This window comes from Triticum aestivum, chromosome 6D (genome assembly GCF_018294505.1).
Source record: "Triticum aestivum cultivar Chinese Spring chromosome 6D, IWGSC CS RefSeq v2.1, whole genome shotgun sequence".
NCBI lineage: Eukaryota > Viridiplantae > Streptophyta > Magnoliopsida > Poales > Poaceae > Triticum > Triticum aestivum.
This window is the reverse complement of record NC_057811.1, coordinates 493948683-494000535: the sequence shown is the minus strand read 5'-3', so window position 1 is coordinate 494000535 and position 51853 is coordinate 493948683. Positions and strand designations below refer to the sequence as shown.

The 51853-nt window shown below is 46.2% G+C and overlaps 1 pseudogene; it reads left to right on the top strand.

Annotated features, from left to right (window-relative positions):
* The first annotated feature begins 4152 nt into the window (after positions 1 to 4152).
* Positions 4153 to 43606, top strand: LOC123142826 (disease resistance protein Pik-2-like; annotated as a pseudogene).
* The last annotated feature ends 8247 nt before the right edge of the window (positions 43607 to 51853 follow it).

The following is a 51853-nucleotide window of genomic DNA, read 5'->3' as shown; positions in this document are numbered from 1 at the left end:
GTCTTCACACGGTGATGCGGCAGGGTTGGCGGCTCCTCCTTCACGCGCGCGGTGATGGCAGCGACGACTCCATGTAACGGAGCAACCACTCCGTCATTTTCTCGATATCTTCGTCCATCGAAGCGGCCTCCTTGAGGAGTTGCGACGGCTGCTGCGGTGGCTCGGACGGCTGTTGCGACAGTGCCTGGTCGTCAACATCACCGGAGGAGCCATCCGCCGTGGACAATGACGGGCCCAGAGAGCGCTGGCGGCGACACCATGAACCGCCGAAGTAGGAGCTTCCGCCTTCTCCACCTCCCGGCGCGGAGCACCACGACTTCAGCATCGCCTAAGCTTGGGTCAAAGAGTGGGAGGGAGGGGCTCGGGCACGGAGACAGGGGAAGGGAGGGGGCCGGTTCTCGGGGAGGGTTAGTGCGGCTCTGTATGTCGCCTGCGCATGGTTTAAATTGCCGCGGCGGGGCCCAGGCGAAGGGGTGGTCTGCTTCAATGCGGCACAATGGCCGGTGTTGGTTCCTCAGGAACCTGCGGTTGCCGAGATGTCGCATTGGTCAACGCCGCCCTCCCTCCCTTCGGTCACACCGCGGCATCAATGCCGGCCACCGCATGCTCTGGGTCGGCATGAATGCGGCGTGGTAAACAACGCGCGTATCAGAAGGAAAGTGCGGGACGAGCGGTGGGGGGGGGGGGGGGGGGGGGGGGGGGGGTTGGGTGGGCCAGGGCGGCCAGAAACGGGCTTGGCGAACTGATACAGGACTGCGCTGGATGGATTCCGCGGTCGAGACGGTTGCAAGAGGTTTGCGGATCCACCTTTAAGTTGCCCTAGTTCGAGAATTGCCCACATTCGGTTAACGTGAAGAGGCTCCATCAATCGGCCAATCAAATAATTTTCTCGACTATAACTTCAGTCGATGTGAAAACTCAGTTGTTATAGCTGGAGACTGCATAGAAGTACGCACACAAAACAAAGTCTACTTTTGGTGATGCATCGTAGCTTAATTTTAGCTACCTCTATCCAGGTTTAGAAGTCAGGTATACCTATTTTTAGATCTTCAACTTAACTAGCTAAACCTATGTTATATATCACAAAACAAATATGTTTACATTCGTGATAGAGCGAAGTTCTAAATTCATTTTTTGTGTGTAGCATATTAAATACTCCCTCCATTTTTATATACAAGACCACTATGGAAATAACAATTTACAGATATACAGGGCCACTAACACTAATCGATGCAATATTAATGGTGTATACATCGTAATACTAGCAAAGGAGGACATTAACTATTCTTTGCATGCATGCGGGAGTAGGAGCATTGGCTTGATGTGCATGAAAGAGAAGAATACACATTAATTTACACGGCAAACAAGGAGACAAGCTGGTTTGTAACATTGACTTAGAAGACATTAACTTTTACCATGATACTTGTAATATGAGTTTGTGGCCTTGTATACAAAAATGGAGGGAGTATATATTGTTAGTCAAATCGAAAACCTAAAATCCATTACCAGTTTACAAACCCGGGTGGAAGGGGAACTCAAATCAAGCTGGATAAAAGACACCTCAAATGCATGGTATCTTAAACCATATTATATGCATGAAATATATATTTAAATACAACTCTGCTAATGGCTTGTATCGAGCGGCGAGCGCCTCGTTCTTATTCACCTAATCACATGCACCCCGGTCTCTGCCGGTGCAGATTCAATGAACTGGCAAAAGCAACTCTTGTTATAATATATAAAAGATTTGGTAAGACAGTAGCTAGTGCCGAATGCACTGGTCTTTGCTTCAGATCTGGCAACTAGGTCCAGTTTATTGCCTTGGGCATGCAGGCAGGAATTAAGATTTATTTATGCAAAACCGCACATATGTGACTTTGTGAGCATCCAGCTAGTCAAAAAATGGTAAAGCTACTGTGCAGGCAGCGTCTTCAACATTCCATAACTTTACCATAGTATGATTTTATAATAAGTTTTGTGTGACAAAGTTCCATAAAATGCGAGCATCTGCTCCAGCGTGACAAAGTTCCATATTTTTAGGGCTTCAATTTAAGTAGTAAATATATGTTATATATCACAAAAAAATATCTTTACATTCGTGATTGAACAAAGTTCTAACCTCACTGATGTGTGACACATTAAATATGCTTTGTTAGTAAAATAAAAAACTTCTTGTCTTGCATCTTCATGAAGATGACAAAGCTCTTCACCTTCTTTCCCTCCTTCACCTCATTGAGTGTGAAATTTGCCTCCTCCTTCTCTATCATCTTGGTCACCGTCCCTTCTCGCTTCTCCTTCCCCTCCTCTCACTTCCTCCCCTAGTTCCTAATAACCTTCTTGGCCGGAGCAATCCTTTCCTGTGTTGGAATGGTTGTATCTTCATTGACCATGACCGTCTTGACCGAATTAGCAATCAAGGAGGTCCACTTGTTTTTAACATTCAATCTCATCTAATAATGCATATAGATGAAGTGTTTCTTCTCTATCTAGTGATAGAACGTGCATGCATGTACCGGCTAGGAAAGAAAGACAATTAATGGTAAACAAGTTGTAACATTGATAAAATCAATGAAATTACAAACACACAGAGCAACAATCAGCAAAACATACGAGTTGCCATGCCATTTGTTGGCCACCGGTTCTGCATTTGTTTGCAAAAGCCGAAAAAAAATTGACACCCTTTGAGTGTGTCCCATCAAGGGCTAAGGGACTTTGGATTGTGATCGTAGGCCACTTCCGTGTGGTAAAGACCGTGGCATTTTTGCTCACTAAATCAATCATGCACAGCTTGCCAAAACACCCCGCCACGTTGCTCTGTGCCTTGACACGCATCAATACTAGTGGCCAACCATCCCCCACACGATATTTGTCCTCCTTTGTGGAAAAATTTAGTCCCATCTTCTTCTTTTGGTCGCCACCCGGTGACCAGTGCTCGTCTGGATCCAGGTCCAATTGCAACTGTTCCTTTGGTTGGGAGTCCTTCACTTTTCTGTCTTCATAGCGGCCTCTGTCGTGGATAATATTCATAATCGCATCATCCACTACCGTTGTCCTGCTTGGATAAGGCATTTCGACAAATAATGACCGGCCACCACGACCGGAGAAGCCCCGGCGGTTGTGACTGTCAAGACGTAGTCAGTTTGGTTGATGGTGAACGTGAATCGGTGACCGGAGGTGAACGAGGAAGCGGGCTGCTGCGGCGATTGTTGCATGGCGGCCGGACCGGTCTGCTGGGAGGCGTAGTAGCAGGGTAGCTTTAGCTGGCATGGCGAGGGAGCTGGTTGCCCGGGCACACCAGCCTGGCGGCACGCTTTTCCAGACAAGGTTCGTCCTATTCGGCCGGCTACACATCGCCCGCCTTCTTCTTCATCTGGTGGCAGCTTCATGGCGGTGACAGACGACCGAACGGTTGGGGGGGGGGGGGGGGGGCAGTGAACAAGGGAAGGCAGCCGAATCCATGAGCCGGCAAGAGACAACCTGGCGAACTGAAACATCTTAGTAGCCAGAGGAAAAGAAAGCAAAAGCGATTCCCGTAGTAGCGGCGAGCGAAAGGTGGGGGGGTGGGGGCAGTGATCAAGGGAAGGCAACAGGAAAGGACGGGCTTTTGCGTGCAAACATTGGTGGGAATGTCCAAATGCGTGGGCTCCACCTTTGTTTTGGGTGAGCCCGTCGTGTCAAAGTCCAACGTGGCGGAGGTCCAGATGTCCGCAGACCTTCGCTATGCTTGGTGCCAGTTTACGGGATTTCGGACATCCGGATCAGTTTAGACAATTTTGATGACCATCGTTAGATGATAGATAGCAAAAAATGTCTAAACTGTCCCTTCTAATGGGTGGGTCCCGCACGGTTGAGAAAACTTACTCAATAAAACATGTACATATTCATAGAAATAAATCGTTCAAACATAGTGAATTTTTACAATTTAGGCAGTGATAGACCCATTTATTGTACCTACTATCCGGCAACGTAGACTTTCGTATTTGACTATTAGTACGAGTATTTTTTACCTACTATACATGTTGGCACTGCGCTTCCCAGATTATAAATGGAGGTCCAGCCCGGCCGGGTGAGAGGAGCATAGCCATCTGCGCTCTTCCTCCTCAAACAACCAACCAACCAACCAACCATAGTTCTCTTGAATCTGGGTCGAGGATGGAGAGCGTGGCGCAGTCCATCGTGAGTAAGGTCGGGCAAGTGCTAGCAGAGGAGTTCAAGGAGATCCGCGGCGTCGGCGACAAGGTCAGGCACCTACGGGACGAGCTGGCGACCATGAACGCCGTCCTCCGCGTCATCTCCGAGGCGGAGCAGGACTCGGTCGACCACGTCGTCCGGGAGTGGGAGAAGCAGGTGCACGACCTCATCTACGACGCTGAGAACTGCACCGACACTTACTCGCTCCGCATCGTCCGCCCCATCCCGCCCTTCACACGGGATGACGTCCGCGGCAGACGGGTCACCTTTTGGGCCAGAAACATGTTTGCCCGCGCCAAGCACATTGTCAGATATAGGTATGAGAAGGTTGTGCTGCAGCGTACCCTCGCTGCTGATATTAATGCCCTCCTGGCTCGCGCCACCATCGTCAGCGAACGCCGTGCTCGCTACGGCATCAACCGGGTGGCGCTACCAAGATCTGCATGCTTAGGCCCTGTCTCGGTGGCATCGTTCTCCATGAGTGCCCTCCGTCGTGCCCATGACACTTATCAGTTTGTCGGAGAACAGGCCAACAACCTCGCCAAGAAGATCAGGGCGTCGCTCCATGATGAGGATCACAAGAGACTCAAGGTGTTCTCCATTGTGGGGTTCGGCGGGCTGGGGAAGACAACCCTGGCAACGGAATTGTGTCGGAAGCTCGACGTGGACTTCCCCTACCAGGCGCGGGTGTCTGTGTCACAAGTGTTCGATGTTGAGAAGGACATGAAGGGACTCCTAGTAAGAGTGCACCAGCAGATTCTCAACGAGAAAGTAGATGCTAAGGCTAAGCGAACTACCAAGGGAGAGGGGGCCGTGGGTCAAATCGACAAGTTGAACGTGGAAGAGCTGTCGAGCAAGATCAAGGATCTTCTGCATCACAAGAGGTATAGACTACCACTCGCAAATAAAATTTTAAACTCTGTTCCGCATCATCTTTTTTTATACACATAAACAAGGGTGCGATCACATTTACTCTGGTATCAACATCGAATTTGTAAAGATTAGTGCATTTTTCGCCTCTCAACTTATCTTTTTTTGAAAAAGAATGGATTTTATTGACTCAAATTGAGGCACCAAGAGGATACATACCGAATGAGAACACACCCGACCACTGTATAGCTAAGATGCACACAATCAACACCCATGCACACACACAAAAACTCGTCTCGGAACTTTTTTTTGTACAACCTCCATCCATCAACTCTTACTACCAGGTAGATTTAGTACCTATGGTGGTATTCCTCAATCAAACCTGGCATTATGGACATACACACACTGTCGAGCATTGCTGAGTCAACGTTCTCTTACCTGCATGGTCCCCTCGATGTCGCCGAAGTTTTATGAAGGCACGCATCGGTGTTGCCAGCACCGGGCATGCGTAGACGAGGGACTTGCACGAGCCGTACGCCATGTCGGAGAAGTCGGGAGGGGCCAGCAGAGAAGAACTTGATGACGATTGCGGCGTCCATCTGTGTGGGGCCGATGTCACCAATGGTCGTCGGAGTAGACGAAGTGGTCGGGGTAGATGACGGCGACGCTGGTGACAGGCTGGTGCTAGGACGAAGACGAAAGGGGTGGATGGGCAGCGGCGGCGGCTACGAAGGTAGCGGCGGCGGCGGCTAGGTTAGGAGTGCGGCGGCGGTGCTCGAAGTAGGCGAAGGACCCTGACAGCGTGACGAAAACCGGCGCGGACGGTGGCGTTCCCGCGCCAAAGGAGACGGCGCGGCGCATACCACGGAAGGTCGACGCGCGGTGACGGCGGAGTGGACCGCGGGCCGCGGCGCTACGGCCCGAAGGGGCGACGCAGCGGAGGCAGGCAGGTCGGGGCGACGGCAGGAAGACCTCGGGGCGGCGCGGCAGAGGAGCGCGAGTCGGTGCAACCGCGGGGACTGCCTAGGGACGGCGGCATGGACCGCGTGCACTAGTAGAAAAGAGGGCTTTGGTTCAGGCCGGGTCAGCCCATTAGTCCCGGTTCAGTCCATAACCTGGACCCATGGGGGCACTGGTCCCGGTTCGTGAGGCCAGGGGCCTGCCGGGCCTCGTGGGGGCATTGGTCCCGGTTCGTCTGGCCACTTTGGTCCCGGTTGGTGGGACGAACCGGGACCAATGGGCCTCGCTCCTGGCCCACCACCATTGGTCCCAGTTGGTGGCTTGAACCGGGACCACAGGCTGCCCTTTAGTCCCGGTTCATACCACGAACCGGGACCAATGAGGTGCCTATATATACTCCTCGCCCGCGAGCAGAGCACTCCAGTGCTCTGTTTTTCTCTGGCCGGCGAGGGGAGGGCTTTGTGGTGCTCTACCTCACCTCCTATGCACAAGAGGTGTTCGATGAAATGCCCGAGCCACACTAGTTAAGCTTTCTCGTCTCGAAGCTCGACCTCAAAGCTCCATTTTCCTCGAGATTTGTCTAGGTTTAGCGGCCCGTCACGTCCCATTCCCATCTTCACCGCCGTCGATCGCCCGCGCCGATCTCGTCGCCGGCACCACCGTGGTGAGCCTCTTGTTCTTATCTTCTTTCTGAAAGAAAAAAAATTCTTACTTTAGATAGATACTTGTCTAATTTTCTTACTATTTTATTGCTTGTTATTATATAGTGCGATGATTTTGGTATCCGCCCCCGTCAGCCCTCGTCCTGTCTATGATTCGGATGTGGTATATATTATCTTTATAACTATTGGTTCATTTATTGTTTATGAAAACTATGCCGACCAACGTGACATAGATTTTATTTATCTAGGAGGTATGTGAACCGGAAATTCCAACCGACCCTATTGTCGAGAGGTTAAATTTAGGTTAAGAAGAAAACAATTTCTTGAAGGAAAAAATAAAAAAAATTGAGGAGGAGAAGATGATATTGGAGTTGCATGTTGCGGATGTCGTCGATGATCACAAGATCAAGATGGATGCAATGCGCTTGAAAATTAGAAATATTAGAAAATATGCCATTCATACTAAGGCTTGGTATCATTATGCTGTTGGATCAATTGTTACCTTGGTTGCGATTATGATCGCATTTGTTTTCGCATTGAAATATTTTACATAGTTTCAATGTATGGTTTAATTAATTAGATGCTTTGGAGAGCTATATGTTGTTAGATGAGAACTGTGTATGTACTTTGGTTTTAATGTGATGATGAATTTCTTTTAATTTGGTCACTTAGTTATCTATTCATGATGTTCTGTAATGGTTTTTGACAGACTTAATTATATATAATGCACGCAGATGAACCGGCAATGGATGTACGGTGACAGACACACCTCCGAGTACATTAAGGGCGTGCATGATTTTCTCGAAGTGGCTGAGGCAAACAAGCAGAATGGTTTTATGTGTTGTCCATGCCCTAAATGTGGGAATACGAAGTCTTACACTGACCGGAAAATCCTTCACACCCACCTGCTTTACAAGGGTTTCATGCCACACTATAATGTTTGGACGAGGCACGGAGAAATAGGGGTTATGATGGAAGACGGCAAAGAAGAAGAGGACGATGACAACTATGTGCCCCCTGAATACGGTGATGCTGCAACGGGGGAAGCTGCTGAAGATCAAGAGGAACCAGACGATGTGCCCAACTATGCTGCAACGGGGGAAGCTGCTGAAGATCAAGAGGAACCAGTGCCCGATGATGATGATCTCCGCCGGGTCATTGTCGATGCAAGGACGCAATGCGAAAGTCAAAAGGAGAAGCTGAAGTTCGATCGCATGTTAGAGGATCACAAAAAAGGGTTGTACCCCAATTGCGAAGATGGCAACACAAAGCTCAGTACCGTACTGAAATTGCTACAGTGGAAGGCAGAGAATGCTGTGCCTGACAAAGGATTTGAGAAGCTATTGAAAATATTAAAGAAGAAGCTTAAAAAGGATAACGAATTGCCCGACAGTACATACGCAGCAAAGAAGGTCGTATGCCCTGTAGGATTGGAGGTGCAGAAGATACATGCATGCCCTAATGACTGCATCCTCTACCGCGGTGCGTACAAGGATCTGAACGCATGCCCGGTATGCGGTGCATTGCGGTATAAGATCAGACGAGATGACCCTGGTGATGTTGACGGCGAGCCCCCTAGGAAGAGGGTTCCTGCGAAGGTGATGTGGTATGCTCCTATAATACCACGGTTGAAACGTCTGTTCAGAAACGAAGAGCATGCCAAGTTGATGCGATGGCACAGTGAGGACCATAAGAAAGACGGGAAGTTGAGAGCACCCACTGACGGGTCGCAGTGGAGAAAAATCGAGAGAAAGTACTCGGCTGAGTTTGCCGGTGACCAAAGAAACATATGGTTTGGTTTAAGCGTGGATGGCATTAATCCTTTTGGGGAGCAGAGCAGCAATCACAGCACCTGGCCCGTGACTCTATGTATGTATAACCTTCCTCCTTGGATGTGCATGAAGCGAAAGTTCATTATGATGCCAGTTCTCATCCAAGGCCCTAAGCAACCCGGCAACAACATTGATGTGTACCTAAGGCCATTAGTTGAAAAACTTTTACAGCTGTGGAATGGAAACGGTGTACGTACGTGGGATGAGCACAAACAGGAGGAATTTAACCTGCACGCGTTGCTGTTTGTAACCATCAACGATTGGCCGCTCTCAGTAACCTTTCAGGACAGACAAACAAGGGATACCACGCATGCACGCACTGTTTAGATAACACTGAAAGTATATACCTGGACAAATGCAGGAAGAATGTGTACCTGGGCCATCCTCAATTTCTTCCGACCAACCATCAATGTCGAAAGAAAGGGAAGCATTTCAAAGGCGAGGCAGATCATCGGAAGAAGCCCGCCATGCGTACCGGTGATCACGTATTTGCTATGGTCAATGATTTACACGTAATCTTTGGAAAGGGTCCTGGCGGACTAGCTGTTCCGAATGACACTGAGGGACATGCACCCATGTGGAAGAATAAATCTATATTTTGGGACCTACCCTACTGGAAAGACCTAGAGGTCCGCTCTTCAATCGACGTGATGCACGTGACGAAGAACCTTTGCGTGAACCTGCTAGGCTTCTTGGGCGTGTATGGGAAGACAAAAGATACACCTGAGGCACGGGAGGACCTGCAACGTTTGTACGAAAAAGACGGCATGCCTCCGAAGCAGTATGAAGGTCCTGCCAGCTACGCTCTTACGAAAGAAGAGAAAGAAATCTTCTTTGAATGCCTGCTCAGTATGAAGGTCCCGACTGGCACTACTACAAAAACAGCTATATCCAATATGGACACTAATGGCGCACTGTGCATGTGGTGCGCCATTACTAAATAGTAATGGCGCACCATGTGTTGGTGCGCCATTAGTGTGCAAATACTAATGGCGCACTACATCCATGGTGCGCCATTAGTAAAGAAAATTATTTTTTATTTTTTCGAAACTAGTAATGGCGCACCACTCCCACGGTGCGCCATTAGTAATTATGTTTCAAAAAAAATTTCAATTTTTTTATTTTATTTTTTAAACTACTAATGGCGCACCGTGGGAGTGGTGCGCCATCCCATGGTGCGCCATTAGTAATTTGGCCCAAACATTCCCCCAAATGCACCCCCCTGACCGCCTTTTCAGTTTCAAAAAAATAAAAGAAAATGATAGAAATGTCAAAAAAATAAAAGAAAATAAGATTCCCATGTGATATGTGGTCTAGTTGTTAGCAAAATTTACAAACATGAATTTTTGACTTTTTTGCAAAATCTCTCGAGAATTTGTAAAAATGGGCATAACTTTTGCATACGAACTCTGATGAAAACGTTTTTTATATGAAAAATCATCTACTCGAAAAGTTACATCCGAATTTAACGGGGAACCCCGTTAAACATTTTTAAAATCTTCAAAAACCTAACAGAAAAAAAAGATACGAGGCTTTTAAGATCTGGAGAGGCAAAAAAATTCAAAAAAAATTCAAACTTACTAATGGCGCACCTGCCCATGGTGCGCCATTACTATCTTCCCGCCTTCAAAATTCAAAATAAATCAAAAAAATAAAAATAAAGTTTGTAATGGCGCACCTGCCCACGGTGCGCCATTAGTATGCCGTATATATGGCTGGGCGTGGTCCTCTCCTCCTTACCTCTTCATTCTTCTCCTCCACTCCACCTCTCCTCCACTCCATCTCCTCCTCTCCTCCACTCCATCTCCCCTTCTCTCCTCCACCATACTACCCTCCTCCTCTCCGGCGACCTCCTCCTCCTCCTCTCCGGCAACCTCCTGCTCCTCCTCTCTGGCGACCTCCTCCTCCCCTCCCCTCACGGTTTCTCCTCCCTCCTCTCCGGTGATCTCCTCCTCCCTCCTCTCCGGTGATCTCCTCCTCGCTCCTCTCTGTGAGCTCCTCCTCCCTCCTCTCCTCCCCTCCCCTCACGGTTCCTCCTTCCTCCTCTCCGGTGCTCCGGTGAACTCCTCTCCGGCGACCTCCTCCTCCTCTCCGGCGATGTAGGCGAGCGCCTCTCCGGTGACCTCCTCCTCCTCCTCCTCTCCGGTGACCTCGGCCCTCCTCTCCGGCGAACTCCTCTCCGGCAAAAGAACACGGCAACAAAACGTACAAGATACAAAAACGAGAACAAAATTTGAAAAAATATCGTGCAAAAAAACGAGCAAAAAAACGAGGAAAAAATGGGCAAAAAATCGTGATCCAGATCCAAATTCAAAATTCAAAAATAGCAATGGCGCACGGTGGGGGTTAGACGGTGCGCCACTACTATTTTCCCGCCTTCTAAATTCAAATATACTAATGGCGCACTGTGGCCTGTACTAATGGCGCACTGCCTGGTGCGCCATTAGTATACCAGATACTAATGGCGCACCAGTGGTGCGCCATTAGTAAAAAATACTAGTGGCGTGGTACTAGTGGCGCACCGGTAGTGCGCCATTAGTAGGCAAAACTGGTGCGCCACTAGTAGGCCTTTTCCTTGTAGTGTGGCTTCTCGTCGAATATAAAGGGAATAATAAATATGGCAGAGAAAAAGTTCCAGAACCTAAAGTCTCATGACTGCCACGTGATTATGACGCAACTGCTTCCGGTTGCATTGAGGGGGCTTCTACCGGAAAACGTCCGATTAGCCATTGTGAAGCTATGTGCATTCCTCAATGCAATCTCTCAGAAGGTGATCGATCCAGAAATCATACCAAGGCTAAGGAGTGATGTGGCGCAATGCCTTGTCAGTTTCGAGCTGGTGTTCCCCTTTGAGAGGTTCATGGGAGACCTAAAGAAATATGTCCGTAACCGCGCTAGGCCAGAAGGAAGCATCTCCATGGGCCATCAAACAGAGGATGTCATTGGGTTTTCTGTTGACTTCATTCCTGGCCTTAAGAAGATAGGTCTCCCTAAATCACGGTATGAGGGAGACTGACTGGAAAAGGCACGCTAGAAGCGGACTCAATAATATGCAGGGACGGGCATTCTTGGTCTCAAGCACACTACACAGTTCTACAGAACTCTACCTTGGTGACCCCGTATGTCGATGAACACAAGAACAGTCTGCGCTCCAAACACCCGGAGAAGTGTGACGACTGGATTACATGTGAACACATCAGGACTTTCAGCAGTTGGTTGGAAACACGTCTTAGGGGTGACACCACTGTTTGTGATGAGTTGTACTCTTTGTCCAGGGGACCATCTTTGACTGTATTGACTTACAAAGGATACGAGATAAATGGGAATACATTTTACACGATCACCCAAGATCAAAAAAGCACCAACCAAAACAGCGGTGTCCGCTTTGATGCGGCAACCGAGAGGGGAAAGGACACATATTATGGTTACATAGTGGACATATGGGAACTTGACTACGGACATGATTTCAAGGTCCCTTTGTTTAAGTGCAAATGGGTCAGTCTGTCAGGAGGCGGGGTACAGGTAGACCCACAGTATGGAATGACAACAGTGGATCTGAAAAATCTTGGGTACACTGACGAACCGTTCGTCCTAGCCAATGATGTGGCACAGGTTATCTATGTTAAGGACATGTCTACCAAACCGAGAAAAAGAAAAGATAAGGAAGCGAATACATCATACGATGAGCCAAAAGCACCACATAATTCTTTCAGGAAAAAGGGACATCGTGGGAGTGGAGGGCAAGACAGACATGTCTGAAGATTATTAAAATTTTCATGAAATTCCTCCCTTCAAAGTCAAGGCTGACCCAAGCATCCTGATAAACGATGAAGATTATCCATGGTTACGGCGCAATAAGCAAATGACACAAGTGAAGAAAAAGTGAAGACTTTCTCCCGCAACTATTATGATGATACCATGCCAACTTTGTAACACACGAGTATGATACCATTGTCCGTTTTGTACACGAAGTGCATCCAGTTTTTGCCGTAACTCTCTCAACTTTCTTGCACATGCTATGTGGATGAAATGATGATACCATGCCAACTTTCAACCTTTTCAGAGTTCATTTGAAATGCTTTTCAATTTCAGGGTCTTTTAGCTCAAATTAATCAATAAATGCATGAAAAATAACAAATTAAGTCAGAAAGGGTTGAAAATTGATGATGTGGCTTTGAATGGTGCATTTTGAACACACAAAATGTCAGGAATTCAAATAAGTTTTAAAAAATAAAATCTATTTGTAACAGACGAGTTTTCGTATGAAATCCTGATACTTCGAAAGAGATTGTCTGTTTTGAACACGAAGTGCATCTAGTTTTTGCCATAACCCTCTCAACTTTCTTGCACATGCTATGTGGATGAAATGATGATACCATGCCAACTTTCAACCTTTTCAGAGTTCATTTGAAATGCTTTTCAATTTCAGGGTCTTTTAGCTCAAAATAATCAATAAATGCATGAAAAATAACAAATGAAGTCAGAAAGGGTTGAAAATTGATGATGTGGCTTTGAATGGTGCATTTTGAACACACAAAAAGTCAGGAATTCAAATAAGTTTTAAAAAATAAAATCCCTTTGTAACAGACGAGTTTCCGTATGAAATCCTGATACTTCGAAAGAGATTGTCCGTTTTGAACACGAAGTGCATCCAGTTTTTGCCATAACCCTCTCAACTTTCTTGCACATGCTATGTGGATGAAATGATGATACCATGCCAACTTTCAACCTTTTCAGAGTTCATTTGAAATGCTTTTCAATTTTAGGGTCTTATATCTCAAAATAATCAGTAAATGCATGAAAAATGGTGCCTGAAAAATAACAAATAAAGTAAATAAGTAATTAGAAACAAAATAATATAAACTTTAATAAAATATATAAGTAGAAACAAAATAAAATAAACTTTAATAACATAAATAAAATTTATGAAATTAAAACTATCAAAGTATTTTCTGTTCAAAACATTATAAGCAACCTCTAGTATTATTGAAACTAAAATTATATAAAATTGATGCAACTAAAATTATCGAAGTATTTTCTGTTCAAAGTCATTGAAAGCAAAAAGAATTTTCATAAAGAACTTTTTTTGTTAGAAACTTTAATAGCAAAAAGAATTATCATAAAGTAAAATAAATAAGTAATTAGAAACAAAATAAAATAAAATAAAAAGAAAACAAAAAATAGGCAAAAAATAAAAAATATGCCACCTACTGGGCCAGCACGGCCTGAATACGACTAGAAACCCATCGATGGGCCAGGATTCAGGCCCGCAGAAGGCCCAGTAGGCCCATTAGGCATAGCAGTGACAATTAGGCCCGTAAGCCTGCAATGGAGAGGAGCTCGGGAGGGGAGCGGCAGTGGGGCCTATAAACCACTGCGCGCCCCTCTCAACTAGCGAGGTGGGACTAAACTTTCGACGCGGGCGCAGCAGCACAAGGCCTTTGGTCCCGGTTGGTGGCACCAACCGATACTAAAGGGGTGCATTGGTACCGGTTCGTGGCACCAACCGGTACCAATGCCCCCCCTTTAGTCCAGGTTCGTGCCACCAACCGGGACCAAAGGCCGCCGCTTCCCGCCCTTTGGGCTGCCGAAAACTGACCTTTGGTCACGGTTGGTGGCACCAACCGGGACTAAAGGGGGCATTGGTCCCGGTTGGTGGGACGAACCGGAACCAATGCTCTTGGTATATAAGTAGCACTTAGCAATTTTGCAGAGTTCATCACCACAGTTGCCCCCGACGACGCCGAGCACATCGACGCTGCCAGGCTGCCCGACGCCCCTGCCGTCGCCGTCGCCCGCACTCGTCGTCGCCGTCGACCGCGCCCTCGTCCGACGTCGTCGCCGCGCGTCGTCCCTTCCCCGACGCGCGCCGCACCTGCCCCGCCGCGCGCCGCTCCTGTCACGACGCCGTCTCCGCGCCACTCCCCGCACCCCTGCTTGCCCCGACGCCGCCCGCTTTAGAAAAGTTTTATCTATATATGTTCTCTGATTTAGTACATTTTAGGTTAGTTTCATTTTTAGAAAAGTTTTATATATTTAGGAAGAAGGAATAGAAGGAAGAAGAAGGAAGAAGAAAAAGTTTTATATATGCAAAAGTTACATTTTTAGAAAAGTTTTATATATCTAGCTAGGAAAGGATGAAGAAGAAAAAGAATGAGAGGAAAAAGGAAAATAAGAAGAAGAAGAAAGAAGAAGAAAGGAGAAGAAGAGGAGAGGAAGAAGATGAGAAATAAATAAGAAGAAGAAAAAAGAAGAAAAAGAAGAGGAGAAGAACAAAGGAATAGATATTTTCTCTTCTTCTCCTCTATTCCTTTCTTCTTCTCCTCTTTTTTTTCTTCTTTTTTCTTCAATCTTCTCCTCTATTAATATCTTCTTCTCCTCTTTTTATTTCTTCTTCGTCTTCTTATTTTTTATCGGATATGTCATTGTCGATATACCCCGTGTCCCGATAACTTCAACACGAGGGGGGGGGGTTCGACCTACCCCCTGCCCGATAACATTATTTTCCCATGTATGTATGTCGTCGTTGTCGATATAACCCCCTCCCGGATAACTTCGACCGTGATAAATTATACCACGGGAGCACCCCCCGGCCCTCTCGCTCGACCAAAACTCTCGATGACACCCAAACCTTAGAAAAAAACGATGTCGGTCTCCTACCCCCTCCCGCCGCGCCCCTACCCTTGAAGCGTTGCCGAGGCCACCCCAAACCCGGAATAAGCTAGTCTACGTTTCCACTAATATATCCACCTGCTGTTATGTTTGTGTAATAATTGCCATGTTGTAATATTTGCAGAAACAATGGAGCACGGACGAGACGAGGAAGCAGAAGAGGTGTTGGGGGACATAATCTTAGCCGGAGGTGATGTCTTGTCGTATGTTAACGACAATGATGGTCTGAAAGAACAGGGTGAAGAAGCAGGCTACGGTGATCGAAGAGTGGAGGAGGAAAGACATGATTATGATGGCTCCGGTGACCCAATGCTGGTGCAGGAAGGAGCCCGTGGTGACGGCTCCGGTGACCGAACAGAGTCCGGCCAGGTAAATATATTAGTTAAGCCTGTGCTGACTAGCTAATTGATGCATTCATTGTTTTGGTATGTACACATATTAATTAACTCTCGTCTTTCTTCTTTTTTCTAGCCCTCCGGATCGAGCACAACTTCGGTAAAGAGACGAGGCCCAAAGAGAAAGTTGCGCTCGGATGAAAGGTTTGAGATCACAACAATCGCGCGCGACGGCCAACCGATTGAACCCATCCGGACAAAGGAAGCATTTGCTGCTCAGTGCGGGGTTCTTGTTAGGGACAAGATCCCGATCAGCATCCACCGATGGTATAAGCCTAAGAAGGAAGACCCTGAGGTGTCCTATGTCAATGATATGCAGAAAGATGATCTTTGGACTGAGTCGAAGGCAAATTTCACCCTACCACCAGAGGAGGATCCGGAGAAGCCTGTTAAAGAGCAATTAATCAAGTCTCATGCTCTTAAGAAGATGGCGGACCTATTCAGGAGGTGGAAGAATGAGCTGAAAACGTTTGTCGACAAAGAAGAGACACCAGAATTCATCGGCAAATATGAGAAGACCAGAGATCACTGGCCCGCATTTGTGGCCCACAAGACATCGGAAAAGAGTAAGAAGTTGTCAGCGACAAACAAGAAAAATGCTGCGAAGAAGAAGCTTCACCATCGCACGGGGTCAGGTGGCTACCTCAAAGCCCGGCCTAAGTGGGCCAAGGCTGAGAATGATCTGCTTCATAAAGGGATGAACCAGAGACAATGAACTGGCCAGACCGTTGCCGGACTTGGTTCTTCGGGGCTGGCAGAACCTTGGACCCTGTATCAGGGAAGTGCGTTTGGACGGACAAGCTTTTGAGAATACCAGTCAAGAGGCTTCAGCACTATATCGATGCAGCGCAACAAGGGACGTTCGTTCCAGACAGAGAGAACGACGAGCTCACAATGGCCCTCGGGAATCCTGAGCACCCTGGACGGACACGAGGCACGCCAGGCTCCGTTCTGTGGAAGGCTGGTTTTCCGGACGCAGGCGGTTACAAATGCCAGGAGAGGAGGAAAAAAGTGGAGCAGACCCAAATTCAAAAGCTGCACGAAAGGGTTCAAGCGCTAGAGGAACGAGACGTAGCTCGCAGCAAGCGACCTGCCGAAACTACCCCCGAAGCTACCCCGCCTTCTCAGCGGAGAAGCAGCGTGGCTTCCACCGAGCTGCTTCAGCCGGAGCATGTAAGGGCACTCCACCTCCTCTTCCGCCTCCTCCTCCGGCGAGTGATCAGGGCACTCAGCCTCCTTCTCCGGCGCGTGGCGGCACTCCGCCTCCGCCTCCGCCTCCTCCTCCAGCGAGTGATCAGGACACTCAGCCTCCTTCTCCGGCGCGTGGCGGCACTCCGCCTCCTCCGCCTGCGCCGGCGCGCCCGAGCAGCCAGCCTCCTTCTCCGCCTTGTCAGCAAGGGCGGACGAGACCCGCCACCGCGCCGGCTGCTCCGGCGCGTCGTAGTCCTTCTCCTCCGCCTCATAAGCAAGGAAAGAAGACAGCCGCAGCCGCTCCGTCTGCTCTGCCGGCGTCTAGCAGTACAGCCAGAGGCGGGAGGCAATACAGATTCGGTCCTTCTCTGAAGACTCCAGAGAAGTTACCATACGAGAGGACCGAGGAGGAAACCACGAAGATCGTGCGTGCCGAAGTGACGAACTTCTTTGAAGGGGTGAAAGCAAAGAAACATCCACCTCCGGAGGAGAAGGTAGATCCGGTGAAAGCGAAGCGCACTCTGGCTGCCCTGAGAAAACCACCAAAGTCTCCGCCGAAAGGCAACTATGAGCGGATTATTGCAAAGACATTCGTTGAAGCGGAGCGCTCGGGAAGTACTGCAGTGATCAAAGGTTAAAAGAACGACGAGCTGGGAAAAAAATGCCCAGCTCGGCGAACAAGCGAACCAACACTAGTGCAGAACCGGGCTTTAGCGCCGGTTCGTAAGGGCCTTTACTGCCGGTTCTGCAACCGGCACTAAAGAGTGGAGACTAAAGGCCCCCCCCTTTAGTACCGGTTCGGCACGAACCGGCGCTAACGTGCCACCACGTGGCATGAGCCAGGCCCGGGTCCGTGCAGGACATTAGTACCGGTTGGTAACACCAACCGGTACTAAATGTTTGGGTGTGTTTTGGTTTTAATTTTTATTTTTCCTTTAGTTTTGTGTTTTTAATTTAATTTAGTGATTGTTTTACATTATAATGAGTTGTTAAATCATTAGGTGAAAGTACCGCAGATTAGTTTAGACTGGATGCATGTGGATCCTAGCTAAGTGATCAAGTATATGCCGTATCCATATTACTTGATCACTTAGTGATCTAAGTAATATGGATATGGCATATACTTGATCACTTAGCTAGGATCCATCCTGTTGAAACTAATATGCGGTTTCTTTCATAAATGATATAATAACTCATCATCATCATCATATTAATATAAAAACTCTTGCATCATATCATCACCAACAACAGTATATACTAGCTAGTAAATATATCATCGAGTTCAACATGGTCATGATATTATAATCGTTCATAACACCATAAAAGCAAATCACTCTTTGAGATTAAGTTCAGGACGAAGAACATGGACACGCATAAGATGACAACAAGTACTAAGAGCATGATAACTAGCTAAATCACTCCTGCTGCTCTCTCTCAGGTAAAATAGCATAGAACATGTATAGCTCTCCAGATTCATCATATTGGAGCATGCAGATGAACCTGTCTCCTAATCGTGGGCTGCACTTCTGATTGCTGCCCCCTAGTACTTCTCTGCGATCGTTAACAATTTTCCTCCAATCTTTCGCTATTAAGCATTCATCGCTTTCAGAAATCCTGAATGCACTCATGTGCACTGTAGGATATCTTGGCCGTAAGCTAACAATTGACATGCGACCTTTAGTCTTGATCCACTGAGGCACAACTGTCATCGGGAGTCCCTGTTGAAGAACATCGTATAGTAATTAATATACTTAGCAATGAAAGTTTAGCTTGAAAAATAATGTATGGAAAAGATGCACTGAGGACTAATAGGCAAAAACTTACCATCTTTCCTAAATACATGTGACCGTACACTAGTAGAAAACGGGGCAAAGGTCACAGGGCAGTTTTCACATTAGCCTCAGTTCAGTCACGAACCGGGACCGATGGGGGCATTCGTCCCGGTTCGTGAGCCCAGGGGGCCGGCCGGGGCCTCGTGGGCATTGGTCCCGGTTCGTATGGAACCATTTGTCCCGGTTCGAGCCACGAACCGGGACTAATGGTCCTCGCTCCTGGCCCACAACCATTTTTCCCGGTTCTTGGCATGAACCGGGACAGAAGGCCCGGATTTAGTACCGGTTCATGCCGCGAACCGGGACCAATGAGGTGCCTATATATACCCCTCGCCCGCGAGCAGAGCACTCCAGTGCTCTGTTTTTCTCTGGCCGGCGAGGGAGGGCTTCGTGGTGCTCTAGCTCACCTCCTATGCACATGAGGTGTTCGATGAAATGCCCGAGCCACCCTAGTTAAGCTTTGTCCTCTCGAAGCTCGACCTCAAAGCTCCATTTTCCTCGAGATTTGTCTAGGTTTAGCGGCCCGTCACGTCCCATTCCGTCTTCACCGCCGTCGACCGCCCGCGCCGATCTCGTCGCCGGCAACACCGTGGTGAGCCTCTTGTTCTTTTCTTCTTTTTGAAAGAAAAAAATTCTTACTTTAGATAGATACTTGTCTAATTTTCTTACTATTTTATTGCTTGTTATTATATAGTGCGATGATTTTGGTATCCGCCCCCGTCAGCCCTCGTCCTGTCTATGATTCGGATGTGGTATATATTATCTTTTTATAACTATTGGTTCATTTATTGTTTATGAAAACTATGCCGACCAACGTGACATAGATTTTATTTATCTAGGAGGTATGTGAACCGGAAATTCTAACCGACCCTATTGTTGAGAGGTTAAATTTAGTTGAAGAAGAAAACAATTACTTGAAGGAAAAAATAAAAAAAAATGAGGAGGAGAAGATGATATTGGAGTTGCATGTTGCGGATGTCGTCGATGATCACAAGATCAAGATGGATGCAATGCGTTTGAAGATTAGAAAGATTAGAAAATATGCCATTCATACCGAGGCTTGGTATCATTATGCCGTTGGATCAATTGTTACCTTGGTTGCGATTATGATCGCATTTGTTTTCGCATTGAAATGTTTTACATAGTTTCAATGTATGGTTTAATTAATTAGATGCTCTGGAGAGCTATATATATGTTGTTAGATGAGAACTATGTATGTACTTTGGTTCTAATGTGATGATGAACTTCTATTAATTTGGTCACTTAATTATCTATTCATGATGTTCTGTAATGGTTTTGACACACTTAATTATATATAATGCACGCAGATGAACCGGCAATGGATGTACGGTGACAGACACACCTCCGAGTACATTAAGGGCGTGCATGATTTTCTCGAAGTGGCTGAGGCAAACAAGCAAAATGGTTTTATGTGTTGTCCATGCCCTACATGTGGGAATACGAAGTCTTACTCTGACCGGAAAATCCTTCATGCCCACCTGCTTTACAAGGGTTTCATGCCACACTGTAATGTTTGGACGAGGCACGGAGAAATGGGGGTTATGATGGAAGACGACGAAGAAGAAGAGGACGATGACAACTATGTGCCCCCTGAATACGGTGATGCTGCAACGGGGGAAGCTGCTGAAGATCAAGAGGAACCAGACGATGTGCCCAATGATGCTGCAAGGGGGGAAGCTGCTGAAGATGAAGAGGAACCAGTGCCCGATGATGATGATCTCCGTCGGATCATTGTCGATGCAAGGACGCAATGCAAAAGTCAAAAGGAGAAGCTGAAGTTCTATCGCATGTTAGAGGATCACAAAAAAGGGTTGTACCCCAATTGCGAAGATGGCAACACAAAGCTCGGTACCGTACTGGAATTGCTGCAGTGGAAGGCAGAGAATGCTGTGCCTGACAAAGGATTTGAGAAGCTATTGAAAATATTGAAGAAGAAGCTTCCAAAGGATAACGAATTGCCCGACAGTACATACGCAGCAAAGAAGGTCGTATGCCCTCTAGGATTGGAGGTGCAGAAGATACATGCATGCCCTAATGACTGCATCCTCTACCGCGGTGCGTACAAGGATCTGAACGCATGCCCGGTATGCGGTGCATTGCGGTATAAGATCAGACGAGATGACCCTGGTGATGTTGACGGCGAGCCCCCCAGGAAGAGGGTTCCTGCGAAGGTGATGTGGTATGCTCCTATAATACCACGGTTGAAACGTCTGTTCAGAAACGAAGAGCATGCCAAGTTGATGCGATGGCACAGTGAGGACCGTAAGAAACACGGGAAGTTGAGAGCACCCGCTGACGGGTCGCAGTGGAGAAAAATCAAGAGAAAGTACTGGGCTGAGTTTGCAGCTGACCCAAGGAACGTATGGTTTGGTTTAGGCGCGGATGGCATTAATCCTTTTGGGGAGCAGAGCAGCAATCACAGCACCTGGCCCGTGACTCTATGTATGTATAACCTTCCTCCTTGGATGTGCATGAAGCGGAAGTTCATTATGATGCCAGTTCTCATCCAAGGCCCTAAGCAACCCGGCAACGACATTGATGTGTACCTAAGGCCATTAGTTGAAGAACTTTTACAGCTGTGGACTGGAAACGGTGTACGTACATGGGATGAGCACAAACAGGAGGAATTTAACCTGCACGCGTTGCTGTTTGTAACCATCAACGATTGGCCCGCTCTCAGTAACCTTTCAGGACAGACAAACAAGGGATACCACGCATGCACGCACTGTTTAGATGACACTGAAAGTATATACCTGGACAAAAGCAGGAAGAATGTGTACATGGGCCATCGTCGATTTCTTCCGACCAACCATCAATGTCGAAAGAAAGGCAAGCATTTCAAAGGCGAGGCAGATCACCGGAAGAAGCCCGCCATGCGTACCGGTGATCACGTACTTGCTATGGTCAATGATTTACACGTAATCTTTGGAAAGGGTCCCGGCGGACTAGCTGTTCCGAATGACGTTGAGGGACACGCACACATGTGGAAGAAGAAATCTATATTTTGGGACCTACCCTACTTGAAAGAGCTAGAGGTTCGCTCTTCAGTCGACGTGATGCACGTGACGAAGAACCTTTGCGTGAACCTGCTAGGCTTCTTGGGCGTGTATGGGAAGACAAAAGATACACCTGAGGAACGGGAGGACCTGCAACGTTTGCACGAAAAAGACGGCATGCCTCCGAAGCAGTATGAAGGTCCTGCCAGCTACGCTCTTACGAAAGAAGAGAAAGAAATCTTCTTTGAATGCCTGCTCAGTATGAAGGTCCCGACTGGCTTCTCGTCGAATATAAAGGGAATAATAAATATGCCAGAGAAAAAGTTCTAGAACCTAAAGTCTCATGACTGCCACGTGATTATGACGCAATTGCTTCCGGTTGCATTGAGGGGGCTTCTACCGGAAAACGTCCGATTAGCCATTGTGAAGCTATGTGCATTCCTCAATGCAATCTCTCAGAAGGTGATCGATCCAGAAATCGTACCGAGGGTAAGGAGTGATGTGGCGCAATGTCTTGTCAGTTTCGAGCTGGTGTTCCCACCATCCTTCTTCAATATCATGACGCACGTCCTAGTTCATCTAGTCGACGCGATTGTCATTCTGGGGCCCGTATTTCTACACAATATGTTCCCCTTTGAGAGGTTCATGGGAGTCCTAAAGAAATATGTCCGTAACCGCGCTAGGCCAGAAGGAAGCATCTCCATGGGCCATCAAACAGAGGATGTCATTGGGTTATGTGTTGACTTCATTCCTGGCCTTGAGAAGATAGGTCTCCCTAAATCGCGGTATGAGGGGAGACTGACTGGAAAAGGCACGCTTGGAGGGGGGAACTCAATAATATGCAGGGACGGATATTCTTGGTCTGAAGCACACTACACAGTTCTACAGAACTCTACCTTGGTGACCCCGTATGTCGATGAACACAAGAACAGTCTGCGCTCCAAACACCCGGAGCAGTGTGATGACTGGATTACATGTGAACACATCAGGACTTTCAGCAGTTGGTTGGAAACACGTCTCAGAGGTGACACCACTGTTTGTGATGATTTGTACTCGTTGTCCAGGGGACCATCTTCAACTGTATTGACTTACAAAGGATACGAGATAAATGGGAATACATTTTACACGATCGCCCAAGATCAAAAGAGCACCAACCAAAACAGCGGTGTCCGCTTTGATGCAGCAACCGAGAGGGGAAAGGACACATATTATGGTTACATAATGGACATATGGGAACTTGACTACGGACATGATTTTAAGGTCCCTTTGTTTAAGTGCAAATGGGTCAATCTGTCAGGAGGCGGGGTACAGGTAGACCCACAGTACGGAATGACAATAGTGGATCTGAACATTCTTGGGTACACTGACGAACCGTTCGTCCTAGCCAATGATGTGGCACAGGTTTTCTATGTGAAGGACATGTGTACCAGACCGAGGAAAAGAAAAGATAAGGAAGTGAATACATCATACGATGAGCCAAAGCGGCACATAGTTCTTTCAGGAAAAAGGGACATTGTGGGAGTGGAGGGCAAGACAGACATGTCTGAAGATTATGAAAAGTTTCATGAAATTCCTCCCTTCAAAGTCAAGGCTGACCCAAGCATCCTGATAAACGATGAAGATTATCCATGGTTACGGCGCAATAAGCAAATGACACAAGCGAAGAAAAAGTGAAGACTTTCTCCCGCAACTATTATGATGATAGCATGCCAACTTTGTAATAGACGAGTATGATACCATTGTCCGTTTTGTACAAGAAGTGCATCTAGTTTTTGCCGTAACCCTCTCAACTTTCTTGCACATGCTATGTGGATGAAATGATGATACCATGCCAACTTTCAACCTTTTCAGAGTTCATTTGAAATCCTTTATAAGCCCTGAGTGCAGAGAGGTTAGGCCCGTAAGCCCGCTTTAGAGAGGAGCTCGACAGCTCAGGCGCACCGCACCTTATAAACAGGTGCGGCTCTCTCTTAGCTAGCGAGGTGGGACTAAACTCACCACCACGCCGCTGTGCAAGGCCATTGGTCCCGGTTGGTGGCACGAACGGGGACCAATTCCACCCTTTGGTCCCTGTTGGTGCCACGAACCGGTACTAAAGAGGCTGTGGCCCCACGAGCACCTTTAGTACCTGTTCGTGGCACGAACCGGTACTAGAGTTTCTTACTAGCTAAGCAGTTTTTTAGTCCCACCTTGCTAGCTGAGAGGCACTAGGAGCGGTTTATAAGCCCTGAGTGCAGAGACGATGAAGAAGAGGCGCAATGCTCACGTTGCTTAGCTTCAAGCCTTGACGAATAAGGTAGACTGCATCGAGCTATGTGCAGTGCAGTCTACACTATTCCGAAAGGCTTGAAGCAAATCAACGCGCATTGCGCCTCTTTTTTATTTTTAATCATCAAAAGCAAAAAGAATTTTCATAAAGAACTTTTTTTGATAGAAACTTTAATAGCAGAAAGAATTATCATAAAGTAAAATAAATAAGTAATTAGAAACAAAATAAAATAAAATAAATAAGTTTTTTCTTGTAAGTAGAAATAAAAAAAATATAGCAAAAAAGAAAATAAAAAAACTAAATACAGCAAAAATAATTTTCATAAAGAACTAATGGCACTAATAGAAAGTTTATATGTTTTCTAAAACTAATGGCACTAACAGACAGTCTATAATTTTGCTGACCTAAAAGCAAAAAGAATTAAAAAATAAAGCAAAAAATAAAAGAAAATAAATAATGCAAAAAATTTAAAAAACTGCCACCTATTGGGCCACCACGGCCTGAATACGACTAGAAACCCAACCTGGGCCAGGATTCAGGCCCGCAGAAGGCCCAATAGGCCAACAGACAGCACAGTGTGACATTAGGCCTGTAAGCCTGCATTTGAGAGGAGCTCGAGAGGGCAGCCGCAGTGGAGCTTATAAACCACTCCGAGCCCCTCTCAACTAGCGAGGTGGGACTAAACTTTTGGCCGTGGGCAGCGCAAGGCCTTTGGTCCCGGTTGGTGGCACCAACCGGGACCAATGCCCCCCCTTTAGTCCCGGTTGGTGCCACCAACCGGGACCAAAGTCCGCCGCTTCCCGCCCTTTGGGTTGCTGAAAAGAGGCCTTTGGTCCCGGTTGGTGGCACCAACCGGGACTAATGCCCACCTTTAGTCTCGGTTGGTGCCACGAACCGGGACTAATGGTTTTGCTATATAAGTCCACACTTAGGAAATTTTCGACATACCTCGCCAGTTGCCCCCGACGCCGCCAGGCTGCCCGTGCTCGCCGTCGCCGCCCGCTCCTCATCGTCGTCGCCCCACGCCCTTGCCTCGATGGGTCGCCGCCCGGTGCTCGTCGCCGTCGCCCTGCCCCCACGGGCCGCCCCGCCTCGTGCTCCCCTGCTCGCGCGCGCCGCCTCGGCGCCCTGAGCCCCCCTGCCCGGCCCGCGCGTGCTCGCCGGCGCCCTCGCCCCGTCCCGGCCCCGTGCGCCAGCGCCCTCGCCGCCCCCGCCCCCCCCCCCCGTCGCCATCGTCCTAGCCGCCCCCGCTGTGAGAGCCGCCGCCCCGGCTCTGTTTTTTTATTTTTATTAGTTTAATTTTTTTGTTCATATGTGATGTATATGTGTATGTGGCTATAATGTCTATGTGAACAAAAAAAATTTTGTATGTATGTAGATGTTCAAAATGTATGAATATATATGTCAAAAATGTTTTTTTGTTCATAGAAAGTTTTTATATATGGCAATGGATATATATTCGATATATATGAGAAATGATGATCCACATGGAAAAGTTTTATATATGCAAAAGTTACAATTTTAGAAAAGTTTTATATATCTAGCTAGGAAGGGAAGAAGAAGAAAAAGAAGGATAGGAAAGAAGAAAATAAGAAGGGGAAAGAAAGAAGAAGAGGAGAGGAAGAAGAGGAGATATAAATAAGAAGAGGAAAAAAGAAGAAAAAGAAGAGGAGAAAAAGAAAGGAATAGAGGAGAAGATCCTTTCTTCTTCTCCTCTTTTTTTTCTTCTTTTTTTTCTTCTTTTTTTTTCTTCAATCCTCTCCTCTATTCCTTTCTTCTTCTCTCCTCTTTTTTATTTCTTCTTCGTTTTCTTATGTTTTATCGGGTCTTTCGTCGTCGATATATACACCTCCCGATAACTTCAACACGAGGGGGGATAACTTGAACACGAGGGGGGGTCGATATACCCCCCTCCCCAATAACATTATTTTCCCGTGTATATATGTCGTCGTTGTCGATATAACCCCCTCCTGATAACTTCAACACGTGGGGGGGGGGGTCGATATACCCCCTCCCCGATAACATTATTTTCCTGTGTATGTATGTTGTCGTTGTCGATATTACCCCTCCCGATAACTTCAACACGAGGGGGGATAACTTCAACACGAGGGGGGTCGATATACCCCCTCCCCGATAACATTATTTTCCCGTGTATATATGTCGTCATTGTCGATATAACCCCCTCCTGATAACTTCAACACGTGGGGGGGGTCGATATACCCCCTCCCCGATAACATTATTTTACCGTGTATGTATGTTGTCGTTGTCGATATTACCCCCTCCCGATAACTTCAACACGAGGGGGGATAACTTCAACACGAGGGGGCTCGATATACCCCCTCCTCGATAAAATTATTTTCCCGTGTATGTATGTCGTCGTTGTCGATATAAAACCCCCTCCCGATAACTTCAACACGTGGGGGGGGGTCGATATATACCCCCTCCCCGATAACATTATTTTCCCGTGTATGTATGTCGTCGTTGTCGATATATATAACTCCCTCCCAGATAACTTCGACATGATGGACGGTCGAGATGTATACCCCCTCTCGACCGTGATAACTTATACCACGGGAGCACCCCCCGGCCCTCTCGCTCGACCAAAACTCTTGAGGACACCCAAACCCTAGAAAAAAACGATGTCGGTCTCCTACCCCCTCCCGCCGCGCCCCTACCCTTGAAGCGTTGCCTAGGCCACCCCAAACCCGGAATAAGCTAGGTCTACGTTTGCACTAATATATCCACCTGCTGTCATGTTTGTGTAATAATTGCCATGTTGTAATATTTGCAGAAACAATGGAGCACGGACGAGATGAGCAAGCAGAAGAGGTGTTGGGGGACATAATCTTAGCCGGAGGTGATATCTTGTCGTATCTTAACGACAATGATGGTCTGGAAGAAGAGGGTGAAGAAGCAGGCTGCGGTGATCGAAGAGTGGAGGAGGAAAGACATGATTATGATGGCTCCGGTGACCCAATGCTGGTGCAAGAAGGAGCCCCTGGTGACGGCTCCGTTGACCGAACAGAGTCCGGCCAGGTAAATATATTAGTTAAGCCTGTGCTGACTAGCTAATTGATGCATTCATTGTTTTGGTGTGTACACATATTAATTAACACTCGTCTTTCTTCTTTTTTCTAGCCCTCCGGATCGAGCACAACTGCGGTAAAGAGACGAGGCCCGAAGAGAAAGTTGCGCTCGGATGAAAGGTTTGAGATCACAGCAATCGCGCGCGACGGCGAACCGATTGAACCCCTCCGGACAAAGGATGCTTTTGCGGCTCAGTGCGGGGTTCTAGTTAGGGACAAGATCCCGATCAGCATCCACCAATGGTATAAGCCTAAGAAGGAAGACCCTGAGGTGTCTTATGTCAATGATATGCAGAAAGATGATCTTTGGACTGAGCTGAAGGCAAATTTCACCCTACCGCCAGAGGATGATCCGGAGAAGCCGGTTATAGAGCAATTAATCAATTCTCATGCTCTTAAGAAGATGGCAGACCTATTCAGGAGGTGGAAGAATGAGCTGAAAACGTTTGTCGACAAAGAAGAGACACCTGAATTCGTCGGCTGGTATGAGAAGATCAGAGATCACTGGCCCGCATTTGTGGCCCACAAGACATCGGAAAAGAGTAAGAAGATGTCAGCGACAAACAAGATGAATGCTGCGAAGAAGAAGCTTCACCATCGCACGGGGTCAGGTGGCTACCTCAAAGCCCGGCCTAAGTGGGCCAAGTCTGAGAGGGATCTGCTTGATAAAGGGATCGAACCACAGACAATGAACTGGCCAGACCGTTGCCGGACTTGGTTCTTCGGGGCTGGCGGAACCTTGGACCCTGTATCAGGGAGGTGTCGTTGGACGGACGAGCAAATTGTAATACCCATCAAGAAGATTCAGCACTATATTGATGCAGCGCAGCAAGGGACGTTCGTTCCAGACAGAGAGAACGACGAGCTCATAATGGCCCTCGGGAATCCTGAGCACCCTGGACAGACACGAGGCACGCCAGGCTCCGTTCCGTGGAAGGCTGGTTTTCCGGACGCGGGGGGTTACAAAACCCAGGAGAGGAGGAAAAAAGTGGAGCAGATCCAAATTCAGCGTCTGCACGAAAGGGTTCAAGTGCTAGAGGAACGAGACAGCAATAGAGATGCCGAAATTGCCCCCGAAGCTACACCGTCATCTCAGCGTAGAAGCAGTGTGGCTTCCACCGAGCTGCCTCAGCTGGAGCATGCAGCTACTCCTAGCTACCCCGTGGATGCTATCGCGGAGTCTCAACATTGCCACCTTATGGCAGAATGGCAGAACTTGAAAGTCAAGGCGGCTGTTGGCTCTGTTTTACCTACTGAACCCGGCGCAACCTACCACTGCCGGCCGATTCCTCAAGGATATGCTAGGGTGATGGTGGATGAAATAACGGAGGGATTTGAGGACCTCCAGCTTGACCACCCTACCGGTGAAGGGGAGACTCGGCTGGGTTTAGCTCTGAAGACTCCATGCCTATGGCGGAAGGAGCTCATCAAGCTTCCGAACTGGACGGCTCCGGCGAGGAAGGGCACTCCGCCTCCTCCTCCGCCTCCTCCTCCGGCGAGTGATCAGGGCACTCAGCCTCCTTCTCCGGCGCGTGGCGGCACTCCGCCTCCTCCTCCGCCTCCTCCTCCGGCGAGTGATCAGGGCACTCAGCCTCCTTCTCCGGCGCGTGGCGGCACTCTGCCTCCTTCTCCGCCAGCGCCGGCGCGCCAGAGCAGCCAGCCTCCTCCTTCTCCGCCTCGTCAGCAAGGGCGGAAGAGACCCGCCGCCGCTGCGGCTGCTCCGGCGCGTCGTAGTCCTTCTCCTCCGCCTCGTAAGAAAGGAAAGAAGACAGCCGCAGCCGCTCCGTCTGCTCTGCCGGCGTCTAGCAGTACAGCTGCCAGAGGCGGGAGGCAATACAGATTCGGTCCTTCTCTGAAGACTCCAGAGAAGTTACCATATGAGAGGACCGAGGAGGAGAACGCGAAGATCGTGCGAGCCGAAGTGAAGAACTTCTTTGACCCAGTGAAAGCAAAGAAACATCCACCTCCGGAGGAGAAGGTAGATCCGGTGAAAGCAAAGCGCACTCTGGCTGCCCTGACAAAACCACCAAAGTCTTCGCCAAAAGGCAACTATGAGCGCGTTCTTGCAAAGGCATATGCCGAAGCGGAGCGGTCGGGAAGTACTGTCAGTGATAAAAGGATGAAAGAACGACGAGCTGGGAAAAAATTGCCTAGCTCGGCGAACAAGAGAACCAATCGTGCCCCCCGCTCAAGGTGTCAAAAGACATCGTCGCTAATGATCCGGGTATGGTGCCCGGTTATACCGATCTTGGAGATTACCTGCCCGACAATGTACATTATGAAATCATGGAGGTGGACGAACACAAATACCATTACGGGAAGCCTCTTGTCAAAGATGTCAAATCTCTAAGCATGATGATGCGAAGACTACATGATTGGTACATGAAAACCTGCAGAGAGTCTGATGGGATGAGTACTTTAACGCTGAGAGTTAAACCGGAGCATGACCTCGTTGGAATTGAACTGCTGAATGTTCCATTTGAGGATTTCTTCCAGTTTTACAATCTAATGTCCCTCGATAAAACAACGATCACTTGCTACTGTCCTTAAGTAGTACTACTTCTGTCATTAAGTCTCTCTATATAGGTCAGCTCTTTCATTGCATGTATTTATACTTATCCTCACTATATTATGCAGATTGAAGATCGCCGAATTGAAGAAAAGACAAATCGATGATATTGGGTTCATTAACACAAATCTCATAGATGCAACTCAGGTTAAATTTCATGCCAAAGAAGCCGAGGCCAACTTGCTACAATCGTTGGTAATAAATCAAAACAAAGATATAATACTCTTTCCTTACAACTTCAAGTGAGTGTTACTGTCTTCTACATATTCGGTTTCCCTTTATTAGTCCAGGTTATGGTAATGTAATTGATGACTTATGCATGCATGCGCAGCTTCCACTATATTCTCCTAGTGATTAAGCTTGAGCCGGGAGTAGTAACCGTCTTAGACTCGAGACGAAAAGATCCCCAGGACTATGCGAACATGACTCAAATGCTCCAGAAGTAAGTTAAATCGATCATTATCCACCATATCAACAACTTTGTTCATTTCCTGATATCAAGTAATTGTTTTCTTTGTCTGGCAGGGTTTGGAGAAAATTCACCTCAAAAACCCCGGGACTACCGAACCAGCTGCAATTTAGACACCCGAAAGTAAGTACTATAGTGGCATGTTCCGCGCATCTCCTAGTGATTCAAGCGCTAGTTTGATCAATACCATTTAGCATGCTTGCTTATCAGTTTGATTGACCTCTATTTCTTGTAAAGTGGTTGTGGCAGCAACCCGGCAATAATTACTGTGGATACTACATTTGCGAGTCCATCCGCTACCATACCTATGAGCGGGGCTACTCTGACGAACAATATGAAGTGCGTAAGCAATAATATTCACAATTTTATTTTATTACCATCATTTGTGTCGAGTTTCATTTATTCATATATATATGTATTGACCCCCTTTTTCAAATTAGATGTTTCGGATGCGGGATGAACTCCTAGCAGAAGATCGTATGCGAGCAATTCAAGAGGAATTGGCGGCATTCTTCCTCGACCACGTGATCGCTGAAAACGGAGAATACTATGTGGACCCTGTGTTCCTACAATATAATTAGGAGATTGTATTGTAAGAGATAATTATTGTATATATGTAGCCGGTAGTGTCGGATAGATATACGAGAACTTGTTGTTCGACCAATATCTCGGAGAAGGAGAGGTGGTCGATATCACTTCTCTCTGTATGCATATATATATGTTCATGATGATCTTCTGTTTCCTTCATTTGATTACTAGCTAGCGTGTCTACTCCTCTCCATACGTATATAGTACGTAGCGTCGACAAAGCATGGAGATAAGAGAGGACACTTCTCTCTATTAATTAGCTAGCTAACACAATATATGAAACACCTAAATTAACCCCCCAAACCCCTAAACCACCCCCTTTAAAAAAAACAAAAACCTCAGCTCCTGCCAGGTGCTGACGCGTGGATGCCTATTGGTCCCGGTTGGTGGCACCAACCGGGACCAAAGGACCTCCTGCATGGGCTCCCCGCACTGGCCACGTGGACGGCATTTAGTCCCGGTTCGTGTAAGAACCGGGACTAAAGGGCTAGGGCATTAGTAACGACCCTTTAGTCCCGGTTCCTGAACCGGGACTAAAGGCCCTTATGAACCGGGGTAAAAGCCCTGTTTTCTACCAGTGGTAGTTCAATACGATCACTATTGGTCGCACGCACATTTTGAGTACTAAGATTTTCAAATTCAGGAAAATGATTTCTCTTAACAGCATCAAGATCCTCAAGCCATGAAACATAATGACTTATCACCTCGTAGTTTAGTTCAGCTCCGGGACAGTAGTAGGTCCTGTCTACCAAGCGCCGGACATGTTTGCTTGAATGGAAATAAGCTGTCAATAGAAATTAGTTGTCAACTATTTTTGAATAAACAATATCAAAGACATAAATATGGTTGAGAAACTCACATAATGGTAGAACTGGAGGCGTCCGCACATCGACCCAGATGTCTCTATTACCTTCAATATCATCTTCCGGACGAATATCAAAGGTGATAACCATATCAGGCTCAAATGCATAAGCCTTGCATAGTGCTTGCCATGTTTTGCATTCAAAATAGGTGTACGTGTCTGCATTGTATAATTTGACGTTGAAAGTATAACCATGCTCGGTCTTCAGGTAAACTCTCTTTACCTCCATAGTTTCCATAGCACCGAAACCTATCTTATCCAAGACAACAATTCTTGCATGGCAGGGGATGCGCTAGTAGAATAGTGAAAATTTAAAATTATAAGTTGAAGCAAATGAAGCATATATAAGTCATGCTTAATTACGAAAAAAGACTTGTCGTTGTGACTTACTGTATCCACTTCGAAGGTCTCATCCAGCTTGATGCTGAAGCGCCTATCATCAACAAGGAAATTTCTATCGCACAGGCCGCGCTGGTCTTCACAGAATTCACACTTAATGAAATCTTTTTCGTCGTCAGACGACATTTCCTATGTTCATATAGGTGAAACATTAAACACTTACTAGTTCTATTAATTTAACTAATTCAACTACTTCTATTAGTTCAACTAGTTCTATTAATTCAACTAATTCAACTAAGCATTTAATAAAAATAAACTTGTTCTATTAATTTTCCTACTAAAATAAAGTAGCTAGTTCTATATAGTAATATTTTAATTAGATCATCAAATCTCAGATATCTAAATTTTCTTACTAAAAATAAACTAGTTCTATTAATTCAACTCAGAATTTACAAAAAATAAACTAGTTGTATTAATTTTCTTACTAAAAAATATATATATAAAGTAGCTATATATATTAATATTTTAATTAGATCATCAAATCTCAGATATCTAAATTTTCTTACTAAAAATAAACTAGTTCTATTAATTCAACTAATTCAACTTAGAATTTACTAAAAATAAACTGTTCTATTAATTTTCTTACTAAAATATATAAAGTAGCTATATATATAGTAATATTTTAATTAGATCATCAAATCTCATATACCTAAATTTTGTTACTAAAAATAAACTAGTTCTACTAATTGAACTAGTTCAACTAAGCATTTACTAAAAATAAACTAGTTATATTAATTCAACTAGTTCAAACAATCGCATATACCTAAATTTTCTTACTAAAAATAAACTTGTTCTATTAATTTTCATACTAAAAATAAACTAGTTATATTAATTCAACTAGTTCAAATCTCCTAATTAATATCTAGCTAATTCATCTAAAATTGACATTAATATTTAACATCTTTTCCATATAATTCATCTAACATTAACATTGTAACATTCTTATCTACGTAATTTATTTAACATTTATCTAAACAACAGAAAACAGAAAATAAGTAAAAATAATATCTGTGTGTGTGTCTGTGTGTGTGTGTTTGTGTGTGTGTGTATGTGTGTGTGTGTGTGTGTACGAGCGGGGGGCGGCGGCGTACGGGCGGCGGCGCGAGACGGCGATGCGACGAGAACGGCACGACGACGAGCGGCGGGCCGGGGCGACGGCGCGATCGAGACGGCGACGTAGTACGGGGCGGCGGCGACGGGCGGCGGGGGCGACGGCGCTGACGGCGACGACGGGCGGTGCGGGCGACGGCGGTGACGGCGACGACGGGCGGCGGGGGCGACGGCGGTGACGGCGACGACGGGCGGCGGGGGCGGCGAGGGCGGCGGGGCCTGCGAGGGCGGCGCGCGGTGGGCGACGGCGGCGGCGGCGATGTCGCGCGAAGTAGTTGGAGAAGAAGTGGTGGTCGATGAAACTGAATTTTTCGTAAGTGCCATATACATAGGAGGGGCCTTTAGTACCGGTTGGAGCCACCAACCGGTACTAAAGGCCAATTTTCGCCAAGCCAAGGGGCGGGAAACTGCCCCTTTAGTACCGGGTCGCGGCTCCAACCGGTATTAAAGGCCCCCCTTTAGTACCGGTTGGAGCCACGACCCGGTACTAAAGGGTTGCGCTCGCGCAGGAGCGGTGCGGGCAAGTTTAGTCCCACCTCGCTAGCCGAGGGGCGCTCGCACCAGTTAAAAAGCCCCGGCGCGGCTGCTGTCTCGAACTCCTCTCTGTAGCAGGCTTCTCGGCCTAACTTCGACGCGCTGCCCTGTGAGCCTGCTGGCCCTTCTGGGCCTGTATTTGCAAACCCTAGGTCTGGCAGGCCCACTGGGCAGCGCCCCAACAATTTTTTATATACTTTTCTTCTATTTATTTCTGACTAGTTTTTTTGCTGTATTTAGTTTCTTTGTGAATATAAAAAAATAATATAGTTATTTTCTTCTCTGCATTATTTATTTTCTGCTATTTATTTTTGAGTAATTTTTTATATAGTTTTTTTCTTTTCTGTTTTATTTATTTTCTGTTTTATTTATTTTCTGTTTTGTCTTTTGCACATTCTATGTGGGTGAAATGATGATACCATGCCAAGTTTCGACACTTTCAGAGTTCATTTTGTAGTGATTTTCAATTTCACGGTCATTTAGCTCTCTAAACAAATCGGTAAATGACTGAAAAATAGCAAATGATGTCAGAAAGTGTTCAAAATTGATGACGTCGCTTTCAATGGTGTGTACGGAACGGAAAAATGTTTGGAGTCGTAATAAGTTTAAAAAAATGAAGTGCCAGTGTAACAGATGAGTTCTCGTCCGAAACCCTGATACTCCGAAAGAGATTGTCCACTTTGTACACGAAGTGCGTCCAGTTTTTGCAGTAACCCCCTCTACTTGCACATGCTATGTGGGTGAAATGATGATACCATGCCAAGTTTCGACATTTTCAGAGTTCATTTTGTAGTGATTTTCAATTTCACGGTCATTTAGCTCTCTAAACAAATCGGTAAATGACTAAAAAATAGCAAATGATGTCAGAAAGTGTTGAAAATTGATAACGTCGCTTTGAATGGTGCGTATGGAACGCAAAAAAAGTCTGGAGTTGTAATAAGTTTAAAAAAATGAAGTGCAAGTGTAACAGATGAGTTCTCGTCCGAAACCCTGATACTCCGAAAGAGATTGTCCAGTTTGTACACGAAGTGCGTCCAGTTTTTACCGTAACCCTCTCTACTCTTCTGCACATGCTATATGGGTGAAATGATGATACCATGCCAAGTTTCGACATTTTCAGAGTTCATTTTGTAGTGATTTTCAATTTCACGGTCATTTAGCTCTCTAAACAAATCGGTAAATGCCTGAAAATAGCAAATGATGTCAGAAAGTGTTGAAAATTGATGACGTTGCTTTGAATGGTGCGTACGGAACACAAAAAAAGTCTGGAGTTGTAATAAGTTTAAAAAAATGAAGTGCCAGTGTAACAGATGAGTTCTCGTCCGAAACCCTGATACTCCGAAAGAGATTGTCCAGTTTGTACACGAAGTGCGTCCAGTTTTTGCCGTAACCCTCTCTACTCTTTTGCACATGCTATGTGGGTGAAATGATGATATCATGCCAAGTTTCGACATTTTCAGAGTTCATTTTGTAGTGATTTTCAATTTCACGGTCATTTAGCTCTCTAAACAAATCGGTAAATGAGTAAAAAATAGCAAATGATGTCAGAAAGTTTTGAAAATAGATGATGTCGCTTGGAATGGTGTGTACGGAACGCAAAAAAGTCTGGAGTTGTAATAAGTTTAAAAAAATGAAGTGCCCATGTAACAGATGAGTTCTCGTCAGAAACCCTGATACTTCGAAAGAGATTGTCCAGTTTGTACACGAAGTGCGTCCAGTTTTTGCCGTAACCCTCTATACTCTTTTGCATATGCTATGTGGGTGAAATGATGATACCATGCCAAGTTTCGACATTTTCAGCGTTCATTTTGTAGTGATTTTCAATTTCACGGTCATTTAGCTCTCTAAACAAATTGGTAAATGACTGAAAAATAGCAAATGATGTCAGAAAGTGTTCAAAATTGATGACGTCGCTTTGAATTGTGCGTACGGAACGCAAAACAAGTCTGGAGTTGTAATAAGTTTAAAGAATTGAAATGCCAGTGTAACAGATGAGTTCTCGTCCGAAACCCTGGTACTTCGAAAGAGATTGTCCAGTTTGTGGACGAAGTGCGTCCAGTTTTTGCCGTAACCCTCTCTACTCTTTTGCACATGCTATGTGGGTGAAATGATGATACCATGCCAAGTTTCGAAATTTTCAGAGTTCATTTTGTAGTGATTTTCAATTTCACGGTCATTTAGCTTTCTAAACAAATCGGTAAATGACTATAAAATAGCAAATGATGTCAGAAAGTTTTGAAAATTGATGACGTCGCTTTGAATGGTGTGTACGGAACGCACAAAAGTCTGGAGTTGTAATAAATTTAAAAAAATGAAGTGCCCATGTAACAGATGAGTTCTCGTCCGAAACCCTGATACTTCGAAAGAGATTGTCCAATTTGTACACGAAGTGCGTCCAGTTTTTGCCGTAACCCTCTCTACTCTTTTGCACATGCTATGTGGGTGAAATGATGATACCATGCCAAGTTTCGACATTTTCAGCGTTCATTTTGTAGTGATTTTCAATTTCATGGTCATTTAGCTCTCTAAACAAATCGGTAAATGACTGAAAATTAGCAAATGATGTCAGAAAGTGTTGAAAATTGATGACGTTGCTTTGAATGGTGCGTACGGAACGCAAAAAAAGTCTGGAGTTTTAATAAGTTTAAAAAAATGAAGTGCCAGTGTAACAGATGAGTTCTCGTCCAAAACCCTGATACTCCGAAAGAGATTGTCCAGTTTGTACATGAAGTGCGTCCAGTTTTTGCCGTAACCCTCTCTACTCTTTTGCAAATGCTATGTGGGTGAAATGATGATACCATGCCAAGTTTTGACATTTTTAGAGTTCATTTTGTAGTGATTTTCAATTTCACGGTCATTTAGCTCTCTAAACAAATCGGTAAATGACTAAAAAATAGCAAATGGTGTCAGAAAGTTTTGAAAATTGATGATGTCGCTTTGAATGGTGTTTACGGAACGCAAAAAAGTCTGGAGTTGTAATAAGTTGAAAAAAAATGAAGTGCCCATGTAACAGATGAGTTCTCGTCAGAAACCCTGATACTTCGAAAGAGATTGTCTAGTCTGTACACGAAGTGCGTCCAGTTTTTGCTGTAACACAAGAAGTCCGGAGTTGTAATAAGTTATTAAAGATAAAAAGAGGCACAATGCTCGTTAATTAGCTTCAAGCCTTTCGGAATAGTGCAAACTGCACTGCACATAGCTCCGTGCAGTCTACACTATTCCTCAAGGCTTAAAGCTAAGCAACATGCAGATGAGCATTGCGCCTCTCCTTCATCGTCTCTGCACTCAGGGCTTATAAACCGCTCCTAGTGCCTCTCTCTTCGCGAGGTGGGACTAAAAAACAGCTTACTAAGAAACTATAGTACCGGTTCATGGCACGAACCGGTACTAAAGGTGCCCGTGGGGCCCCAGCCTGACCACAGGCTGACACAGCCTCATTAGTACCGGTTCGTGACACGTACCGGTACTAAAGGTTGCTCACGAACCGGTACTAATGATCTCCGCCCGCCTAGCCGTTGGAACCGGCACTAATGGACACATTAGTGCCGGCTCAAAATCAAACCGGCACTAATGTGCTTCACATTTGACCCTTTTTCTACTAGTGCAATCGTGCCCCCCGCTCAAGGTGTCTAGCGACATCGTCGCTAATGATCCGAGGATGGTGCCCGGTTATAGCAATCTTGGAGATTACCTTCCCGACGATGTACATTATGATTTCTCGGAGGTGGACGAGCACAAATACCATTACGGGAAGCCTCTCGTCAAAGATGAAAGATCTCTAAAAACAATGATGCGAAGATTACATGATTGGTACATGAAAACCTGCAGAGAGTCTGGGGGGAGGAATACTTTGACGCTGAGAGTTAAAGAGGAGCATGACCTCGTTGGAATTGAAATGTTGAATGTTCCATTTGAGGAGTTCATCCAGTTTTTCAATCAAAAGGCCCTCGATAAATTAACGATCACTTGCTACTGTCTGTAAGTAGTACTACTTCTGTCATTAAGTCTCTCTATATAGGTCAGCTCTTTCATTGCATGTATTTATAATTATCCTCACTATATTATGCAGATTGAAGATCGCCGAATTGAAGAAAAGACAAATCGGTGATATTGGATTCATTAACACAAATCTCATAGATGCAACTGAGGTTAAATATCATGCCGAAAATACCGAGGCCAACTTGCTACGATCGTTGGTAATAAATGAAAACAAAGATATAATACTCTTTCCTTACAACTTCAAGTGAGTGTTACTATCTTGTGCATATCCGGTTTCCCTTATTAGTCCAGGTTATAGTAATGTAATTGATGACTTATGCATGCGTGCGCAGCTTCCACTATATTCTCCTAGAGATTAAGCTTGAGCAGGGACTAGTAACCGTCTTAGACTCGAGACGAAAAGATCCCGATAACTATGCGGACATGACTCAAATGCTCGAGAAGTAAGTTAAATCGATCATTATCCACCATATCAGCAACTTTGTTCATTTCCTGATATCAAGTAATTGTTTTCTTTGTCTAGCAGGGTTTGGAGAAAATTCACCAAAAAAGCTCTGGGACTGCCGAAGAAGCTGCAATTTAGACACCCGAAAGTAAGTACTATAGTAGCATGTTCCACGCATCTCCTAGTGATTCAAGCGCTAGTTTCATCAATACCATTTAGCATGCTTGCTTATCAGTTTGATTGACCTCTATTTCTTGTAAAGTGGTTGTGGCAGGAACAAGGAAATGATTTCTGTGGATACTACGTTTGCGAGTCCATCCGCTACACGACCTGTGAGCGGGGCTACTCAGACGAACAATATGAAGTGCGTAAGCAATAATATTCACAATTTTATTTTATTATCATCATTTGTGTTGAGTTTCATTTATTCATATATATATATATATATATATATATATATATATATATATATATATATATATATATATATATATATATATATATATATATATATATGTATGTATTGACCCCTTCTTCAAATTAGATCTTTCGGATGCGGGATGAACTCCTACCACCAGATCGTATGCGAGCAATTCAAGAGGAATTGGCGGCATTCTTCCTCGACCACGTGATCGCTGAAAACGGAGAATACTATGTGGACCCTGTGTTCATATATAATTAGGAGATTATATTGTAAGAGATAATTATTGTATATATATAGCCGGTAGTGTCGGATAGATATACGAGAACTTGTTGTTCGACCAATCTCTCGGAGAAGGAGAGGTGGTCGATATCACTTCTCTCTGTATGCATATATATGTTCATGACGATCTTCTGTTTCCTTCATTTGCTTACTAGCTAGCGTGTCTAGTCCTCTCTATACGTATATAGTACGTAGCGTCGACCAAGCACAGAGATAAGAGAGGACACTTCTCTCTATTAATTAGCTAGCTAACACAATATATGAAACACCTAAATTAACCCCCAAAACCCCCAACCCCCCACCCCCCTTCAAAAAGAACAAAAACCCCAGCCCCTGAAATGCTGGCGCGTGGATGCCTATTGGTCCCGGTTAGTGCCACCAACCGGGACCAAAGGCCCTCCTACCTGGGCTCGCCGCACCGGCCACGTGGAGGCCCATCTGTCCCGGTTCGTGTAAGAACCGGGACTAAAGGTCTAGGGCATTAGTAATGACCCTTTAGTCCTGGTTCAACAACCGGGACAAAAGGCCCTTACCAACCGGGAGAGATGACTCTTTTTCTACTGGTGGTGCCACGCTCGCTACGGCCCGATGGGGCGACGCAATGGCGGCGCGAGGGTCGGAGCTGCCACGGGGACGACCTGGAGCGGACGGCCTCTGGGCGGCGGTGGACCGCGGGCCGCGGTACTACGGCCCGAAGGGGCAACGGAGCGGTGACGCAGGTTGGTGCAGCCGGGAGAAGAACCACGGGGCGGCGGCGCTGCGGCCCGACGAGGCGACGCAGTGGCAGCCCGTTGCTCGATCGGTAGAGGGGCGCGTTGAACTCGGGACGGTCTTCACGGGGCCTGCGGGGGCGCACGCAACTGACGGGCCAGGTCGGTCGCACGACGTAGATGAGGCAGATCGCGGCGGCAGGCGGGTAATCAATCCGATCGCGCGCGAGGTCAGGGATGCCGCTCGGTGGATGCGCGGTGGCGGCGGAGTCAGAGATGAAGCCGGCGACGGCGGGCGACAGGGCGGCTATGATTGGCCGCCGCATGGCGCGAGGCCGCCGGGTTGGGGTGATGCAGGAGTCCCGGTCGGAGCAGGGCGGTGACGGCCGGCTTAGATCGACGGGCGGGCCGTCGCGGCGAACGACAGCGGTGAAGGGCCGCTGCATGACGCGAGGCCGCCGGGTTGGGGCGACCGGCGGGCCGACGCGCGGACGCCGCGCGAGGCCGCCGGGTCGGGGCGACCGACGGCAGACGCATGGACGACGCGTGAGGCCGCCGGGTCGGTGAAGCAGCCGGCCGGTCGCGCCGGTGTCGGAGTAGAGACGCGGGGTATCGATGGCGGCGGTGGGCAACGCAAACCGGATCACATAGACCAAAAACCAAAAAGAGACGCCGATCAAAGCGACCGGCGAGAGAGAGAAAACCCGGATCAAAGGATCGGGAAAAAAAGACTCTCTAGGGCAGCCGGCGGACGAACCCTAGGTACGGGCGGCGCGGCCCCCGGCGGTGGTCATGGAGGCCGACCGCCCCAGGGGCAGCGCGCGGGTGCGGAAGCGGCGGCGGCTAGGGTTTAGAACTCGGAAACTGATACCATATTAGAAGGAAGAGAGGGATTTGATGGAATAGTTTGTTATATTGCTTAAGCCTCGTGGGCATATATATAGGAGTACATTGATTTACTTGGAGTACAAGACAAGCCAAAACAAATCCTAGTCTACCTCGTCTTTCCTAACAATCACGATACTCAACAAAAGTCACTTCCCCTTGTTCCTGAAAAAAAAAAGTTGCCTCCCCTCGTCTTTAGCTCCGCCCCGTTGCTAGTCGTCAAAGGAGTAGCGGCGTGGATGTTGGCGATCGTCCGAGCCATTCTGCCTCTTCCTGACAACACTAGTTGCACCCTCTCGTCACCCTAGTTCCGTTTTTGTTCTCCCCCGGAGCTTTAGACCATCGCCTGGCCAGTGAGCCGCCATCACCATTGCTGGTACACGCACAGTGCAAAGGCACATGAGCAACTCCTCCGTCATGCTCCTCTCACATCTCTCTCCCTATGTTTCTCTCCACCGGTGTTCCGTTGTCCTCTCCTTCGGGGTTGCGCGCGGTCTACACGGGGAAGATGAGACGATGGCAACCATTAATGGAGGGAATCACCACTGATGGCAAAGCATGGTCACCATTGACCAAGTTATGGTCTATGGGGTGGCAGGGCTTCCCCGGAGCACAAGCATATGCTTAGTGGCAAAAATGGGACACCGTTTGCGAGAATCGTCATCGGAGCAAAAAACTAATGTTCCAATCCCGCTTTGGTCGTGAGCTAAACAGGGTTTGACTGAGAATACCGCTGTCATGAGCTAAATATATCTGGTATTAAGAGTTGAGGGACGAAGGTTCCAACCAAAAAAAGTTGATGGACGAAACACACACTTCGCGGTAAGTTGAGGGACAAAAAATACACTTCACTCATTTACAAATAATACAAACTCAGTGAGGGATCGCCCACTAGTCTTGAGCACATGCACAAGCAGTCTAGCAACTATTCTGAAATACACATAAGCAGTAAAAGGTCTTCCAGTTTTTAGTAAATCTACTACTACTGAGAAACTGCCATTGACTGGTTAGAACAGTGCAGAATTGAGATTTTCTATTTTGTGCTTTAATGGAATTTCTTTGAACTTATCGTTGAAAAACTATGAAATACCAGTATGTGAGAACCAAACTATTCTCCATCCCTAAGTTGCTTCCTTCACACATTGCTTATTGTACAAGTTTCGAGAGAAATCACCAAAAAGGAGGGAAAATACGTCATCCGATCAGGGTATTGCAACTCGTGGACAAGAAGATAATAATCTTAGCTGCCATTTGCAGAGAAATCAAACTCCTTAATTTGCTGTAAATGTTGTTGGTATTTCTAATTGAATAACTATTTGTTATTATTTTTTGAACATACACAGAATTCCTGACTTGAAGTAATGTATACGTCCAATTAAATCAGGTATCTTGTTGTGATTGATGATGTATGGTGTGTACCAACCTGGGACGCTATCAGACGCAAATTGCCAGAAAATAATTGCGGCAGCAGAATCATTGTGACAACTCGGGTACAGCAGGTGGCCACCGTTGCAGCTAGTGCATGCCTACTTAGTCCACGATATGAAGCCCCTGGAACTAAAGGACAGTAAGGAATTATTCATGAAGAGAGTATTTGGCTCCATACCTGCTTGCTCAGATGGATTGGAAAAAGTCATGCACAAGATTTTGAAAAATTGTGGTGGGTTGCCATTGGCTATCGTTAGCATCGCCGGCGTTCTGGCAAGCTATACATCAGCCGAAGACAAAGAGGTGTGGGGAAGAGTTTCTAGATCAATGGGTTCTCTGGAGAGATACCCTACCCTTGAGGGGGTAAGGCACATGGTTACACTCATCTATGAGTACATGCCTTGTCATCTCAAGGCTTGTATGATGCATCACCATTTTCCGGGAGGATTATGTGATTGCCAAGGACAGACTGCTATACAGATGGATTGCTGAAGGTTTGGTTGCTGAGATCCCGGGGTTGACTTTGTTAGAGATTGCAGAAATATACTTGAATGAGCTGGTGAGTAGGAACATGATTCTGTTAGAGAAGTCTATGTATATTGAAGACCCTTATAGTAGTGGGGAGGTGGAGGTAGAGGGGTGTCTGGTGCATGGCATGATCCTTGAGGTCATTGTCTCCAAATCCAAGGAGTCTAACTTTGTTAGCTTGGTTGGGCGGCAATACAGAGGAATGCAGCATGGACTTGAAAGGATCCGCCACCTCTCCTTATATCGAAACGACCATGATGAGCAACATGAACATGATGGGGTCCCTGGCGTTGATGCGATGAAGGTACGATATGTACGATCACTAAGTACATTTCAGCACTATGGCATCGGCATCAGCAAACTGTTGAATCGTCTCAGCGAGTTCAAATTGCTAAGGGTGCTTGACTTGGAAGATTGCAAGGCCCTGCAAGACAAGCACATGAGAGATGTATGTGGACTATATCTTCTCAGGTTCTTGAGCTTGAGGGGTACAGACGTCTCAAAGATGCCCCGCAAAGTTGGAAATCTAGAGCAATTGGAGACTCTTGATATAAAGAACACGAAAATAAGCAGCCTGCCGCAAAGTGTGACAAAGCTGAGCAAGCTAGAGCGGCTAAGGTCAAATGAGTGGCTTCTGCCAGAAGGTCTAGGGAAAATGAAGGCGCTGCGCGAGGTCGACATGGGACTTCTCACCAGCGATAACTTTGGGGTTGCCAAAGACATTTGTGAGCTGCCAGGGTTACGGGTGCTATGCATCCAAATCCATAGAGAGCAAAGATGTGAGCTGGAAGAATGGTTTTCGGATAAGCTTGCCTTCTCCCAGATGCCATACAATCTCCGATCGCTTCATCTCGAATGCTGGGAGTGTGGATTACTTGGACATGCTGGCAGTGTGGACTTTCTCCATGACATCTACCCACCACCGCCGCGACTCCAATGCCTAAGCCTGTTTGGCCGGATTAGCGAAGTGCCCAACTGGATCGGCTCACTCTTAAACCTCACAAAATTTGAATTGGGATGTGCAGAGCTAGTCGGCGACCAGTTATTTAATGTCTTGTCTAGGTTGCCCAACCTCCGGAGCGTCCAGTTGAAGGAAGGAAAATAGCTACAAAGGCCCAGAACTGGTTGCACGTACTGAACATAGCTTCTGGGAGCTGAGGATCCTGAAGGTGGTCAGATGCCCCACCGTGCTCACATTCAAGGAAGGATCAATGATACGGCTCGAGACACTCCTATTGGAGTCTGGTAACATGGAGATGAGCGTTGACGGGCTGGGGAACTTGAAGAACCTTAAGGAGTTCAATATCCGTGGTTGGAAAGGCAACCTGGCAATGGAACATGCAGTTGAGCAGCTCAAGACATCATCCAATCAGATGAAAGTTGTAACGGATTGGGACTGAAGATGTTCCAGTTCTTCGGCCAACGTTTGGATCCTCTCAACGTCCAGAAGAAATCGAACTTATCAGCTCGGCATATTCTTTTGAAACCTGAACATTTGGATAAGTGGAACAGCAGTATTGCAGCACTCCGTGCAGAGTGCCAGCGGCATGTTGTATATACAGATTACAGGCATATGTCTGTATACTATACACCTATATCTCTTCCTTAGAGCATATCTAGCCGATCCCTAAAACGGGTTAGAGGAGTAAGATTCCAATTTAATCCTCTCATTGGAACCTAACCGAAGTCTTAAAATGGTTAACGGAGTAAAAAATTTACTCGTTGGCACCAAAGGCTCCTATTTTTACTCTGCCACCCATCTGACCTAGCAAAAAAATTCTCCTCTCGCCTTGGCCTCACCCACCCCACTCTCGCCGCATATACTCCGGCGCCTCCTCTCTAGCCTCTCGTGGCCACCACGCGCCAACGCCGAACCCCATAAGACCCACAGTGCACCTCCCCCACCTAGATTTGATCCTCTCTCACTAGCGGCGGCGCCTAAGTCGGCAGATTTACGGCCCTCACTGACAGCGCTGGATTCGAAGCATCTCGGTCGTCGGCGCCGGCGCGTTCTAGATGGACTTGCCGGAGACTGAATCCCCTTGCCCCCGCAACACCTCAGCACCGCATCTAGGTATGTCTTCCCCCTCTCGGCACTCGGATGTAGTCGACATCTTCCTCTCGATTTCCTGTGTCATGCCATAGAAAATGTCCAATACTCTCGATGTGTGCGACAAAGCAACCCCATGACCATGTGACAACACGTGCCAGTGGCCAAGATTCACGTTCGGTTAACGTGGGCAGAGAAAGGTACGTCGATTGGCTCGTTAAAGCGATGCGTTTATAAACTAGGACCTCGGTCGACGTAAGAATAACTCTTGTATCTCGAGACAGTGTAGAGCCACGCACGCAAAACAAACTCTGCACATTGAGATGCCACACATCCTCGTGAATGCGCGCACATGCAATTTCTGTCGTTGCCCAATAACGTTCAACATATATTGATTCAGAGGGTGCTTGGATACGTTTTAGTCCCATGACTAAAAGTAGTGGGACTAAAACTTGCTAGCCTCATCCATGCTTAGATCCAAATACTAAATAGACTAAAATCAAGTTAATGAGCATTTATTATCCTCCAAACCCTTCAATCCAGAACTCACCTATGTCAAAGGAGAGGAGTTAAATGAGGAGATAGAGGTTCCCTTAAAAAAAAGGGATTGCTAAAACTCAGCTAGCTGAGATTTATTTTGGTCTCATTCACTTTGTGAGTCGTTGGATTAAAAGCGTAGTTATTCGTGCGAGATGAGCGAACCGGCTGTTCGTGTCGTCGTACGAGCAGTGCAGGCCGGTGGCCCATGTAGGGAGCGCTGGAGCAGCCTTTTAAGGTGGCTTTTTTTCTTTTTATATTCAGAAGCTAAGCTTGTTTCTCTGTCCGATGCCACCAAGCATCATTGTCGCATTTGTATCCCTCTGTTTCTTGTCTTCAGCAGCGGTTGTTTCTTTTTCCTAAGAGATCCTTTTCCATTGTTTGAACGTATACAATTTTTAGTACTTTATTTTATGTAAAATAATTGTTGTAGATTTTTCAAAAGTAGATTTTTATAATTATTAATAGTTGTTTTACCAGTTGCAGTTGCATGTCTACTACTAGACATGCAACTGTATGTGTTGTAATCCGATTGAAACTGGGGTCGGAAGAAGGTTTGTTGGGCTAGTTGCATGTCCATCATTAGAGTTGCAATTGCAAACATTGTAGTCTGACTGCAACTACAGCTATGTTCAGGTTGTTTTTTCTCAATACAATGTTTTTTCCTTTTTATGATTTCTATTTCTTCTTTTGTATAGAAAGTGGGAAAGAGTAGTGAGATGAAAGGGCCCAACTTTTTAATCATTTCATTTTCTTTCTTTGTTTTTAAAACTTTTACTCATATATATATATTCTGTCGTTCGCGTATAACTGCACACACAACCAAACTATGCACAATTTGCAAGAAACATAATACACACACAACCTTTCTACTGTCCAACTAGTTTCAGTTATAGTTTCGTTGTTTGTACTTTTATTTCTTCCTTTCTATTTGGAAATATAGATTTTTTAGTTTTTTAATTTTTTATTGTTTTAAAGCTTGTGTGTGTATGCCGACGAAGTCTTTTTTTCAATTTTTTTTGTTTATTTTGTTACAGTTGCAACTGCCCCAACCCGGACGCAAGCGCAACAGCAAGACCTACCGCAACCGGGGGTCGGAGGGAGGGTGTCAGCGCCGGCGAAATCTTTTTCAATTTTTTTAATTGTATTTGAAACCGACCCAGCTCGAGTGCAACTACAACTCAAGACTACGGTCGTGGGTTGTTTTTTAGGGGGGTGGGGGTTGATTGTAGTTGCACCCGTACCCCCCTAGTTGTGTGCTCGTACTCTTGTTGGGTCCTATTCATGGCCCCCAGTTGCAAGTTGACCATCAACTCGCAACTACGGGGATGTGTGTTGTGTGTGTGTGTCGAGGGTCCCCAACTGCATGTCAATAACCGACTTGCAACTAGGAGTGTTGTGTGTGTTTGTATATTTGTCAAGGGGTCCCTAGTTGCATTTCAAGCATCGACTCACAACTAGGGTGCCAAGTTGCATGTCGATAATCGACTCGCAACTGGGGTGTGTGTGTGTTATTTTTATCAAAGTGTCCCCAGTTGAATGTCAAGCATCGACTCGCAACTAGGGGTGTATGTGTGTGTATTTGTTGAGAACCCCTAGTTGCAAGTTGACCATTGACTCGCAACTAGGGGGGTACGTGTGTGTGTGTGTGTGTCTGTTTGTGTGTGTGTGTGTGTGTGTGTGTGTTTGTCGTGGGTCCCTAGTTGCATGTCAATAATCAACTCGCAACTAGAAGTGCGTGCGTGTGTGTGTCTTTTTGTCAAGGGGCCCCCAGTTGCATCTCAACCACCGACTTGTAACTAGGGGGTGTGTGTGTTGAGGACCCCTAGTTGCAAGTTGCCCATCGACTCACAACTAAGGGATGTTTGCGTGTGTGTGTGTGTTTTATTCGTGGCCCCTAGTTGCAAGTTGACCATCGACTCGCAACTAGGGGGCACGTGTGTGTCTCTGTGTGTGTGTGTGTGTGTGTGTGTGTGTGTGTGTGTTTTATTCGTGGACCCCAGTTGCAAGTTGACCATCAACTTGCAACTACGGGGATGTGTGTGTGTGTCAAGGGTCCCCAATTGCATGTTGATAGCCGACTTGCAACTAGGAGTGATGTGTGTGTGTCTATTTGTCAAGGGGTCCTTAGTTGCATGTTAAGCATCGACTTGCAACTAGGGTCCCAAGTTGCATGTCGATAATCGACTCGCAACTGGGGTGTGTGTGTGTCTGTGTGTTATTTTTATCAAAGTGTCCGCAGTTGAATGTCAACCATCGACTCACAACTAGGGGTGTGTGTGTGCGTATTTGTTGAGAACCCCCAGTTGCAAGTTGACCATCGACTCGCAACTAGGGGGGTACGTGTGTGTGTGTGTGTGTGTGTGTTTTATTCGTGGCTCTCAGTTGCAAGTTGACCATCAACTCGCAACTACGGGGATGTGTGTTGTGTTTGTGTGTCGAGGGTCCCCAATTGCATGTCGATAACCGACTTGCAACTAGGAGTGTTGTGTGTGTTTGTCTATTTGTCAAGGGGTCCCTAGTTGCATGTCAAGCATCGACTCGCAACTAGGGTCCCAAGTTGCATGTCGATAATCGACTCGCAACTGGGGGGTGTGTGTGTTATTTTTATCAAAGTGTCCCCAGTTGAATGTCAACCATCGACTTGCAACTAGGGGTGTGTGTGTGTGTATTTGTTGAGAACCCCCAGTTGCATGTTGGCCATCGACTCGCAACTAGGGGGTACGTGTGTGTGTTTGTTTTGTCGTGGGTCCCTAGTTGCATGTCAATAATCGACTCGCAACTAGAAGTGCGTGCGTGTGTGTGTCTTTTTGTCAAGGGGCCCCCAGTTGCATCTCAACCACCGACTTGTAACTAGGGGGTGTGTGTGTTGAGGACCCCTAGTTGCAAGTTGCCCATCGACTCGCAACTAAGGGATGTGTGCGTGCGTGTGTGTGTGTGTGTTTTGTTCGTGGCCCCTAGTTGCAAGTTGACCATCGACTCGCAACTAGGGGGTACGTGTGTGTTTGTGTGTGTGTGTGTTTTATTCGTGGCCCCCAGTTGCAAGTTGACCATCAACTCGCAACTACGGGGATGTGTGTGTGTCAAGGGTCCCCAATTGCATGTTGATAACCGACTTGCAACTAGGAGTGATGTGTGTGTGTGTCTATTTGTCAAGGGGTCCTTAGTTGCATGTTAAGCATCGACTTGCAACTAGGGTCCCAAGTTGCATGTCGATAATCGACTCGCAACTAGGGTGTGTGTGTGTGTCTGTGTGTTATTTTCATCAAAGTGTCCGCAGTTGAATGTCAATCATCGACTCACAACTAGGGGTGTGTGTGTGTATTTGTTGAGAACCCCCAGTTGCAAGTTGTCCATCGACTCGCAATTAGGGGGTGCTCTGTGTGTGTGTGTGTGTCTCTTTTGTTGTGGCCCCCGGTTTCAACCCGCTCATCAAGTCGCAACTAAGGATGTGCGTGTGTGTGTGTGTTTGTAGAGGGTGTGTGTTTTGTTGTGGCCCCCAGTTGCACCCCGCTCATCGACTCGCAACTAAGGATGTGTGTGTGTGTGTTTTTGTAGAGGGTCACTAGTTGCATGTTGATAACCGACTCACAACTAGAGGTGTGTGTGTGTCTTTTTGTCAAGGGTCCTCAGTTGCATGTTGACCATCAAACTCGCAACTAGCAGGTGTGTGTTTGTTGAGAACCCCCAGTTGCAAGTTGACCATCAACTCGCAACTAGGGGGTATGTGTGCGTGCTTGTGTGTGTGTGTGTGTGTTTTGTGTGTGTGCGTGTCTTTTTCTCAAGGGGTTCCCAGTTGCATGTCAGTCATCGACTCACAACTAGGATGTGTGTGTGTTTGTTGAGGACCCTCAGTCGCAAGTTGACCATCAATTCACAACTAGGGGATGTGTGTGTGTTGAGGGTCCCCAATTGCTTGTCGATAACCGACTTGCACTAGAGGTGTGTGTGTGTGTCTTTTTCTCAAGGGGTCCCTAGTTGCATGTCAAGCATCGACTCGCAACTAGGGGTGTGTGTTTGTTGAGGACCCCCAGTTGCGAGTCGATGGGCAACTTGCAACTAGGGGGTGTGTGTGTTTTTTTTGGGTTGAGGGTCTTCAGTTGTAAGTTTCCCATCGACTCGCAACTAGGGGGGGGGGTGTTTGTTGACAAGAGTTGACAAAACCCGGGCACATGCAACTGGGACCTCTTGAGAAAACACCCGTACTCATCATACTCAGTCGTACAACTGCAACTCATCATACTCAGGCGCAACTGCAAGAGGTATGAAGCGCCCGCAACTTAATTGGGAGAGGGTTGTCGGTGGTTATCGACGGTTTTTATCTTAGCATCACATAGGTGTGGTTTCTATCATTTCCCTTGACAGTGGGTGCATACACGCACTTTTTATTTTGGCCCTTTTTTGTGTTTTATTTCTCGGAACACACAAACTATCTTTGGTATTTCCCGCATGAAAACACATAATGTTTTTGAATATATATATATATATATATATATATATATATATATATATATATATATATATATGATCCTAGTTTCACACCGTTGAACGCTTATAGTTGTATCATCGTCGATCATACACAATAATTTATTTTGATATAGTCGCCCAGCAAACATTGCCTGTGCAACTAACATTTCTTCTTATATCATTTTTTGTTTACATTTGTTTCTTTTAAATTTCTTCACTATATATTTTTTAATTTTTTTCCTTGAGTGAAAAATCAACTATATTATGAAGGTGTTTTTTCATTTGCATATCGTGTTGGGTTTTTGTTGGAGACCATATTTCCTAGAGGAAAATGAAGTTTTTTGGTGTGTCATTGTGGTGTTTTTACACGTGGTCTCGGTGCCAGTTGGTGGTGGTCGTTTGAGTCTCTTGAGATGTCCTATCCACGCTAAAATCATGGAATTGCTGCTATAACACACACATGGATCGGCCCATGAGCTCTCACTCGCTTAGTCAGAGGGAGGGTGTCGCAACTGCAACTGTCACAACACTCACGCAATTGGTGCAATCAAATTGGTTTTACTCAAACATTCAGATTGTTACATGGCTCGCTAGTACCAAGCACGAATATAACCCTAGTTATATTCGCAATGATTTTTGTCCAAATACTTGGTGCACTTTTTTGATATGTGACATTTTAAAAAAATACATGGTGAACATGTTTCATGCGATAAACATTCTTACGTATATACATATTTTTTTTCTTTTCGAGCTGTTTAACATTTTCTTTTTTAGGCAATTCATTTGAAAAAATTTAATAATGTTGGCATAAAACAAGGCAGGGCCCAGGCAAAGGCTCCTCCGAGCTATTGTTTTCGAGCAAAAAAACTAAAAACAACAACAGAAAAACGCTCCCTAAATAAGGGTAAGGGCCCAGCTGCTTCATGCTTCTATTCATCGACAACAAACAACGGACAACTTTCGTTATTGTACACTGGCCCATAAAAACACAAGAAACAACGAACGGCCCAGGAAGAAGTAGCGACAATATAGAACGACCACACCTTTTGTGCACAGATGGATGACGTCATGTGAATGAGACCAATTTATATTTCATTCAGATGAGTTCTAGGCACTCCCAAAAAAAATGAGCAGAGAGAGGACTAATCCATATTTTAGTAGGATACCCCTGACTAAAAATTTTTAGTCTCAAGACTAGTTTTAGCCCCTCTTTAGTCAGGGGTGCTTGGAACTTTAGCCTCTTAAAAAGACTATTTTTAGTCAGACTAAAATAAGTCCCTTGGATCCAAGCACCCTCTCAGCTGCTCGGTCTGTAAAATGATACTACGCGGTCTTTGGAGAGAAACGATCCAGCATTTTCGATCATTTTTTTTGTGAGGGTCGCATTTTCTTTTTTTCAAGAATACGCCAAAAGCGTACCATATTTTTATATAAGGCAGAAAAGTTGTTTACAAGAAGCCGCACTAGACGACGAGTCGTCACGGCGGTGGACTCCAACTCCACACAAAGAAACCTAAAGTGATACGGGACGCCTCAGAAACGATCTTTCACGGTGCCAAAGAACTCACAAGGAGCAGCAACAAACTCACTCGAAACTTGTTTGAACAAACTTTGTTTCTCTCAAGTGGCAAGAACAAGAGGAAACACTCTTAGATAAATTGCAGCGGATAACTAGCTTGGTTTACAAGGATGCAACCCAAACCATGAAGCTTGTGAACCTATGAAGAATCACAAGAGGGAACCACAAGGATCCTATATGAATTGAGGACAGGCCCTCCAATCCACACACACGAGCTAACACTCAACGATAATAGTACTCACAGCACAACACAACCTTAGCGGCTGTCTACAAACATAAACTCAGAAATCTCATCCCCCCTTCACATGGAACAGCTGGGGAGTATTTATACTAGAAGCACCCACCAGTTAGGTGTGAAAACAACTCAAAATGAAGGGTAAATTCATGAGCCCCAAGCTTAGCAGGAGCAAACTTGTTGAGCCTCGCGCTGTAATAAATTCCTGGACAGCTTGCATGGAAACTTGCACAACTTTTGACTCAAGAACTCAAATGATGCACCGTTTTTTTTCATGAAAGCTGACTTCAAAGACCATCTTTTCCAGCCTCTATAAAGTGCTAGAGACTTCCAGAATTAATTAGGTTTAGGTGGGAAGTTGCAGCTGGAAATCTGATGTGTCATTTCTCCCAAAATAGGCACCGGAAGCTTCCCAACTAAGATAATGGTTTTGCCCTTGTCTTCCTTTGGATGCTCTAATGGTTCAGCATTTGTGCTAGCATTAACCTTACTCTTGGATGTCTTGGTCATGATCTGGTCCACATCATCCTCCCTTCCTTCAAACAAAACCGTCCTCGGTTTTCAGGTATTCTTTTTGAGCTTCTTCACTTGTGGGAATTGCTCAACCTTGAGTACTTGATCCACCATAGGTTCCATGACATGGTTCACCCCTTGATGCATGAAAGAATACTTGTTAGACCTCCCATGGTGAGTAGCATCATGATCAAACTGCCACGGTCTTCCCAAAACAAGATGACAAGCTTGTATTGGCACCACATCACATACCACTTTGTCCACAT